The sequence below is a fragment of the Mytilus trossulus genome, chromosome 14 (genome assembly GCF_036588685.1).
Source record: "Mytilus trossulus isolate FHL-02 chromosome 14, PNRI_Mtr1.1.1.hap1, whole genome shotgun sequence".
Taxonomy (NCBI): Eukaryota; Metazoa; Mollusca; class Bivalvia; order Mytilida; family Mytilidae; genus Mytilus; species Mytilus trossulus.
The window spans coordinates 40,555,999-40,628,087 of NC_086386.1; the positions used below are offsets into that span (position 1 = coordinate 40,555,999).

The 72,089-nt window shown below is 31.4% G+C and overlaps 3 protein-coding genes across 6 annotated transcripts in view; 1 reads left to right on the forward strand and 2 right to left on the reverse strand.

The window, feature by feature from the left end:
- Positions 1 to 5,186: 5,186 nt before the first annotated feature.
- LOC134695671 (probable ATP-dependent RNA helicase DDX41) lies at positions 5,187 to 30,555 on the reverse strand. The gene is made up of 15 exons (XM_063557018.1): positions 30,385 to 30,555; positions 28,291 to 28,371; positions 27,194 to 27,344; positions 20,372 to 20,446; positions 19,510 to 19,570; positions 18,084 to 18,293; positions 17,426 to 17,579; positions 15,088 to 15,224; positions 12,141 to 12,303; positions 11,545 to 11,748; positions 10,332 to 10,428; positions 8,757 to 8,906; positions 8,133 to 8,204; positions 6,805 to 6,915; positions 5,187 to 6,177 (listed from the first exon to the last, which is right to left on the reverse strand). Exons 1-15 carry the CDS (start codon positions 30,403 to 30,405, stop codon positions 6,041 to 6,043), a joined length of 1,824 nt encoding a protein of 607 aa, XP_063413088.1. The 5' UTR covers positions 30,406 to 30,555; the 3' UTR covers positions 5,187 to 6,040.
- Positions 30,556 to 42,087: 11,532 nt separating this feature from the next.
- LOC134696294 (microtubule-associated protein Jupiter-like) lies at positions 42,088 to 57,529 on the reverse strand. Of its 4 annotated transcripts, XM_063558001.1 has the most exons (8): positions 57,349 to 57,529; positions 54,495 to 54,760; positions 53,168 to 53,209; positions 51,481 to 51,555; positions 49,447 to 49,662; positions 46,611 to 46,649; positions 45,192 to 45,232; positions 42,088 to 44,553 (listed from the first exon to the last, which is right to left on the reverse strand). In XM_063558001.1, exons 1-8 carry the CDS (start codon positions 57,510 to 57,512, stop codon positions 44,482 to 44,484), a joined length of 915 nt encoding a protein of 304 aa, XP_063414071.1. In that variant the 5' UTR covers positions 57,513 to 57,529; the 3' UTR covers positions 42,088 to 44,481. The 4 variants fall into 4 exon arrangements, with proteins under 4 accessions (XP_063414071.1, XP_063414073.1, XP_063414074.1 ...); XM_063558003.1 differs by lacking the exon at positions 53,168 to 53,209; XM_063558004.1 differs by lacking the exon at positions 51,481 to 51,555.
- Positions 57,530 to 60,762: 3,233 nt separating this feature from the next.
- The window catches only part of LOC134697758 (protein cramped-like), a 21,104-nt gene continuing 9,777 nt past the window's right edge, over positions 60,763 to 72,089 (forward strand). Inside the window, exons 1-12 of the mRNA XM_063560045.1 lie at positions 60,763 to 61,208; positions 61,532 to 61,761; positions 62,256 to 62,356; positions 62,941 to 63,094; positions 63,649 to 63,717; positions 65,174 to 65,222; positions 66,034 to 66,069; positions 66,840 to 66,895; positions 67,932 to 68,128; positions 69,575 to 69,731; positions 70,167 to 70,801; positions 71,611 to 71,787. Coding sequence (XP_063416115.1) covers positions 61,135 to 61,208; positions 61,532 to 61,761; positions 62,256 to 62,356; positions 62,941 to 63,094; positions 63,649 to 63,717; positions 65,174 to 65,222; positions 66,034 to 66,069; positions 66,840 to 66,895; positions 67,932 to 68,128; positions 69,575 to 69,731; positions 70,167 to 70,801; positions 71,611 to 71,787 — 1,935 coding nt within the window. The 5' untranslated portion in view covers positions 60,763 to 61,134. The remainder of the gene's footprint in view (positions 61,209 to 61,531; positions 61,762 to 62,255; positions 62,357 to 62,940; positions 63,095 to 63,648; positions 63,718 to 65,173; positions 65,223 to 66,033; positions 66,070 to 66,839; positions 66,896 to 67,931; positions 68,129 to 69,574; positions 69,732 to 70,166; positions 70,802 to 71,610; positions 71,788 to 72,089) is intronic.

The window sequence follows — 72,089 nt, forward strand, 5'->3', positions numbered from 1 at the left end:
AGGTGTAGAAATGTTCGAATGATGAGACTTACCTTCTGTACATTTTAATTCAAACTGCCACAAGACTTCTTACAGGAATGTGAATTGTGTTTCCCTTTCTGTCTCTCGTCCTTTAAAACTGTAGGAGATAGAGAAAAACTTTATACAAAATGATGATAATGACAAGATCTACAAAATAATTATATGGCTTGAATTATCAGTTGATTCTTGTATGCGACCTTGCCCGTTAACGTTCTTTTTATTATATTATTGTGCTTTTGAAAGCTATCATAGATTGATAAAATATTCAAATTATAAAAATGATCAGCAAGATGCGATCTAAAACAATTTTATCCTGCAATTGAGGTTTCTACTATACAGATACAGCCCTACAGATATCGCTATGCTGTATCTGTATACTAAACAGATATCGCTTTCAAACTCCGTCCACTGCCGAAATGAGTATTGTATGAACCTGCGTGTCCTCAGAATGTTTATACGTTCTGTTTGTTTTCAAACGTTTCTTCAGAGCAATAAGAATCATACCAATTTTCTGATAACAAACACACATGAATAGCAGTCTTTTCTACGATGACAACTATCAAATTCAAAACTTGAATGTGTATGATTGTGTAACAAAACAACCATGTCAATTTCAGCATGCATGTTAAGTGACTGTCGAGTCTGAAGCTCAGGACAACCCGTACACTCCTGTTTCAAATTCGACAAGGTTATGTGATGTGTTTTGTTGTTGAAATTAGTTGTTGTGATAAAATATATCATTATTCACCATGAGCAATGTATTGTTGCTGACCATTCGAGATTCTTTTTTTGCGAATCCGTCTCCAACTGAATGTGTGATTAATGTATCGTTTTACTACACGGGCCTCAAGAGATTTCAAATCGAAAATAAATGCAAAACATGTGTTTTTGTGTATTTCAAAATACAAATAATATACAGAATAAATTGTAGGAGAAAGACAATAACTGTTTAGTGTCTTTAAATATCAGCTGCATTTGTACTCGGCTCGAAATAGGTGTAATATCTTGCTAAAAACTCGCATACACTTCGTTTCCTAGCCTCGTACAAATACAGCTGATATTTAAAGACACTAAACAGTTATTGTCTATATAATTGTCGAAATTATTTGTCTACTTCTTATTCGAAATCTTGCTATGTTATGCCGGTTTTTATGTTTTTCTTTCGGTTTTTTCCTCGAACAGGAATACAAAGGTAGAAACTTAAGTAGCAAAAATGATCAGCAAGACACAATTTTATTATATCAATATGGCCCAAATCGTCAGTCATTCCTTGTAGTACTATTGTTCTGGTATAACGACATTTACAATTGTTCTGTGTTCGCATGTTATCTATAAAACTATTGTAGGACGTGTACCTCGATGTATACTACCTTTCAAAAAAGTCAAATGTCATGTTTTTTGAAACCATCAAAAGTATAACCCTCTCAAAAAATATGTATAAATGCGTTAGCTGTTACAAATATACCAACGTACAGAAACAAACAAAAATACGCAACTGTACAAATGATAAACTAGTAGTGATGTTGACGTGTGCATTTATAATCAAGTATCTCGTAATCTCAGTGAGATTATAACATATAAGTTGATTTTAAGTTGCTGCGGAAGCTGATCATATATCATCGACACTCACCCAGGTGGCCCGGCAATATGGACAGGATTTAAGTCTTTCTGTAAGACATGCGGTATGAAGTGCGTGATCGCAGCATATATTTCTAGTGATAACCTTTGTATTATTTATCGAGCCCAAATCTGATTTCGTAGATATTGGATCAAGACAAATCGCACATATATCATTGATAAATTTATCATTGTTTAGTTTATTGAATCCAGTATTCATATTTGTACAGCTCCTAGTTAATTTTAGTATTGATGTTTATAAATAGTGTTACTTTTTCGAAGGAATGATACGCGTTATATAGTATATTTGCATAAACAGTTTTGATCTTTGCATACATGGATATTTATTCTTTAGGTATGAAATATGTTTCTTTATTTTGTATCTCTGAAATGTGTTGAAATGTGAAATATAAATCAAAACATTCAGGTTCTATAATATTCTTAACATTTTTTTTATTTTAGAAAATATTCAAAACAAAGGGATGTAAGTTTAGTAGTGCAATTAATTCATTTGAATTCGTGACTCATGTGCATTAAAGACAATGTTTTATTAATTTTCAATTAATATGATTTGTATAATAAAAGTTTACCCTTATAAAGATAATGTATCAGTCAACTAGTTACATCAATTATCAAGGTTAATGTTTTTGGTTATAGTAATATGATAATGAAATTATAAAAAATAGCTTGTTTCATCAACTCAAATAAACTCAGAGTTATCTTTCTTTATACACCATTAAGTGTTTGTCAAACTCTTGTTGAACGAGATTTTTTAACAGTGTATATAATATAGAAAGAAGTTTTAGTATTTAAAGTAATGAAGAAAGTTTTTATTTATGTTTCATGATGATAGAGTTTGTTATACCTTAAATCTGCCATGAAGTACTTTTTAAGAGAAAGTGTATTTTATACTCGTAATAATTGTATATTATATTGTTGGTTTTCTTTTGTATAATTGTTTTTAATAGGATGGTGTTTTATGCTAAGATATAGTGATAAATAAAATTGAGAATGGAAATGGGGAATGTGACAAAGAGACAACAACCCGACCATAGAAAAAACATGATATGTATGTATTTTAATCTATGTTTTTACAGTCTCTCATAACTCTTTTTTGAGTGGCTCTTTTATAAATTGTTAATATTATATTGTGTTTATATTTATTTTTTTTTGGTCTTTTTGTCGAGCTTGCAACTTTTGATTTTGCTTACTTAAGTACACAAGAAGCTCAATCTCACGTAAGACCACATGTTCTTATAAATTGAATATTCACTGATTGTATTTTGTTGTTAACATCCAGGAGTATGCAGTCATAACAAAAAAATCGATGCTTTTATATATTATGCCAAAAATCTAAAGTACCAGTTTAGTCATCATACAAATTGCATTCATAATTTCGAAAGTAATTTTCCTTCATATAGTTTTTGAAATCTTATCAATTGAAGTCATGGATTCAAAATGCCCCCATTAATTTCTTAATTAACAGTATCCTTTGTTGTTTAACCTTTCATTAACAAAGTTTTTCATTTAAACATTTAGACATATTTCATTGCTAATAACATAGAACAAAAAAGCCTAGATTAAACACAAGTTATCACAACTTAAATAGTCCTCTTCTCTTCATAATGGTGCTTTACATAAAGATTTTTTTAGATAATACTTATAGCAATACCTCCATTTATAAATAATCAATGAAGAAGAAAAGATAGAGCCAACTTTGCAAGAGTAATGATGTAGTGCTCCAACATACAAGCACTCATATCAGCTGTTCTGCACATGGCTTGGAAGATCACGGTACCATGGAGCTATAATTTTTCTATTATGTTATCTGGGTCATACGTTTTTTGATTGAGTTAAGACTGCCAATTGATATTTTATCGTGTGTTTTTCTATGTTGTGATGTTATGCTATTGTTTCAGAAAAAGGGAGAAGGTTTGGATCCATTAAAACGTTTAATCCCGCTGCAAATGTTTGCACCTGTCCTAAGGCAGGAATCTGATGTACAGTAGTTGTCGTTTGTTAATGTAATATATACGTGTTTCTCGTTTTGTTTATATAGATTAGACCGTTGGTTTTCCGGTTTGAATGGTTTTACACTAGTAATTTTGGGGCCCTTTATAGCTTGTTGTTCGGTGTGAGCCAAGGCTCTGTGTTGAAGGCCATACTTTAACCTATAATGGTTTATTGTTAAATTGTTATTTGGATGGAAAGTTGTCTCATTGGCACTCACACCACATCTTCCTATATCTATATATTTCATAAATCAGAGTGCTTGTGAACACTGGAGGGTAAAGATTGCATTCATTTTGCAATTTTGTGAAGTTGAATTGTATTTTACTGGGCAAATTCAAAGGACAAGGTACCATAAGGCCTGTTTTTGTCCCTCCCTACCCACTATTTTCTCATTTTTCAAATTCTGTTTTGGAAAGCTACTTATTATGTTTAAGTTTTCCCCAAAGTTTTAAGTTTCTTTGGATGAACTTCAAAACGACAAAATTAGCAATTGAGTAAGATGAGGGGGGTTTAACTTTCTGTTATTATTCAAATAATGTAATTATTATTCACTTTGCAGGTGTTCCTACAAGTTTTTAAGTGCCTGCGCCAACATGACCCAGGATTTTGTTTTATTCCAATGTCATGAGAACTGCTTCAGCTGTCTAAATCCACTTAATTTTCTACAGGTCATGTAGGCAAATGCTATTTGAATATAAGAAACAAAAGCTAAAGTTGGTAAATTTTCCTTCATTGGCATTTTTTATGCCCTTTTAACTCCCTAATCTCACCTATTTTCTGAAATTAATGGTTTTGAAGTTCATCCAATAAACTTTAAATCTAAGGGAATATTTTAAAGTGATAAGTAGCTTTCCAAATCAAAATTTTAAAAATGATATTATAGGGGGGCCAAAAACAGGCCTTATTGTACCTTGTCCTTTGTGTTGGAGTTATCTTGAACATGACTGTACATTAGTAGTTGAATTTTTTTTTATAACTGATTCCTACACCATGCATTTCTTATATAGATTACCTTGGCTGTATTTGGCAAAACTTTTAGGTAGTGTTGGTATTCAATGCTCTTCAACTTCATACTTTATTTTGGCTTTTAATCAACTTTTGACACGAGCATCACTAATGAGTCTTATGTAGACAAAATGCAAGTCTGGCCCATATATAAAATTTTCAATTCTGGTATCTATGATGAGTTTATTTATACATTTTTTAATTAAAAAAGTATGACAAGTATGGTTATTCAAATAAACATCATATTGTAACTTAAATTTCATAGTATAACAATTCATCAATTAAATGCAGGTCATTGACTGTTTAGGATCTAAATAATAATCATTTCACTATTTTGTTTGAACTATCACAGGAAGTGATAAACCTTGGACTATATAGATATCAAGTCAGTAACCTAGAGCTTTAATAGCATTTAATGCATTCATTACCAAAAAAATATCAGAAATATGGTGACACAATGCTTTTACAAAAATTATTGATTTTTTTGTTAGCAACTGTTATAAGTGGTACAGTAAAACAAATTGTTTACGTACTATAAATGGTTTTTCAAATAAAAAAGAGTTCCATACTTTGACTTATAATGGTTAGGTATTCACAAATTGTGACCTGGATGGATAGTTGTCTCATTGGCATTCATACCACATCTAAATAAATATATATCTACTAACCTAATATTATAAAAATAATTTTTAAAGATAATTTTTTTGAGACCCGAGTTTATCTCAATTTTTAATAAACTGATAATATGGCAATGCAATGACATTAAATGAAAACATGTACCACTAAAGCTTTGTCTGCACAAGAAGATTTGAGTCGTTGCTAATATAAAAAAAAAACATGTTGCTGTGTAGATCATTTTATAAATTAAAAGCTAAAAGAAACAGAATACAAAATTCAAGTATCTAGTCCTTTTGTAATAACCATCAAGGTATATCAAATGTTTCCAACCTTAGGCAATCATATAAGTTCAAACCCTGATGCTCTTTTCCTAAAACTAAATGTCATATAACTAAAATTGATTGTAAGTTTTACTGAACTTTCAATAATGTTTAAGTATTGTTTATATCTTTTAAGATTAATTAATTTAGAGTTGCTTGTTTTAACTCTGACAATTTATAATCAGATTTCCATGCATTTTGTATCTTCTTGTTTCCATGTTAAGATATTAGAAAATAATTTCTTGTAATTCATCCCTCTCACCTATTTTATAATACGTAGAATGTATCCTTTAAACTCAGGACTTTACATCTCTGTTTTACTAACTTTTACATCAATGTAATAAATATTCTAACAAATGTTGAATGACAACAAAACTTTTCTTGTGATTCAAAATATCTGTATGGGAAAAAAATCTCCATTGTGATGTTTCTTGAAAAGTTTGTGCTCAGTAATCAGCACTTCCTGTTGCGAGGTAGTCACGGCGACCAATACCCTGTGCCTGTTTGGTCTGTAAGGCCTCCAGTTTAGGACAATCTGTAATACGATGACCAAGACCTCCACAGTATGAACAACCAACTTCACCTGTAAAACGATAATAATATACATGAATATCAAATAACGAGGCAAATTATAATTTTCTAATTAAAATAATTTCTTTGAAAGAAATTATTCAAAGCTTCAATGTCTCTTGCAACTGTTTTATTTATCTGACAACATTGATATACTCATGTAGTATGTACAAATATAAAGTGCACTTTGTTATAGTGCTGTAGATATTTTACGTTGGATACCACGTAACTCACAAAATCAATGTCCAAAGAATGATTATTTTTTTGTAGGTGAATATACAGGTTTCGGCAAAACCAACGAAATTGAATATTGAATATCCACCAACATGCAAATTTTTCTTTATTCACGAAAATTGGTACCCACACATTAGTGTATCCACAGTAGTTTTGACTTTACACTTAAAACTGTAATTTTTCTTCATGCAAAACACTATAATTAATTACATTCTTTAATAAGAAATACAGTGATTTAAATCACCTTTTTTGCAGAGATATTTACAGATTTATATGGACTGTTCAGCAGATGTACATATAAAGTTATATAATTTAAATTATATATAATGTATAAGGGTATTTCAGAAATCTTTCATACCTCATAGCATTTGCTCATTAAACATCAACACATAATTTAATACTTTACCTCCAATATCCAGAAATTTCTCATTTTCAGACTCCATATTTGCTAAGAATAGTGGCACTTTTTGTTTTGCTTCAATCAATAAGTGTTTCAAATCTAACAATACTGATTCCTCTGAAAAAATGAAAGTATGTACTTTATAAAATCTTGAGTAAAAAGAAATTAAACATGCTTTTAGAATATTTTTTTTGTAAGCAATTTAAACATGTATTAAACAGCAGTGATAAATTGTAGCTGTAAAGGTCTTTCCATTTTCAAAAGATGTGGTGTTAAAAACTTATTTTTATCATGGTAAAAGAGTTGTATCAAGTTGATCTTTTTTGGGGTCTCTCAGCTTGATTCTAATGAAATTCCCTGTCATTGTTTTTATTTGAATCCAGAATTACAGATTTGAAATGAAAGTGGTTAAATAGTACAAAGCTCAGAGAAGTGTTTTTATTTTTGATTGTTCCAAAAAAGATTTTAAAGGAAAAAAACAGGTAACAAAATTTTTTGGTATTCTTTCAAAAACTAGAAGGGTCCAAATTAACAAGAAGTTACACTCTTTCTTGGGGCTAGTCTAACTGTAAGCAAACTGGAAATATGTGTTCATCACTTTTTTAAAAGCTGCTGACCAAATATCAATATTACTTATTCAATAGAACTGGAGAAACAAGTAAACTGCGAGCTACTGCTCACTGATGATACCCCCCCCCCCCCCCCCCCCGCAAGTGGATAATATTAATAGTGTAAAAATATGCAAGTGTTCGGTAAACAGGAAGTTGTCGAGTGATGAATCTGAAAACACATCACACAGTATAGCTGACTTATATAAATCCTGAAACCAAATTTAAGAAATCCTTGTATTGTAGTTCATGAGAAAAATGTGACGAAAATTTTCAACTTGGCTATCATGTGTAAAATCATACAAGTGTTCGGTAAACCGGAAGTTGTCAAGTGATCAATCTGAAAACGCATCACACGGTATAGCTGACTTAGATAAACCCTGAAACCAAATTTCAGAAATCCATGTATTGTAGTTCCTGAGAAAAATGTGACGAAAGTTTCATGGGACGGACTGACTGACGGACGGACTGATGGGCGGACTGATGGACGGACTGATGGACGGACGGACTGACGGACGGACAGACAGAGGTAAAACAGTATACCCCCCTTTTTTAAAGCAGGGGTATAACCTTTTTTAAAGCGGGGGTATAATTAGTAATGAAAATTTTAAGGTTCTTCGAAAAATTCAAAGTATTGGCAAACACAAATGAAACAGGAAGTAGGAGTCTCTCTCCACCCCTGTTAGTGACCCTGATAAGGAGGAGGATGGAGATACAATAACTTACCAACAGCTTTATTAATAAATGTTGTTGCTATTCCTGTTTTACCACATCTTCCTGTTCTTCCTATTCTGTGAACTGTAAATTAGAAAATCTATATCAGTTTTTTATATCATCTACATACAAGTTGAGAAAAAAATAACAATCAATGACATTGAAATTGAAATGAGAGGCATTTACTCTTTAAATTTACAAATTAAGAGAAAAGTAAAATGACGATCCAAATAAAATAACAGAAATACCATTAAAAGTGATATCTATGATGTATGGAATCGAATCTCACTGGTTTTTTTTTCCTCTTTTACACATGCTTTTCAAACTTACAGTTTCAATATATAAAAGTTTCTAAATGTGTGATTTGGACTTATCTTAACAAATATGAAATGTTCTAGAATCATTTACAAGCAGTTTCAGCTTCTGCTTTATGATAGAAAACAGGTTTTCTAATAAAACATGGCAAATGACTGCACACAATTTGAAATTAACGAGTTTAATAAGACCTTTTCTACAAAAAGTTTTTTTACCTGAAATTTCATGGGGTGCGGATGTACCAGTGCGAACTATACCATCCCAATTACAGTATGTGAAAAACACAATGAAAAATTGGATTTCTAAAAGAATTTAAATTACCATAATTTTCTATATCTTCTGGCATATCATAATTGATAACATGTTGAATCTCCGGGAAATCTAATCCTTTAGAAGCTACATCTGTGGCTACAAGTACATCCTTCTCAAACTTCTTGAACTGATCTACAGATCGAGATCTCTCTTCTTGGTCTAAAAAGGGGAGATGATTTCAGTTGACTATTTATTTTTTCAGTTCATAGCTTCAAACTAGCCAAAAACATTTATGGAGAAATATCCAATGTTTTGCAACAATATATGAACTGTGTTGGATAGAAATCGACCTTATGCAAGTGCATGTATACATGTTGTCTGCTCTATGGTCGGGTTGTTGTTGCTTCGATAGTTATCAAAGGTACCAGGATTATAATTTAATACGCCAGACAAGCGTTTCGTCTACATAAGACTCATCAGTGATGCTCATATTAAAGTATTTATAAAGCCAAAAAAGTATAAAGTTGAAGAGCATTTAGGAATCAAAATTCCAAAAAGTTGTTGACACATTCCCCATTTCCTTTCACAATTTCATGTACATTTATATGTATAAGTGTTTAATTGATTTTGTAATATTCAAATTAAATTAAATTCAAGATGAATTTTGGTGTTTTGTAGGGTTCTTATATCAACTGAATTTTTGAATATTTGCAGAATTTGCATAGTTATTTGTTTCAACCCGAAATACACTTGTTAGTTTTAAATAAGTTGAGTTAACAGATGTTTTGATATTCATATTTTCTTCCTCCCTACGTCTATATCACCCTGCTCTGTCCCTCAGTAATTCTCGTATCAAGACTTCAAAACAAGACCAGGCATTATCAGTGATGTCACAATGTGAGAGGAGAAGTTATCAGTGACGTCACATTGTGAGAGGAAACGTTATCAAGCTTGCTTTCGTCAAGCGTAAAACTGTCTTAGGGAGAGTAAAAAAGACCATTAATAGAACGATGAACAGGTAATTGGGTTTTCTACGTATAGATATCGTAAAATATCAGCCGCTCGACACAATGTGAAACTTTTTAACTCGTTAGCTACGCCCACTCGCCAGAAGGTTCACATTGTGGCTCGCGGCTGATATCTTGCCATATCAATGTGTAGAAAACCTGATAATCTATACGTGTTAGGTTGATTTCTATTTGAAGAAGCTCACATGTAATATTGTTTTTATACAGTTACTGTAATCAAAAATTCACACATCATCGTTCCATTCTTTTCAGATACAATCATTCAGTAAAGAAATAAACATCACTTAGATGTGAATAGCTGAGAGGACACACACAATAACTGTGTTCACTCACAACAGAAGCAGGATTTCAAACATAAGAAATGCCTACAAAACATACTGTTAGAAATTTTTACTTTTGAAGGGTTCATATTTTCCTGTAAAAAACAGAAATGAATGTCAATTTATACCCAACAAAAAAAATTCATACACAGAAAAATTATTAAACTTTAAAAACTTAACTTAAAAATTGAAGACTCACATCAAACATTGTTGAATATAACTAATGCTTAAAGCTTGATGTTTCTGAAAAAGAAATACATCAGACAGATTGTACATTTTTCTGCATCTTTTCTTACCTTTTCCACCATGGATAGCTACAGCTTCTACTCCTTTCAGTAACAAATACTCATGAATGGCATCTACGTCTTGTTTGCGTTCAGCAAACACCAACACCTATAAGACATAAAAATAATCATTATAATCATAATAGTGCATATCCTAAAATGCCTCTCATGAGAACTTTATTGATCATGGTTAAATATTTTATTGAAAGTTTTAATCATTGTAAAGGATGTTAATGTACATTTCACTTAAACCTTACATAAAGGGTCTAGGAACTGTCTCATTTGCCAGACATATCAGATTTTGAAAATGCAAAAGACTGCAATGGTATTTAGAATATTAGTCTTTACAGTGACTTGACTGTTAGTGTTGCTATCCACCAATTGCAACTCATTCAAAATTTTGACCATATTGCAATTTGTTTTATTAAACCAAATTGTTCAACTGGTCAGAAACTTGAACAAATTGTTCAGTCAAAATGTGAAAGTGCAAGGTGATAAAATAAAACATACTTACAATCCTATAAGACTTTAACTCCTCGGTATTGATGTAGTTACTAAATCTATCTATCAATCTGTATAGTTATATTATAGCCATTACCAAACTAAAGGTCAACTGTTTTATTTTGAATTGCTATAAAAATGTCCTTGCACTTTCACATTTTGACTGAACAATTTGTTCAAATTTTTGATCAGTTGAACAATTTTGTTTAATAAAACAAATTGCAATTTGGTCAAAATTTTGAATGAGTTGCAATTTGTGGAGAGCAACACTAACAGTCAAGTCACTGTAAAACACTCCATAAAAGATGTTAATTCTGTCATTTCATTAAAATTGGGGTTATTAATTGCCAATGTAATATTTTTTGTGTGTCTTTTAACAGAACCTATATGAACCTTCAATCTTTTCATACTTTGTGATGAACTTCCTTACTCTTTAATGAGAGCAACACAATGTGAATATCGGATTGAAAAAATATACTGCTGGTTCAATATTTTTTTTAAAACTAAGTCCTTGACCAATATATGTCTAATTCTTTTAGGTAATTACCTATCATTTGTACCTAGTGTGGACTTAGCTTTGCTGTAGGGACTTAAATATGAATCAAAGAAGGGAAGGTGTTTGGGTTACCATACCCCAACTTAGGAACTCAATTATGAAAGTTCTGTAACTTAACCCATCAAGATCCATGGTGCCAGTCAATCTCAGGAAATTGTGTATACTTACAGGTGGTGATGTTTTCTGTAGACATTCCAGGATATAACAGATTTTGGCTTCCTGTTTGACGTATTCTACTTCCTGTATGATATTCTGACTAGCAGCACCAGCTCTGCCTACATTAACTGTCACAGGTTTTACTAGAGCACTCCTAGCAAAGTTCTGGATCTTCTTAGGCATAGTAGCTGAGAACAGCAAAGTCTGTCTTTGTCCCTGTTAAAGATAAAATTATGTCTTTAAAATATATGTGAAATAAAATTTAGAAAAAGATACACACCTTTATTCTCTATATTCTGCACAATTTGAAATTTAGTGACATTTAAAAATGTTGATTGATTTTTTTTCTTTTTTCATTGCCCTTTTTTTAATTAATAACCTATGCATTTTTAAAGTATATCTGCCTATCTCTTCTTTATTCATGTTATAATTAATCTCTCAATTGAGGTCAGAGGTGAAGCAGAAGCTGGTCCCCTTTGAAAATAAACTAACCTTTTTTTTTAATTTCATTGAAATCAAATAAACTCAAGTTGATATCCAATCACATGCATTTGTAAACCTATAAGTATATGCTTTTGACAAAAAATTGATAAATTCCAATCTCAAACCTTGAAATAAGAGAAGATTGTTCTAACATCTTCTTCGAATCCTAAGTCAATCATTCTGTCAGCCTCATCCATCACTAAGTATCTACACACATCTAACGTCATCATCTTCTTATCTAACATTAACATTAATCTACCAGGGGTCGCCACTACAATATGGACTCCTCTACAAATAAAGAATTTAAACATTAACATTTATACCACAGGGGGTACAATGTGGACTTTTCTACAAATAAAGAAAAAGATTTACTCAGCCTTCCAATAATACTCCTGTAAGGTACAAGGAAGAAAATGTAATACTGTAAATACAGGAATGGTTGCGATGTTTTTATTATTGCGAAAAATGCAATAGGGTATAGTTTAAAGATATTTTATTTGCGTAAATGTGCATAAGGGATGTCAGAGACACAAGTTAAGCAAACTTATAAAGTCTTCTCCCAATAGTTTTATCATCGCAATAATTAAATCTCGCATTTTAAAATTTTGTATATGAATCAAACATGATTTTCCTAAATATTGCAAAAATTAAAATCGCATTTTGGTCTAAAATGACAAAATCGCAATAATAAATACACGCAATAATTTCTGAATTTACAGTATTATGTTGGTAAAACTAAATGGTCATAAGCATTACCCAAAATGTAAGTTGACTAAACACATCAGCATCATTGTAAATTTGGTAGACTAGCTGTTGCTCATTCCTTCTTTTTGTTGGAAAATTTCAAAAGGAGGAAATGTTTGCTAACTCTTTATTTTTTACTCAAATGCAAGAAGATTAAAGGCCAAATCTCATTAGATTGAAAAATCTTACTGCAAAACTAGCTGTACCTATTTTTTCCAAGCACAGAATGGTATCAACATTAAAACTTAACAAAAATTAAAATCCCAAAGTGAAGAAAAAAAAATTATAATAAAAAATTTGGTCATTTAGTCAATATATAATATGGACCATAATTTGGTATTCGGCCTTTGGTTTCTTTTTGTATCCTTTTTTATAAGTTCTAAAATTTTAACTTTTATTAGGTGGGTTGTGTTGGTGTTAGAATTGTATGAATGGAACAATTGAGTTTTTCAAGAAAAATTTAATACATTTTGATTCACCGTTTACGTGACATGAAACCAAACAGGAAACCAATCTTTATTTTCTTTATTTTGCACAATATAATTCAAAAGGCATAAATAAACACCATTAGTAGTGTTATTTGCTTCATGTTAATATTTAAAATCTATTTTCAATGTTATATTAAAGTTGTTTTTAAACCTGACAGGAAACCATAAGAAACCGAAAGCATTTTTTTAGTTTTATTTTATTGCAAAATCTGCTTAAAATAATCTGAACAGTATACTTTTTCTTAAAATCCATCTTAAATGTAACAGTATTATAAAACTCCTAAATATGTGCTTGTTTTGAAAACAATTAGTACAATTTATTCAGAATTTTCCATATTTTCTTCATTGATACAGGATACCATAATCGTCGTATTTTGATGTTTAAGCCAAAAAAATGTATTTATATTTGGTTTTGATATTCCAGTTATATACAATTTATTCCAAATCATTGGCAATGTAACATTCTTTAAATCCAGTAAAGAAAAAAACTTTTAACTTGGAATTAAAATCTTTAAAATAGGCACAATGTGATACTTGTGACCTGTACACCATCTACATGGTTTCCACATTTTAACCTACTTTAGTGGGCTAAAATCAATAAAGTACTTCCTTTCAAGTCATGCATGGTAAAAGTTTACTTCTCCTTTGACAAATTTATTGCGTTTCTGATAAGTGTTTGCAGAACATGAATAAAAAATATTAATTAAAAACTGTGACAAAGATGCCAACTTTGTACATTCCAAGTGTAACGGTATATTAACATGTATTTTTTATTAAATTATATTTATTCACCTAAACTATCCAGTAATATTTACTGCTGAAGTTAAATCAATCCAACGAGCATTGGTACAATGATAAGAGACGTAATTTCGATTGATTTTTCCAAGGACTCTTCACATCATTATCGGGAAACGAAGTGTGTTCTAACGTCTGTCAAATATGAAATCGATTTTGTCAAGTCATTGGGCATTTATTTTCACACAAGAGCGTATGTAACATTATGCACATAGGAAAAATAACAGACCACCGGCGCAATCTCTTTGACAATTGTATTTTCCTCTTTTAAACAAGACGAAACAAGTCTACAGATTATGTTTGCTAACATCCCGTTGGAAACAAAAACAATGTTTAGACCTAGTATTTCGTACATCCGGCCGTAATGGTGTTATCACATGTTTCACGTATGACTGGAAATGATTAGAACTTGAGGACAAAACAATTTTAAATAAATAACTAACTGGACTTCTGTTTCGTGTGAAATGTAACGCATAATGATAACGTCATTTTCTTACTTAATTATTACGAAGATCAAAACAAGAATGTAAATCATCTCTGATTTACCTGTTTGACCATCTCGCGAGAGTTCATATTTGCATATTGTTTTTAAGAATTCTATTACAACAAAGCAGATTACATCATCTAAAATTTGAGTTACGAAATCAGACACAAAAGTCACGCCACTGTTCTTACATCTGCTACATAAATACTTATAGTTCTCAGCATTTTCTCCTCACTATTCTTATTGGTCGATGTTCTTTGTTATTTGAAAGCAAAAGTTACGAATTTGCCGGTGACAATTATCTATAAATCAGTCAGCGTTATGCTCTTCGGAAGCAAAAAGTAACGCGAAAAACGACACAAAAATACGGTTGTAGAATCTTTGAAATTCGTATATTTCAATTTTTTTTCTAGGGAAGAGTAGAATACACTTGTATGTTGATAAAAATAATGGCATCTTTAGATGTAGTTACAACTTTTCTTACAGTAATTCACATTTTATCACTTTTCTATAGTTATAGGAAACGGAGCCCAATAGCAAATTATAGTCCATATATGGCACCTTTTAATAATACTGAGTTGATCATTTATAGGAACTCCACCAATACACAAACCACATTTTAATTCTGGGAAGCCGTCTGCTGACAAAGCCTTACAATAATGAGTTACCAATTCACTAGTCTGCTTGGCTAATTCTCTCTGTAATGAAGAAAATACCATACAAATACAAGATAAGCTCTATACAAATAATTCTATTTCATTAGTAATCTAATTATTAGATCTGTATGACTAGTCCTAATAGTACATCTTCACTAAAATGTACTTGTAGTCATTTCACAGTATTAACTAGAGGCTCTAAAGAGCCTGTGTCGCTCACCTTGGTTTATGTGAATATTAAACAAAGTAAGCAGATGGATTCATGACAAAATTATGTTTTGGTGATGGTGATGTGTTTGCACATCTTACTTTACTGAACATTCTTGCTGCTTACAATTATCTCTATCTATAATGAACTTGGCCCAGTAGTTTCAGTGGAAAATGTTAGTAAAAATTTACAAATTTTATGAAAATTGTTGAAAATTGTCTATAAAGGACAATAACTCCTTAGGGGGTCAATTGACCATTTCAGTCATGTTGACCTATTTGTAAATCTTACTTTTCTGAACATTATTGCTGTTTACAGGTTGTCTCTATCTATAATACATGTAATATTCAAGATAATAACCAAAAACAGCAAAATTTCCTTCAAATTAACCAATTTAGGGGCAGCTACCCAACAACGGGTTGTTCCATTCCTCTGAAAAGTTAAGGGCAGATAGATCTTGACTTGATAATCAATTTAACTTCGTCAGATTTGCTCTAAATGCTTTGGTTTCTGACTTATAAGCCAAAAACTACATTTTACCCCTATGTTCTATTTTTAGCCGTGGCGACCATCTTGTTTGGATGGTCACCAAACAAATTTTTTAAACTAAATACCCCAAAAATGATTGTGTTTAAGTTTGGATTAATTTGGCCCAGTAGTTTCAGAGGAGAAGATTTTTTGTAAAAGATTACTATGATTTGCGAAAAATTGACTATAAAGGGCAATAACTCTTAAAGGGGTCAACTGACCATTTCCGTCATGTTGACTTATTTGTAAATCTTACTTTGCTGAACATTATTGCTCTTTACAGCTTAAATCTATCTATAATAATATTCAAGATAATAAACCAAAACAGTAAAATTTCCATAAAATTACCAATTCATTGGCAGCAACCCACAACAGTGTGTCCGATTTATCTGAAAATTTCAGGGCAGATAGACCATGACCTGATGAACAATTTTACTCCATGTCAGATTTGCTCTAAATGCTTTGGTTTTTTAGTTATAAGCCAAAAACTGCATTTTACCCCTATGTTCTATTTTTATCCATGGTGGCCATCTTGGTTGGTTGACCAGGTCACCGGACACATTTTTTAAACAAGATACCCCAATGATGATTGTGGCCAAGTTTGATTAAATTTGGCCCAGTAGTTTCAGAGGAGAAGATTTTTGTAAAAGTTAAAGCCGAATGACAGACGTCCGACAACGACGGACGATGGAAGCCAGATGCAAAGTGATGGGAAAAGCTCACTTGGCCTTTTAGGCCAGGTGAGCTAAAAATGGAGCATATTTGTTTAATCTTGGATAAATCTCATAGACAAAGTGTCATCACAAACACATTGAATTTAAAACTGTCGAATTTGTATTGCAATATATTTGGTTACTTTCAAGCCCTTCACATTTCTAATTGCAATTAAATATGATTTTCTGATTTTCTATCTATAGAGCTTTTTTCTACTAAAGATGTGGAGAGACACTTTTATCCTGAGATAGACTCCATCATTGGCTTCAGATACAGGTTTTTAATCATATTCCTAAATAATGATATCATTGTTTTTCTTTGACAAGACTTCACTATCTATGAAGGGCTATTTTCAGAAATATATGTGAAAACACTATTGACACATTGATAAATATTACATTGTATTATTTGATATTTGTAAAATGTGTACTGCTGGAAATTATTTGAGATGCAAATTAAATAAGTTTTGATGGTTTGTCAGCAAATGTTCATTTGTGTTTAATGTATATTTAGTCATGGAGTATTGGCAATATATAAACTTACACACATTCTAAAACCACAATTGAAAATTCAACATCTGATTTAAGATGAGTCAAGCAATATGAAAATTCAACAAGTCTTTATTTTCCTACATTTCTTAGAGAACAAGTGCTCTCTGCGGTTCAGCAAAAATGTGTTTTTTTGGCTATTCAGAACTTTTTCTATTCTTAAATTCCTCACATTCCAAAAAAAATATCCTAGTGGTTCTTCAATAAGAAAATACATTGTCAGTGGTGTTTCTAAATGTACTTACAGAAGGACAAATAATCAATCCATATGGTCCTTCACCATCTATAAATGGAAGTCTTTTTTCTTGTTCCAGAGAAAACATAATAATGGGCAGTATAAATACCATAGTTTTTCCTGACCCAGTAAAGGCAATACCAATCATATCTCTACCCAACAGCCTAAAAATAGAGGAAAGACAGTTTAAATTTCATGAAATATGAAATATGTTTGCCAGGCGCATATGTGTACATACAAACTTTGGCTGCAAGTAATTACAATTGCTTCATTGTTCCAAAGAACAGGATATGACATTAAATTTTTGACAAAAAGGCAATATTAATTCAAATTACTGTATAATATTTTCTGTAATTTTTTTTTGCATGCTATACATGAATTTATACTTCTTTTTACAGAATATTTCATTTGCTTAATATTAAAATATAAAAACATATAAAAGTTATGTTTTTATCTGATATTAGTATCTTGATTGATATGCTATAGTTGCTTATACAATTTTACAAAAACAAACTGAGATCCATTATTTACGTTTTTGTTATCTAAAGTAACTAAAAGGCAACATATTGGACTGTATGGATGATTTTTGCTCTATTCATTTTTTTCTTCACAAATACATATTGGTCTTTATGTATACACTCAAGAAATACAAATCTGACAATACTTACACTGCTGGAATGCCTTGTATCTGTATAGGTGTAGGTTTAGTTATGCCTTTATGCTTCATTGCATTTAATATGGCTCTTGGAAATTTCATTTCCTTGAAGTATTTAATTGGAGGTGGCAAGTCCTCACCTTCCACAAGAATGTGGTATTTCTTCCGCAGCTCTTCATGTTTATGTTCAGATCTGTGTAAGATATAACTGGGTGGAGTCCAGCTGTCAATTAAAAATAAAATAAAAATGTAAATCCTGTAATGCTTTTATCCTATTTGTACAGAAAATACTATATTTGATTTAACACAGCATCAAAAACAAAATAAAAATGGATATAATAACAGGAAATGTGGGATAAATGTCAAATAGACAACCACCCATCAATATAAAGAGCCCTAAAGACATTGAAGATCAACAAAGATATCTGTACCAGAATGTCGCAAATTAAGAATAACAAGAATGTGTCCAAAGTACACAGATGCCCCACTTGCACTATCTTTTTCCATGTTTTATGGACCATGAAATTGGGTAATAATATTTTGGCATTAAAATTAGAAAGATCATACTATAGGGAACATATGTACTAAGTTGATTGGACTTCAGCTTCATCAAAAACTACCTTGACCAAAAACTTAAACTGAAACTCCCACTTTCATTTTCTATGTTCAGTGGACCATGAAATTGGAGTCAAAAGTCTAATTTGGCTTACAAATTAGAAAGATCATATCATAAGCAACAAGTGTACTAAGTTTCAAGTTGATTGGACTTCAGCTTCATCAAAAACTACCTTGACCAAAAACTTTAACCTGAACGGACATACAGACGGACGAACGAATGGAGCCACAGACCAGAAAACATAATGCCCCTCTACTATCGTAGGTTGGGCATAAAAAGACAGTTGGCGATATTGATAGAGAACAGAACAGCCCTTACAAAATATGAAAACAACTAAAATATTGCTGATTTTTATAGATCCTAACATTGTTATGAGGATGAATAATAATATTTAATCTTTTATAAAAAATAAATAGTCCTTTTCATTTTCCTTTGACCAATAACACTGTAATAGTTTTATGTCTCTATATAATTATTTTTGGTGCCTTTTTTTCTAAATCTGATTACAGCACCAACAAAATTTCTGCATTTGTATGCAAACTAATTTATGATAATGCTCATGTATATAAATTAAAATAACTTTATAAAAGGGTTAAATATACTGTAAAAATCTATTTGAATTACTTATTGTTGGTTGAAGCAAAATTGAAAAGAACAGAACCTTAGTCAAATTACCAGTTTATTAGAATACTAGTACACCTTACACAATATTTTTTAAATGTCCCACAAAAAAAAATTTGAAGCAACCACAGCCAGTTGCAAATTTAATGAAACTATGGTTAAAGTACAAGTGATGATGATAAAAGTGTAATTTTATAGTTACCCTGTCTTTATTGGGTCTTCATACTGAATACCCTTAGCTAACTCAGCCACACCCATCAAAGCTGTAAATAGACAAACAAATAATAATAAGTAAGATATTTATTCAATATGAGTTTATATGATTTGTTTAAACCTATATATTATTTTGTAATTGTAATACTGTAAACCAACTTATTTTTACGGATACTTTATTTCGCATTTTACCCTCTCTTGACCACTTCGCGGCTATTTAATTTTGAGATTATCTGATATACTTGATGAAGTTTATTAAGAAAAGATCAAAGATTGACACATTCACGACGATTTATATTCATGGTATTTTCTACTCGCGGAAGTCGCGAAAATAAATTGCTCGCGAAAATAAATCTCTCACGAAAATAAGTTGGTTTACAGTATATAAGGTTGATGTAGTTCAGTAATCGGTTTTCCTTGGTTTTAGTTTGTAACACAGATTTGTTTTCTCTTAATCGATTTATGACTTTTTGAACAGTGGTATATAAGTATATTTTATTTGTGTCTAATACTTTTCCTTTTGAGCAAATAAAATATGTTTAAACTACACCTAAGTGAGCGCTACTTCTTTGGCACATCATCTTCATATATAGAAATCACATTATTTTTTTGTTTGTTGACATTTTTCATATATTATACTGCATGTACTGTGAATTCATTAATATTCGTTGGATACCAATTTTCGTGGCTTTCGAGGGTACAGGGGAACCGTGAATTTCAATATTCAATGAATTACAAATTTTCTAAAGGAATGTATGTAGACTTTGCCAAAACTATAAAATTAAATATCCATGAATATGCAAGTTTCCCTCAAACCACGAAAATAAATGAATCCACAGTATCATTAATACCTTTGTTCTCAGCAACACTTTCTAAAATCTTCTGTTCTTCTTTCAGCATCTTTTCTCTAGCTGTTTCTTTTCTAACTACAATTTAAACAGAATCAGTATGTTAAAACAGTTACACAAACAACCAGGATTTAAAAAAAATGCAGGTCGAAATTAGAATATAGGGAGCATGATGAATTGTTGATGATGTTAGCCTCTCAAATTTTTATATTTTCAAATCTTTCTGCTATTTCTTGTGCTATGCAAATAACAATCAAAGAGCTGATAGCTCTGAAGTGGAAGAAGGTGAATAAAAGGTAACTTGAATTACCATAAAAGCAGCCCCCACTTACCCAGGCTGCTTTGTTCCATTATCGTTAAAATGTATGTTTTTTCTTCAAACAAGAAAAGGTCATAAGTACATGGATTTCCCATCCGTACAATCATTTTCTATGTTCAGTTGACTATGAAAATTAGGTAAAATCTTTAATTTGGCAGTAATTAAGAAGATCATATCAAGAGGAACACATGTGTACTAAGTTTCAAGTTGATTGGATTTCAACTTCATCAAAAACTACCTCGACCATAAACTTTATAACCAGAAGCAGGACGGACGGACAGACTAGAAAACATATTGCCCATAAATGGAGCATAAAAATAGTAAGACTTGTTACATAACTTTTGAAAGTTTCCATATTGGTTTTTACTGCACAACAACAATTTTAAAGGTTACAATTTTTAGCGACGTATTTTGCAAGATCTGGATTGTCTAGAAAAAGTGTCATATTTGTATGATGAACTTACATGCCTTTTCCTTAAGTCTGTTTGCATGATTCTAGTTATATATTAAATCGGTAGAAAAAATATACATGAAGCTAGCAGACCAGGGTTTATTTTCCAGATTAAGAATATTAGATGCTTGTTGAAATTTCCAATTTTGAATTATGCACAAAGATGGACCTTTAACAAGTTGGGAACAACACTCCAAATGAGGGTAACCTAACTGGAAGATCATCACAACCCACTGAAAAAAATGAGCACAAAAAAAGTCATTTATATTCATATTATTTGATGAAACTTTTCCCCAAGAACTATGCATCTATTAAGTACTGAATGGTCAAAACATCATGTTTTTTTATCGACATAAATTTTGTCGTTAATGTAACCAAATGATGTAGAAATTGTGTTTTTTCATCAAATTTCCGTCAAATTGTAATGTTTATAGTTCCCTTATTGCCTCTCTATTTGAATTAAATAAAATAATAAGAAGAATCTGTTTCTTGTTTTGTTTTATTTTGTTTTTGACAAATGATTGTTCACTGCTTGCAAATGAATCATTATATTTATATATCTTATCTGTATATATTTTTGTTCGTGTTTCCATCTCCTTATCATTTGTAAATGTATAGACAAATAAGAAAGAAATAAGCTCCACATGTATATTTGCAACATCGTAAATTAATTAAAAAAATAACATACACTAACACTAGTACTGCATGGATTTTAAGCATTATGAAAGTCATATTTGTAGAAAGCTTAAAAAGACTTAAAAACAGTGTAAAATGTCTTGCTATTTACTAACATTTACAAATTTAAATTTCAAAATTTACTAGGATCCTACGGAAGCCGATAAGGGCCATTCAAAAAAAATATTTTATGTCGTTATTACGACATAGCATGTCGTAATTTCGACATAACTTGTCGTTATTACGACATCGCTATGTCGTAATTTCGACATAACATGTCGTTATAACGACATAGCTATGTCGTAATTTCGACATATCATGTCGTAAACGACATCACTATGTCGTTTTAACGACATGTTATGTCGAAATTACGACATATGGATGTCGTTATAACGACATTTTATGTCGAAATTACGACATGCTCTGTCGTAAGAACGACATATAGCTATATTTAAAAGAATATGTATTATGATTGGCATGAGACTAAATGTCACAGAAAATTAACAATTATACGTCATCATAATGCCCCCGCATAGTCAGCTATAAAAGAGGGAGGAAAGGTACCAGAGGGAGAGTCCCCGAAATGCTGTGTGGCAGACATTGTTATTATTTAATTATTAGCTCCCTTGGTAAAACTCCAAATTTCATATTTAATGTATTCTATTGTTAAATAATTTACATGAAGCTTAATAAGTATATATTTGTTAATTGCATAGCTTTTGCTATTTGAATTCATTGGTTAAAGATATTTATTTATATTGTAAAGTTTAATATTTGCATCGTCGCAACATCTTTGGTTACCTTCTTTGGATACCTTCAGTGAGAAACTTATATATTGTATAGATACTAATTTTGATTAACATTGCCCATCATCCTAGGGCTTAACAGTTAGAGACGAATTCGTTTAAAACTTCCATATTTTATAATTTTACAAGTTACCGGTCGTAGAAGAGCTATGCAGTCACCGATATTGGAAGAATGAAATGTGGAATTATCAGAGGACTGAATTTGTACAACCAAGTCAAGCCAAGCTTTCCATCTCCCTTTAAATAAGCGCAAACTACATGGCTTCGTGGTATAAGGATTTATTGAGGTATTGATTGCTCTATTTCTACTTTCAAACGTTGGGCACGCGCGATGTTCCAACAACCCCATGGATTTAAAACAGAATCTTCGAAATTTCATTCGCAAAACAAAATAAAAATGTTAGAAAACACGAATCAATATTAAAACAAATTCAATATATGTTTTGAATTATGTATTTACAGCTCTTGATCATCTCCTAAGTAATATCTAGTATATTTGAGGATTAAAATAAGAAAGATATGTGAAAAAACGGATGTTCCGTCCAACGTTACATTTATGAAAAACTGTTTTAACTCTTGTGATCCTATTTCTTATTCTCTGATCTTCTAGATTCTTGACAGGAACAACGACTTGTGTCGGTTCTTTGTGGCGTTAAAGCCGTTTCTTTTACCAAATTTCATTTGACTCGAATAAAAATAGTAAGACAATAATAATATCTAACAAAATTACAAATATTTGCCTCATAAGAGTTCAAATATTGCTGATTCAATAAAATCTTCTCTACACAGTCGTTTTTCAAACGGTAGCCATTTTGTCCTAGTTGATATTTCATTTTTCAAAGCAGTTAACGCGTATTTTTTATAATTGATCAAAACAAAAGTTAGATATACGCAGAGTAAAAAATGCCAAGATTCTTTTCTTTTTAACTACATATTTGGGTCTTAAAGTAACAAAATGCGTCCATACATTACAAAACGGTAGCCAATTTACCCAAACGTCTGAAAACTTCTAAAATCCTAAAGACGCTAATTTCTGACGTTAAATGTGCTAAAGTTTCAATTAAATGTTTATGATAATTAAAACAAATCGTGTTATGCAATCTAATTAAAATATTGATCTCTGATTACGTTATACTGCATATGAATTAGATTGCGTGTTATGAAATTTGGAAAAAGATGTTGATGATTGCTGCCGAAAAAAAGAATAGTGCATGTTGCTATATACTCCGCCAAGGTACATAGGTTCGACACAGGTTAAATTTTGCAATTTTTATAAATTGTATAGCTTTTAACGATTTATTTAAAAGAGTTTGGAAATGGGGGGAAAATCCCATTATATAAAATAAATTGAAATATATGTTACGGAAGTACTCCGAAATAATTTAAAGTCGTCACTTCAGTTAGGTGCAATCACCAATATCAAAAGACTTAATACCAGTTCACGGAATGTTTTACTTCGCGATTTGTCCTGCTATTCATGTTATAACTGTCATGATGAAAGTAATTCCTGTACTAGCGAAGCCGGAATTTGTGCATGAAATGGAGGTAATTGAAGGACGAATCCCAAACAGCGACAAAAACCGTTTCATCGAATTAAAAAAAACCGGGATTATATTTTTATTTGCCGTTTTCGCGGACGATCCAGGAGTAGATTACTATATTTTAAAATGTATATATCTGAAGATGACTTGGGAAATAATTCTCAAGCCAAGGTTCAAGTAATTGATTGGGTGTATTTCGACAACTTATGTGCCAGGGAAAATACAATTCTATTCAAATTTAATCAAGGGTAAAATGTTCGATTTACTTGCAGAGTGTCAGATATATTTGTATTGAGGATGAATTAAGATATAGAAATTTTACAGTGACAGATGATATGCAACTTGAAAGTTAAACATCCTATGATAAAAAAAATTATGAAAACCGTATACATGCACTTCCGTCCCATCTTTCCTTCCTACATTACTTGCGACAGTACTGCATTTTTAGTTGAAATAACTTAAAGGGTTAACATTATTATATCGATTTCCACAACTCGAGGTAATTTTTAATAAAATGACATCCAAAAACGAACAGAATCAGAATCAACCAACACTATAAAAAAACGAATAAAACTTGCAAAAATTAATCGAGTCCAAAACCCTCTTCGACGCCGCATTTTAAGTATAACGTGTTGTCGGAACATCGTGCCCAACGTTTGAGAGTAACATTAGAGCAATTGATACTTTCATTCACTCTTATTTAAAAAGGAATCCATCTATGATCTAGTATGCGCTTATTAATAAAAAAAAAATAGGATGCTTAGCTGGAAATTTACTCCCACATATTCACATAGTATTATCTATCTCAACTGTCTATACAGCCATTTTTCAAAATTTAATTAATTAACCTAAAATGTTTTTAATAAAATATATAATTGTCTCACTGAAGGTATCCAAAGAAGGTATCAAAAGATTTTGTGACGATGCAAATATTAAACTTTACAATATAAATAAATATCTTTAACCAATGAATTCATATAGCAACAGCTATGCAATTAACAAATATATAATTATTAAGCTTCGTGTAATTTATTTAACAATAAAATGCATTAAATATGAAATTTGGAGTTTTACCAAGGGAGCTAATAATTAAATGATAACACTGTCTGCCACACAGCATTTCGGGGACTCTCCCTCTGGTATCTTTCCTCCCTCTTTTATAGCTGACTATGCGGGGGCTTTTCTAATTATTGGGGGCATTATGATGACGTATAGTTGTTAATTTCTGTGTCATTTAGTTTCTTGGCAATCATAATACATATTTATTTATATATAGCGATGTCGTTATTACGACATAGCGATGTCGTTTTAACGACATAGTAATGTCGTCATTACGACATGATATGTCGAAATTACGACATAGTGATGTCGTTTTAACGACATAGTGATGTCGTTTTAACGACATGTTATGTCGAAATTACGACATAGCGGTGTCGTAATAACGACATGTTATGTCGAAATTACGACATGCTTTGTCGTAATAACGACATAAAATATTTATTTTGAATGGCCCTTATCGGCTTCCGTAGGATCCAACTACTAGACCTTTAATTAGTCTAGTTGCACATATTGTATGTTAAATCAAATCAGATGTAAACAAATTTATTATATAAACTTCAATTTAATCCTTGAAAGGAGGTCTAGTTTGCTAAAATAATTTACAAATTTTAATTTTTTATTTGTCCAAAATCATTTAAATTCATTTAATCAACATCCTTTTATGATTATTTGATTAAAATATAAATCATTTTTAGTCTTTTTGCAATTTACAATTTTAAAAGCAAAATAACTGAAAACAGGATAAAACAAAGGGAAGTAACAAAAAAGTATTTCAATATTCCCAATACACATCGTTTTGATAACACAACGGCAGTTAGCCGGAGGTAAACATCGTTGATTACCAGTATGTTTGACACCCAAGTTGTCAATTGCAAGTGAAGCCATATAATTATACATCTTCTTTGATGTTCAGGTAAAATTTAACACAGGTGTCAATTACACCCGTACAGTAGTAAATGTTCAAATATGGAGTCTGAAAAATTTCATACACGGGAGTTTTTGCTCCTAAACGGGAGGTTCACTTGTATGTTACGAAGTTGCATCTAATTCACATGACAAAAGAAAACCATGAATAAAGACAACACTTTATATATCCTTTTTATTTATATAAAAACAAAATCTTCTTGTCTGCAGGATTGAAAATTCGTTACTTCAAGGGCGAACTTGTAAACAGGGCGAGTTGTCCCGATACCAAATTCACGCATGCGTAATACAAATATCTACAGTTAAAACATCCTGTTACAAGTAAACAAATAACGTTCATGTGGATGAGATGAAATCTAGTAATTTACATGAATAAAAGGGTCATATTGACGATAGTGATTGTTTTACAATCATAATTTACAAATTAAATGATTCAGATGCCTAATCATGTGTAAAAATCGGTGTCAGGAATCTTAAGTTGTTTTGAAATTGTAATACACAGAAACGAATGCGGCATACAGAGACTCAATGCCAAGGGTCGGCCCCTTAAGTCTTCAGAAGACTTGACGTCTTCTTCCACTAAAAATTAAGTTGAAAAAAATTCTAACCTTAGTGTAAACAATATTTTATTTTGAAAAATACAAGTATAAATTATAAACCCATTAAGAATAAGGATCAAGAAACAAGCAACAATTGCTTATATTAATCTGTCTCCTTGGTAAATTAAATACATTATACACAAATAAATTAAAACTACATGCTCTGTTACATAATAAAAATATTGATATTGTCAGTTGAGTTACATAATGAACTGAAAAGTAAAGAAAAATGCAACTGATAAGACGAAATGCTTACAGGTTTATTGTGTGAGTCATTAATTTGTAAACCTTTTAGTTTTGATAATGAATCTTTGTACAATGAGAAATAAACTAATGTTTTCTTCATTCCAAATTGTATCTGAGGCATTTAATAGAAATAAGGTGTCCATTGGTACCGTTAATTTTAGGCTTCCAAATGATATCAACAGTTCTTGTCTTATAGCCTTCTAACCTTGTGCTTTTTTCTTGAGTTCACTGTGCTGATCCAGTAAGCTGACATGAGCCTTAGGTCCTGGATCTTCCTCTTCAGGGGCATCACTACTTTCTGATTTCTCTTCTTCCTTGGGTTTTACTTTTCCCAATCTTTTCTCAGCCTCCTGGATCTGTAATATTTGTGCATAAAATAATAATCAACTATACAAAATTATAATTGGTTTATAGATTTGTTGGTTAAAAGATTTTTATCTGAAAGGGTCATGTAAGTTAAGTTGTTGCTCAATCTATTACTAAACTGTACATTGTATCTGTACAATAATTACACCTTATGTAAGAATCCGGAGTTTTGATTGGTTGATAGCCAGTGTATTTTTCACCAATTTATTCAAATATATTCAAAATGAATACATCGTTAATTTTTAACCCCGCCGTGGTATATGCAAAAAGGATATGCCTTTTTCATCCTCTCTGCAGTGGTATTTGCAAAAAAATGCTTGAAACATCACAATCATCAATGCGTTTTTGAAAGTTAACATTTCGTGTAATTTAACAGATATAGCATGTTCTTGAGGGGTATTTACGAAAAATACCAGTCTTGAGAATGAATTTCACTCACCTTACAGCTCATGAAATTTAACATTCCCTCCACTGGTATTTTTCGCAAATACCCCTCCTTAACAGGATATATCTGTTTAAAGATAGATCTCTGCTTTATCAAAGGATGAACATGTATGACCTATTGACATATATACCTTTGATATAACACCTCCATGAAATTCCACCCATTGTTATATTTGATATTCTAAAACTGTAAACCATATACCAGCAGCACATCTGTGTAAACAAATGTTTATTTATGTCAGCAGGAGCTGCTTACCCTTCTGGAGCACCTTAGATCACCCCAGTTTTTCGTGGAGGTTTGTCTTGCTTAGACTTTATTTTTCTATATTGTGTACTATTGTTTTTCTGTTTGATTTTTTTTTAGCCATTGCATTGTCAGCTTATTTTCGATTTATTAATTCTAATGCTCTGGTATCTTTCCCCTTTTTTTAATCATGATAATATACATGTATATAGGTTGAACCCCCTAGTGAGGTTAGCATATATATGTACCTGCATCTTCTTTCTTTGTTTAATTGGAATGTAAGGTACATATTCTTCATCTGATGAGGAGTCTTCTTTCTCTCCTGATCGCTGCAATAATAAATATATATACTGTTACTAGGTTAAAGAAGGAGTTTTTGTTAAATCTACTCAGACTAGCTACATGATGTGTTAAGTAAATACATTTTGTATATATAAATTTAGACGAAATGTTCATGTCTTCAAAGTATTTGTTCTCTCCAGTTTTTCGTGAAATCAATCTCTATCATACAATATCTAAATTGAAAATGAATATACATGATAGAAATATGTCAGAGTGAATCAATTGATTTATTGATTGATTGTTAATGGGGTTTTTTAATTTGTTTTATATCACCATTTATTTAATAGTCATGACAGCCCTGTTGACTTAAATAACTATTAACATGGTTAAGGTTCATCTTAAAGATTCTTAACAAATGGACTCACTTCAAAAACTACTCTTTAAGTATAGACTAACCTGTGCAGTTGGAAAAGTTTTAAGAACCTAGCATTGACTGTATGTATAAAAGCTTAATTCATTTTGTGCTTTAGAATGATAAAATCTTTCTGGATTTTGATGGGCATTTTTTTTTCATTCCTGCAGAAGGTGTAAAAATAAACAAATACAATGTATCTGAATTGCTTTTGGTAATGTCCACTTAGCATGCTCAGTCACACCTTTTAACATGTTTTAGTAATTTACTAACCTTTAGTTGTCATGGTTGTGTATTGTCAGTCTACTGTTCATTCCAATCAAGGACAATCAATGCAATACTATACAGTTTTAACCTGAGCGGGAGCATCTCAAAGTTGTATCTCCCAAATTGTATATCAAAAGCAAGTCAGGTGTTGGTTTATTTTCACACCTTATGCAGGAATTAATAAGCTCATCAAAACCTGAGAACAGTATATCTATGGGTATGAGGTTCGTTCGCGCCCAATACACTTTCGCACCCTACACGTTCACACCGCGCACGTTCGACCTAAGGTCCGTTCGCACTCTATACGTTCGCGCCCAATTTTAATTCAAATTCCAGTTTAATAATTGGAAAATCATGATTGTTGTTATAAAACTGTTTTGGTGTAAGTAAAACATTTAAGATTTTAAATGAAAAACACAAAAGATAATTATTTTTTACAGCTTGGTCCCTTAAATTTGATCTGAAACAACAAAATATAGCAATACACTATTATAACCAAAACATGATAAATTTATTCAACACGCAAAAAAAACGTAGTCAGAATCTCACTTTATTTTGAAACAAGTCAATGAAACAAAGTTATAGCCATACACTAAACCAAAACATGATAAAGAGTTATTCAACACAAAATAAAACGTTGACAGAATCCCACTTTATTTAGAAAGGGTTAAAAAAAATTAACAGTACACTATCCAAAACATGATTAAGATTTATTCAACACATAAAAAAAGTTGTCTCACTTTATTTTGAGACAATGACAACAAATATTAGAATACACTTGCCAAAACTTGATTACAAAGCTATAGTTATTAAACACAAAACCAATTAAAATTGGGCGCAAACATGTAGAGTGCGAACATGTAGGGTGCGAAAGTGAGAAGGGGCAAACATGAGTGGGTGCGAACGTGAATGGGCGCGAACGGACCTGGATTCCTATCTATGGGAAATGAATTTGATTAACTGTCAAAGGGAATCCTATAGGTTTTTTTATATATAGGATAGTGATTGCCATTGACAGTAAAACCTCGACTGACCCTCTAAACAAGCCCCTGTGGACACAGGCATTTGTTTCTATCCATATTGTTGTCGGAGATTACTCTGACGTCCGACGGCTGTTCTGCCAGACAAGCTGGGGCCGTGGCAAAACAGCCTGCGGATGTCAGAGTAATCTCGGGCTATCCATATTGAGGATCCATAGGCATAGGAAGGTCGACTAACCATACAAATATGAGTTATTATAATTTATGAATAGTCGACCTTCCTATGGATAGAAACATGGATAGTCGACCTTCCTATGAATAGAAACAAGTGCCTGTGTCTGTGGACTCTCGACAAGAGAGCAGTCTGCTGTCTAAGATTGAAATTCAACAAAAATAAATACCTTTCTCGATTTACTTGACATGCTGTCAGTAATAGATATATAAATCACTTGTATGTTTCAAAGATTTTGTTTATATACCATCGCCTTAATCCTGCCGATGGTTGAAATTTACTAAATTACATTATTTTACGTTTCAAAATAAAGACAAAACGTGAGAAATCGTTCCGGAAGTTTTTGATGCTACAATAAAAAAAATAACCCATATCGGTGAGACGACATTCCGGATTTTTTATTTTTATTTTTAGGGGTATTTTAATCAAAATAATTACTTCGTACAAGCAAGGACTTATATACGTCCCTGGTACAAGGCATTGAAGTCAAGATATTATTATACTTTAGAAAATATTAAAACTTTGCTTGATAGTACCAGAAACCAGACATTTTGGGGCCCTTTATATCTTGTTGTTCGGTGTGAGCCAATGCTCCGTGTTGAAGGCCGTACTTTAACCTATAATGGTTTACTTTTTAAATTGTTATTTGGATGGAGAGTTGTCTCATTGGCACTCTATCTATCTATCTATCTATCTTCATATTTCCGCACTCAGTCACAACTCTGATTATTACGTGCCGTTGCATGCGTGGCTTATTTACAATTAAAAATAAATAAATTTGCAGTAATATTACGTTACATTGCATTGGTGCTTAGAAAAAATAAATAAAGTAAAAATATAACAGTGATTTAATTTTTTTGTGGAATGTTATCCTTTGTATATTTCTTGTTAAAACTATGTACATGTTATGCATTTTTTAGAATATTTGTGAAAGAGCAGATATAGAAATCTGCTCTTTGAAGCCGTCGACTGTTGTACAAAGGATTGCTGATATAGGAAGTAGGTTCCATTGTACTATTGTATGTGGATAAAATGAAAACTTGTATAAATCTTTATTTGTTTGAATTTGTTTAAAGTGGTTTGTATGTTTATATCTTGTTCTACTGTCTGATTTAACAAGAAGATCTTTAGGGTAAATTGCTATGTGTTGGTGTATGATCTTATAGAATACCACTAGTCTTGTTTGTATACGTCTCAGTTCTAATGTAGGCCACTGTAGGTGATCAAGCATGTTTGAGACAGAGCTGGTATTGTGATATTTATTACATGTGTAGCGATCAGCTCTGCGTTGGACCATCTCAATTTGGTTGATTTGACTTTTGGTGTGAGGGTCCCAGACGCAAGAACTGTACATAAGCTTAGGTCTAACTAATGACATGTATGCCCTTTCTTTGATTTTTTGGGATGAAACTTTAAGGTTACGTTTGAGAAAATTCAGTTGTCTGTTTGCATTAGCTGTTACGTTATTGGGGATGTGTTTATTCCATTTCAGATCAGATTGGATGGTTATGCCTAAATATTTTGTAGCTGTTTCAGTTTGGAGGATGTGATCATGCAGGATGTAGTCATGGTTGACTGGTTTCTTTTTTTGTGTAATTCTTAGTATGGAACATTTGTCTGGATGGAATGACATTAACCAGTCTTTTTCCCATTGTGCACGTGCCGCTGAATTTAAATCCTGTTGTAGTTTGGCAGCATCATCTGTGTTTTTGATGTTTCTATAGATGATGCTGTCATCGGCAAATAATCTTAAGGTGCTGTGATGTAAATATTCTGGGAAATCGTTTATGTACATGAGGAATAAAATTGGACCAAGGACAGTGCCTTGTGACACCCAGATGTTACCCCAATTTTTTTCTGATTGTTCTCCATCTAGCATGACTGTTTGTGTACGGTTGTGTAAAAAGTCACCAATCCATTCCAAGGTATTATTTTCTATGCCGTAGTATTTTGATTTGTAAAGTAATCTTTTGTGAGGGACTTTGTCAAAAGCTTTGGCAAAGTCCATCACAACGACATCAGTTTGTATGTTAATATTGTTGTCTCTTGCAAGGTCCTGAATGAAAGATAATAGTTGTGTCTCACAAGAGCGTTTTGATCGGAAGCCATGTTGTAAATCATATAAAATGTTGTTTTTTTCAAGATGTTCCATTACTTGACTAGCTATGATATGCTCCATTATTTTGCAAAGTATACATGTTAGTGAAATTGGCCTGTAATTTATGGCATTGTTTTTGTCGCCTTTTTTGAATGCAGGACAGACATTTGCATGTTTCCAGTCTGAAGGTATTTTATGACTGTTAATAGATTTTTGAAAGATGAGTGTGATGATAGGACTGAGATGATCTTTCATTTCCTTTAATACCTTCCCACATAGTTCATCAGGGCCTGTGGCTTTATTCGGATTAATGTTGTGAAGAAGTTTGTTGACGCCCTTTTCTATATTTTAATTTCATTCATTTGTGGATGTGATGATAAGTTTTTTACTGGTATTGGATCTGCAGATGATTCAGTAGAGAATGCCTTTTGAAATTGCTGGTTGAGGATGTTTGCCTTATCTTTGGTGTTTGTTACGAGCAATCCATCCTTTTTTAGTGCAGCTACACCTGAATTATCATTTCTCATGCTCTTGATATATGAGAACAAGTTTTTTGGTGTGTGCTTTTTGTTGGTGGTTCCAAGTTCTTCAATTGGGATGTCTAGGATCATGTTTTCAATATAATGCCAATAGGCTGAACGCATATCTGCCTGCAATGTTTTTTTCATGTGTTTGTATCTAATTTGCAGATGATGATTTTTCTTTGATTTTTTTGTGCAGACGTTTAGTTTTGTTTATCTTGATTCTTAGTTGGTCTGTGATCCAAGGCAATTTCATTTTATGTGTTATTTGTTTTTGTGGTATGTAAGTACTGATTGTCTTTATAAGGTCTGCTTTGAATGTTTGCCAAAGTTCATTGGTGTTACTTGTATTGTATATAGTTTTAATTTTTCCTTCTAGTACTTGTATGTTTGATTTAATGTTTTTCCAGTTTGATTTTGTAAAATCACTAGTAATTTCAGAGATCATATGAATTATCACTCGGAACCAGAGACATATATACATGTCTCTCTCGGAACTGAGTGATTAGTGATTTTATAAAATCACTGATTTTGAATAGGGATTTAACAAAATCACTCAAATAATTGTGATTTTTTTTCTCAGATTCTCTGATAAAATCATGTCAGGGAAATTTGGCAATAAAATAGTAAGTAAATGTTCATTATAGTGCTTCTGTAAATTTTACTTAATTATAGTCAAACATAAAAGGGTATGAATAGATCTACCTTGTACCGTCAGGCGTCAAAACTTTAAAGATTATTTTCGGCTACCGTTCTAGGTTAAAACTGCACGATTCGTCAACATATCTGTAACGTGATTCGCCAGAGTTCTTTTAAATAATTATCGTAAACGTCATTTATTGAAGAAAAAAAAACCGTTATGTGTCAATCGACTTTTGAACGTTCTACGTCATGAAGGTACTCCCATTGTCAATGCTGGTAATTTGTACTTTGGAGTGATTGTCCGGTCATATTAAGATGACTCGTGATATAAACACATATATATGCAAAGTTTGAAATTGATTGGTTTCGGCTATGTGATCTAGAGGCGAATATACTATAAGTTACATGCATTTCAGCCGGGACAAGAGCATCTTATTTTTGAATGTAAAGTGATATTTACGTGATATATATAAGTGTTGTGTTTATAAAAAGACATTTTTAACCACAATTAGATAACAATAATGATAAAAAAGCATAATATATGGACAAATAATTCGTTTTGTAGTTGCATTTATATGGAAAGGTATACTAAGATCTAACCTAGCACACGTGTAGCTAGGCTACCTTGAACTTTTATGTGCGTTTCCTTCAGAACGGTGAGCTAAAAAAGACCTTCAAAGCGGTGAGCTAAAAAACTTAACTATAACCCCTGAACCAGATGACACCTGCCAGTTGGGCATGTACACATAACAGTCCTTCCATACACCAAATATACTAGACCTATTGCTTATAGTATCCAAGATTTAGACTTGACCACCAAAACTTAACCTTGTTCACTGATCCATGAAATGAGGTAGTGGTCAAGTGAAAACTGTCTGCTTGGCATGAGGACCTAGCAAGGTACGCACATACCAAAACAAGAGGCTCTCAAGAGCCTGAATCGCTCACCTGAATTATTTTGGTTTAATCTCTCATCAATGATTATTTTGGCTTTTCAATTTATTTAAATGTTCTTTGAATTGTCCTATTTTCTTCAAAAGCAAAAAAAAAATCATTTTCTCCTATGTTCTATTTTAGCCATAGGAGCTATGTTTCTTGACATACAAGGAAATGAAATATAAAATTTATACTAGATACTCTGAAACTCTGAAACTCATTTAGCCTAAGTTTGGCTAAAATTGATACAGCAGTTTCAAAGGAGAAGATTTTTTAAAGTTAGCAAATATGATGAACAAATTGTGAACAATTGTCATTAAAAGACAATAACCCCTTAAGGGGTCAGTTGACAATTTTGGTCATTTTAACTTATTTGTAAATCTTACTTTGCTGATCATTTTTGCTGTTTACAGTTTATCTTTATCTATAATAATATTCAAGATAATGATCAAAAACTTCAAAATTTCCTTAAAATTACCAATTAAGTGGCAGCAACCCAACAATGGGTTGTTTGATTCATCTGAAAATTTTAGGGCTGATAGATATTGACCCAATGAACATTTTTACCCCATGTCAGATTTGCTCTTAATGCTTTGGTTTTTAAGATATAAGCCAACCAGATGCTCCGCAGGGCGTAGCTTTATATGACCGCAGAGGTTGAACCCTGAACAGTTGGGGCAAGTATGGACACAACATTCAAGCTGGATTCAGCTCTAAATTTGGATTGTGATTAAATAGTTGACACAGAATGAATGTGTTCTAATGAACTTAAAATTTTTGTTTTCTCTTAGAGCAATTCACTATGCTGTTGAATATTAATCCTCTCAAAAAAATGTTTGAAGAAATTTTCTTTTTATTTATGAAATTTCAAATGAGAAAAATTGAACCCAATTTTTTAATCACATCCCCCTTTCCCTTATTCCAAAACTAATCTCAATTAAAATTTTCTAATGGAGTTTGCAACAATAACTACTCATTTAAATACATCATAAAATATTAAGATGTAAAAAAACTGCTTGTTATCACTGAATGGTAAAGATTATTTAAATTTATCAGTTGGTAGTAAAAAGTGAATATACATTGTATATTGTATATAACAAAGATTTAAGTTGATTCTGGACAAAGAAAGATAACTCCAATTAAAAAAAAATCTTGCAATAAGATATTTCTTGCTTACTATTCTGGACAAAGAAAGATAACTCTAATTAAAAACAAAATTTGCTATTTCACAATATTGTGAAATTAGATATTTCTTGCCATTGCACAATACTGTGCAATTGAAAAGACTTGCTATTGCACAATACTTAAGGGAATACGATACAGTAGCAGGGGCAGATAATAACGTTTTCAAAACTGTTCGTGTTGTTTTCGCGACGTTGGTAGCCAGAACGTTGTAATTTCGCGATGTTTCTAATAAAAACGTTAACATTTCGCGACGTTGCTTAAAAAGAAGTCATATTTCGCGGAATATTCACTGACGTCATTAATTTTGGTTGCGCAAATTTCTAAAAAGTACCTGCTAAAAAAGTGGCCATGCCGTTTCTAAAAGACGGAAAAATACGCCGAAAAGCAGTGAGATTTTTAAAAGGAGAAATACTTGAGATATACAAAAATAAATCAATGAAATACAATTTTGCATAACGAAATTGAAGAAATGGTGATAGACACAGAAGAGAGTACTGACAGTATAACATGGAAAGACGGAAGAAGAATTGTGGAGCTTTTTAGTCTGGCACTGAATAACTTTCAAAACTGCACGGCCCAGAGGAATCTGCTCAACGTAGAGAAAGAAAAATGTCAAGGATTGGGGTCTATCTTACTATTCTTGCTTAAACTGTAACATGCTGAAAAACATTTTACCAATAACACAATTCAGTACAAAACGACCTGCAATAGCTTATTATGAGTATTGGTAGCTGCTAAACGTCCAGCGGCAAATATTTAATTGCACATGTATGAACCCGTGATTAATGATAAAAAATTAACAAAATCTATGGCGTGTAGGGTGGCCGAATCGGGTTTGGTGTTGAAATCCATACACAAAAGTCATTACTACGGCGTGTTGTACAGCTGTGCAATATTTTTCATGACGAGAACAGTTATTTCATTTATTGATAATGAATTCGAAGTAAATAATACTATCTTGAATTGAAAAACATCAGAATCAAAATAGTTAAGTTTGTGTCTTTTTTTTTCTTTTCTTGTTTAGCATTGGCAGCCTCCAAATTTTACGGAGAATTGTCATTGTAAGACCAAATTTAACAGATTATCAATGAAATAACAAAACCGACTGCATGTGCGAGACCCTCATTGGTGGACAAGGTCGTATAACACCCCTATTCGTAAATAAAATAATAAATAAAGAGAGTGTCTCATCCTGTTCTGGACTTGAAATTGGTACATAAAAAAATTGCCGATTTTAATTGATATTTTAAAAACATATACTATTGTATGTGTATGAAGAAAAACTGTCAATAAAAGTCCATTAAAAAGATTTCAAAACAAGAATGTGTCCTCAGTACACGAACGCCCCACTCGCACTATCATTATCTATGTTTAGTGGACCGTGACATTGGCATAAAAACTCTAATTTGGCATTGAAATTAAAAAGATCATATCATAGGGAACATGTGTACTAAGTTTAAAGTTGATTGGACTTCAACTTCATCAAAAACTACCTTGACCAAAAACTTTAACCTGAAGCGGGACAGACGGACGAACGGACGGATGAACTAACAGACGGACAGACGAACGAACGAATAGACGGACAAACGGACGCACAGACCAGAAATCATAATGCCCCTCTACTATCGTAGGTGGGGCATACAAATTTATTGGTGTCGTTTTTGGTTTGAATTTAAGCAAACTATTACCAATAGATGCAGAATTGTCACACGTTAGTTTGTTTAATTGGTTGTAATCTTTTTGTATATGAAACTGGATGTAATAGACCAAAACGCCCGTTCACATGCTGTTAAAGGGGCTTGTAATTAAATGGTGTCTTTCGGTATTGTTCATCATATTTGTAGTTTGTTCATTGTTTTGTACTTAAATCAGGCCGTAAGTTTCCCGTTTGAGTTGTTTTGCATTTGTCATGTAGGGGCCTTTCATAGCTTACTATGCGGTATGGGTTTACTCATTGTTGAAGGCCGTTTGATGTCTTATAGTCGTTTAGCCATTTGGTCTCTGATTAAGATTTGCCTCATTGGTATTCATACCACGTCTTCTTATTTGTATAAGCTTGTCCCTATTGCACTTCAATGTATTGAGAGATAAAAATTGAAGTATCGGCAAATGTAGACCAATTGCAGACAGACAGATCAGAAAGTGTACACACGTTTAAACTCGTCGTATAGTTAGACGATTGGACAGACGAACAAAGTGTTTTAAATATAGCTCTACTTCCAGACAAACAAGTACGCCAATATTCATACGTATACGCCGTAACAAAGGTTATGTAACTTATCTTTTGATAAAGACATCGTTCAATATTATTCTCTTATACCGGCTGCTGTACTTCCTATGAAATATTATATTACAACTTCATTTCAGTCGATTGAGGCAATAATGGCATGAGTTAAATTGCACAAAACAGCTCTTATTATTAAACAAGAAGTACTACAATGTACTTATATTTTAAATTTGAAAGATGATTATCTTTTGAATGTAAAAAAAATCAAATTACGTCGGGACCTTTTAAAGTTGACGATACGGTATCGGTTTTGTCATTGTTGAAGGTTATACTGTTGTCAATTTATGGTATCGCCTCACTTTATTTATAGTTGGTTCACATTTTGTCATGTCAATAATAAATGTTGTCTATCCTCTTACAGTACATGAAGCAATTTAGAACTAATGTCGGACGGAGATGCATCTTTATACTTCTATCAGATTTTCTTTTTTTGCCGTACATCTGACAAAGCAATCTGCTAGAATCCTTTTATATAGTCTCTCTTTTTTTATTATGAAAAGGTTCCTGTCCAAATTTCGTTTCGTAAATGTTTAGCACAAATATTTTTCCATTTTATGATTAACCATCTTATAAATTTTTATGATAAGTATCAACGCTTTGAAAAACACCTGCATATACTTGACAGCGAACTCGTGTATGGCGGGAATGATTACACGACGTTGTTGCGATTTAAACTTAATTTAACGTAATTTAGCGCCATACTGACAGACGTCATAAAAAAATAAGGTAAATGGCTTTTATTGAAAACACAAGCACATGGACCCCAATTTTTTTCTTCTGCAATCAATTAAGTACTGTTTCAAGAACACTCCGCCAAAATTTCAGGAAAAAATCAACGATCAAATTTTTTTCTGCACTTCCGAAAAGACGCAAAAATATGGTCAATTTCTTTATTTCGGATATATCATCTAAATCCGGAACATGATGATTTGATATAACCTTAAACTTGTTTCAGTTTGTTGATGCCATGGATCAAGGGAATATTTTACAGAAAACCCGGTTAAGTTATGACTTTTCGTTCAAAAGTATTGTTACTTTCTTTAAAAGTCATAATTTATGACATTACAGGGATTTTCTTCCAAATATGCAAATTTCGACCCAAATTATCTCAAAAAGTAAGTCATGAAGGTACTTTTTTCTTTGCATATTTGCAAAGTACACATTGAAATTGACCTTCTATCAAAATTTTAAGAAAAAATCAACGAGGGATCTCTACTGTATCGTATGCCCTTAATATAATAATTTAAGATCCTGATTTGGACCAACTTGAAAACTGGACCCATAATCAAAAATGTAAGTACATGTTTAGATTCAGCATATTAAAGAGGCCCAAGAATTTAATTTTTGTTAAAATCAAACTTAGTTTAATTATGGACCCTTTAGACCTTAATGTAGGCCAATTTGAAAACGGGACCAAAAATGAAGAATCTACATACACAGTTAGATTTGGCATATCAAAGAACCCCATTTATTCAATTTTTGATGAAATCAAATAAAGTTTAATTTTGGACCCAGATTTGGACCAACTTGAAAACTGGGCCAATAATCAAGAATCTAAGTACATTTTTAGATTCAACATATCAAAGAACCCAACCGATTCATTTTTTGTCAAAATCAAACTAAGTTTAATTTTGGACCCTTTGGACCTTAATGTAGACCAATTTGAAAACATGACCAAAAGTTAAGAATCTACATACACAGTTAGATTCGGCATATCAAAGAACCCCAATTATTCAATTTTGATGAAATCAAACAAAGTTTAATTTTGGACCCTTTGGGCCCCTTTTTCCTAAACTGTTGGGACCAAAACTCCCAAAATCAATACCAACCTTCCTTTTATGGTCATAAACCTTGTGTTTAAATTTCATAGATTTCTATTAACGTTATGTTGCAAAAACCAAGAAAAATGCTTATTTGGGTCCCTTTTTGGCCCCTAATTCCTAAACTGTTGGGACCTAAACTCCCAAAATCAATACCAATCTTCCTTTTGTGGTCATAAACATTGTGTTTAAGTTTCATTGATTTCTATTTACTTAAACTAAAGTTATTGTGCGAAAACCAAGAATAATGCTTATTTGGGCCCTTTTTTGGCCCCTAATTCCTAAACTGTTGAAACCAAAACTCCCAAAATCAATCCCAACCTTTCTTTTGTGGTCATAAACCTTGTGTCAAAATTTCATAGATTTCTATTAACTTAAACTAAAGTTATAGTGCGAAAACCAAGAAAATGCTTATTTGGGCCCTTTTTGGCCCCTACTTCCTTAAATGTTGGGACCAAAACTCCCAAAATCAATACCAACCTTCCTTTTATGGTCATATACCTTGTGTTAAAATTTCATAGATTTCTATTCACTTTTACTAAAGTTAAGAGTGCGAAAACTAAAAGTATTCGGACGACGACGACAACGACGACGACGCAGACGACGACGCCAACGTGATAGCAATACACGACGAAAATTTTTTTCAAAATTTGCGGTCGTATAAAAACTGCATTTGACCCCTATGTTCTATTTTAAGTAACAGCCGCCATGTTTTTTGAAGGATCAAAAATCGAAGCACACACTTTGTGCAGGATAATCTAAGGAACAATCATGCTAAGTTTCATTCAAATCCATTCAGTAGTTTCAGAGGAGAAGATTTTTTAAAGTTAGCAAATATGATGAACAAATTGTGAACAATTGTCATTAAAGGACAATAACCCCTTAAGGGGTCAATTGCAATTCTGGTCATATTAACTTATTTGTAGATCTTACTTTGCTGATCATTTTTGGTGTTTACAGTTTATCTTTATCTATAATAATATTCAAGATAATGACCAAAAACTGCAAAATTTCCTTAAAATTACCAATTAAGTGGCAGCAACCCAACAATGGTTTGTTTGATTCATCTGAAAATTTCAGGGCTGATAGATCTTGACCTAATGAACATTTTTACCCCATGTCAGATTTGCTGTAAATGCTTTGGTTTTTGAGATATAAGCCAAAACTGCATTTGACCCCTATGTTCTATTTTAAGTAACGGTGGCCATGTTTTTTGACGGATCAAAAATCGAAGCACACACTTTGTGCAGGATACTCTAAGGAACAATCATGCTAAGTTTCATTCAAATCCATTCAGTAGTTTCAGAGGAGAAGATGTTTGAAAAATTGTTAACGACGACAGACGATGTCGACGACGACGGACGCCAAGTGATGAGAAAAGCTCACATGGCCTTTTAAGCCAGGTGAGCAAAAAACCTATTACTTTTAATAACAGAGAATTTAACATTACATCAAAATCAGTAGTACCTGAACCATGAAAATGAGGTCAAGGACATTGGACATGTGACTGACTGAAACTTCGTAACATGAGGCCATCTATATGCAAAGTATGAAGCATCCAGAGCTTGCGGTCATAAAACTTTCGAGTGAGTTTTCTGTACTCCTACTCGAAAATCAACCAATCAAAATGCTGGATTTCATGTTTCGAGCATGATTTTTGTGTTCCAAGCACTGAGCACAGTTTTATGACTTCAACCCCAGGTCTTCCACCTTCTAAAATATAAAGCTTTTTTAAGAAGTAAGCTAACACCACTGCCAGATCACTATCCTTATGTCAAGCTTTTTAGTGGTAGGCTCAACAAAACACCTTCAAAGTCAATAGACCATAACTGAGGGGTTAGTGGTTAGAATGAAATTGAATCTACTGTGGATTCATCATTATTCATTGGATACCAATTTTCGTGGATACAGGAGAACCACTAAATTAAATGTTCAACAAACAAGAAAATTTCTAAAGGCTTGTATGCTGACCTCGGCAAACCACAAAATTAAACATCCACAAACATGCAAGCTTTCCTTTACCCACAAAAACTTGATACCCACGAAAATAAACGAATCCACATTATGTAATTGCTAATACATCTGCATACCAAATATAATCCACATAATACTTTTGGTTCTGTTAATCTCACCTAATCACCTACTTACTAATACATTTGAATCTGAATCTACATAAAAAAACAGCACAAATTTCAAATTCAACAGACCATAAATGAGGGGTCAGGACAAAATATTATAATCTCAATGGAAAAGAGATGTTTAATACAACTGTGTATCAAATATCATTGACCTACCCTAGTAGCCCAACTTACTCTCACTTTTTTTACATTTTTGAGTCACAACATAAACTGCATTTTTAAAATTCTAAAATAAAACTACAAAATCACTTTGGTAAAGTTTTTTTTTATTATGTTTTTGTATTGTTAGATGTTAACATAATTTTGGTGTAAAAAGAGAATTGAAACATAAAGCTGGTCCTCAAAAATCATATCAAATGTCAAAAAAACATGTGAAGCAACAATAACCATACAGTACAAACATATAATGGTTCAGTCTCAGAATTTGGCTAATTTTCATCTTTTTCCTGCAGAATTTGATAATTTTCCTAACAACACAATTAACTAATAGTAGAAAAAATAATTTGCTTTAAGCAATCTAATTCATATCTATGCTTAGTCTAATTCAAAATCAATAAATACAATTTTCTCCAGAAGCACTTGTGAATCACAGTATGTTTTACAACATTTATAACCAAGCATTTCATTTATACTCAAACTTCAAAATATATTTTGTATCTTATTGCTTTAAATAAAATAGCTATTGTGTTTTACTTATACATTGTACTCTTGTGTTCAATTCTATTATTTTTTAAAACAATGGAACACACAAATAGAAAAAAAATATTTGAATATATCTATTTTTAGTAAAATTACATGGCTTTCATTTGGTGGGTTTGATTATTAAGTATTTATTTTCGAATTAATTTTTAAAATCAGCTTAATGAGATCAAAATTGCTGTAATTTTTGTCATTACTCTTACATATTATATTATCAGCCATACAAGCGTCAAAAAAAACTGAGATGAAAAACTAAAATAAACGAATAAACAGATCCATTCAAATTATATCATTCTTCGAAGGAAACCTTTCTTTTGCCCTGAGCAGATATATGTCAAAAACATTTGGCTAAGTACATAATGTGGCAAGGACCTTATGAAGGTGCAAAATATAGTGTACAAACTTTGAGAAGATGTATCTAAATGCTGACATTCAACAATATCTTTATTGCACCTCATCTTGCAGCAGAGCTGGGATATTGCTATCATAATTGTATATACACAATTCATCATTTCAGAATATACAAAACTATTGAAACAAAACTTTACTTAATGCAAAGAGCTCAAACAGTTGGAATTGACAAAAAAATCTGCATTTATTTTTGTTGGTAAAAGTTTATCTTTTTGTTTAGAATATCCATAAACAATGGCCATAAAGCCAATGAATTAATGTTATACTATTAGGATGTATGTTCATAATCTTCTGAAATGGCAAATCAAATGCCAGCTTGACATTTTAAAATACATGCACTAATTAGTAAAGGTAAAATGTACAAATTTATTATATATTATGAACTGAACACTAGGTTAAATTCTGACATAGCATTTGATAAGCATTTATTTATACAAAAATGTAAATAAACAATTTGATTTTTAATTTTACCTCAGCTGTACTTTGAACAACCTTCAAAAATACACAAATGCTAAAATTTGAGATTCCGACCAAAGTACTAAAATTTTAAAGAAAAAAATTGAGACACCATGGAGCATTTTATATGATAAATCACAAAAAAAAATATATGGTTAGCCGTTATTAAAATGAAAACCTTGATCCCTATGCTATGTAACAAGTCTATACACATACAGTATAAAAATAGGGTTGGTTTGACAAATAAATAAATATCACAATATATCTGCTTTACATTTGTCTTCTGACTTCCAAATCTGAAAATAGCACTCCTTAGATGAACAGAACCACCAATTTTGACCATGCTTCGATAAAATTCCCTCCAGTAAAAAATAATTTACATGTTCTTGAATTTTTTTTTTAATTTCACAATTGGTTTTTTTCTCCCTTTTTGAGGTGTATTAGCAAGAAGGTGTATTTTTTACAAGTCAATGGAATGTTAACAATTTTAAAAGTGAACACAATGCATTAAAAACAGACTTTCATATATGACAACAAATCCAATTCATTCAGACCAAAAATGTGTTAAATACCATTGTTTCGCAATAGCTAATATTTACACTGAAAAGACTGATGCAAAAGTTATGATATATGAAATTTTTTGTGCTGGATAAAATATGTTTTTGGTATATACAGATCCCAGTTCTTTACCCCAAAGATGTCTAGTGTTAGTTTGATGATTGAAAGTAAATATATGTGTTATAATTTTTTACAAAAAGAAAGGAGCTAAATATCTATTTCTTTTTTTTCCGCGTCAAACTTGACAGCCGAAAATTACAATTGCCTTTATTTAATTTGGCCAGTATTTACCAAATGATCATATTTTACATTTCTGATGTGGAAGTCAGGTAGCTTCACATTTATACAATATAGAAACAATATAAACAACCAGTTTCAACACAAGTCTCAAACAATTACAAATAAAACGTTTCTAGTCCCTTGGTGAGCAGGTCGATACCCTTTGCATATTAAATTAAGAACAAGCAGTCATATATCATCAATGAGACTCTGTTGACGTTGACCAGTATCTATCTTCACCATAATCCTGTTGATTTACCACCTGGTGGGTTTATAACTCTTGAGGAATTTCTCTGTGGCCCATCATCCTGAAATATAAGTAGTAACAAATTTTAAATAGGTAAATCACATATATATATATTATACATTCTTTAAGTTCAATTGATGTTAGATTTCTAACATTTCTTTCCCATTTTTTCATGTTTTGGCATTGTTTTTTTTCTGGTTTGTTTTGTTTTTACATTTGTTTTTTGGGCTTCCATAGCTTGCTACATGTTTGCTCTTTGTTGAAGGCTGTTGTGACCATAATTTGGTCTCTGCAGAAAAGTTGTTTCATTGGCAATCATACCACATCATGTTTTAATATACAATATTGTTTTGATAAAGGTTTAAGTCTGTTTTAAGACCTATAGTTTCTTAAATCCAAATCATTATTGACACAAGAGGATCTTGTTGAAACATCTTCTTATCTTTGCATTTTCATTAACATAGACATTTTTAATTGAAGGGTGATTCAGTTTGTAATGAGAATATCTGATTTAATTTCTGGCCTAAAATACCATGTTCTGCTACATACTGCAATGGTTGCATGTAGAAGATATTTAACACTAAAATAACCATCGATCAATTCTTTTTATTGTAATATTTGGTGAACCAAACATTTTTTTATGTTTTACCATTTGCAAACAGTTTAACAACCTGCTTTTTTTTTTTTAAAGAATCTTACCTTGTTACCGATAAGTTCTCCAGTTATTGGGTTGTAAGTTCCTGAAATGAAAAACAAGATATATTTAGCCTAACATAAATATCAAATATGTCTATGCTGAAAAATCGGGCAACACTGCCAAACTCTAAAAATTCTAGACCCATATCAATATATTTACACTTCAAAATGTGTCGTCATTTATAAATTTTTCAAAAAGAAATTTTTCCCCAAAACAAAAATATAATTTTGAAGTAATAAATCATATCAGTAATTTGAGGCTTAACATGCTGAGCTCACACTGTTTGCTGAAATATAAATATCATGTTTTACTGATGCATGTTAAAACCTTAATTGTATAATTTATTTACATTTTGGAATTAACAACTTAACTTACCTGTTCGCTGTTCCTTTAATGAAAAAATATATATTTAATTGACATGAAAAAAAAAAATTTGTATATATATTAGATGTAATCCTGTTCTGTATCTAAGATTACTACCTACAAACTAGATATATGATATTAATATTTGAAATAGTCATTATATATACTATCAAAAAAATTATTTGCAGTCAGATTTGCTGTACAACCATTGTCCATGCTATAAAAAGAATAAAGATTTGTCTTTGATGCTAACTACATTTCTTGGAAAAACATCATTATGTAGTTCATTTCAACATTTGTCATCAACTCAACTTGAAGTGCAATAAAAACGATCCAAGTCAAAGATTTTCATTTTAACAAATTTTGAAGCCTTGTTACCACTTTACAATTATTAAGCATTAAGAACTCTATATCTCCAAAATTAGTGGATTAAGACCACATTACCATAAAAAACATTGTGCAATAACACACTAAAAAGTATTCTGTAAACCAAGTTTTTCCATCAAAACAAATTTAGTACCTCATAATAAAATAATATATATATGTTCTTAAATTTGTGCAAAATTCACTGAGGTGAAAGGTGTTCAAAAAAGAAAAAAGAAATTTCACATTTAAAAAGTTTAAGAGTAACTAACCATGGCAAAATTTGTCCAGGTATAATGATTTTTATTGTTTTACTTTAACTTTTTAACTATAAATTTGATTGAAAAAGTCCATGCACACATATATTTGGTTGGATTATACAAATAGCTATCATCAAGCTTCTCTTATAATTTCATTGTTTTTTTAACATACACTTTATTTCCAAACTGAGGTCGAAATGCCTCGTTAATTTCACCGACTTTTTCTTTTTCTTTCATAAATAACCAGCATAAATTCACAACAACAGTGCAAGTGTTGAAGAAAATTGATCCAAATATACTCGAGCTAGTGTGCAACATTTAAAAATTGCACAAACATAAAGTAAAACTCTAATAGCTTTAAAATAACAAACAAAAAATCATAAACTTTTTTTGCAGAAAAACTTGCAAGATATGCTTTTGGGCATATAAAAATACCTGTGTTTTTTTGTTCAAGTCCTGCAACTCGGGAATGACCTATAAACAAATCACAATTAAAAGGGAGATGTTTCCACTTATTTAAAAACTACATAAAATCATTATTTGAATTGATCAAAGAATTCTCTTGTTTTAATTAAAGTGATAACCAAAATAATACCATAATATGCAGAGTCAATAAATGTCACAATTTATTTATTTTTCAATTTAAAGATAGCTTGCTTTACAAAGATTGCAATACACATACAATAGAAAACTTATTTAACTTTATAGAGCAGGACATTTAAAAATATTTGTAAATTTTAAATACCTACAATGTACATGATGTATGTATGTTTCAAAAAAAAAAAAATTCAAAAATTTGCATGTCTATTAAAAACATAATGTAAAATTTTTAGCAGATCTGAAAGATCAAACTAGCGTTTCATGAATCATGTTCATGATGTTTAATGAGATGAGCAATTTACATCTCTAATCTTAATATTGTACAAACAAAATAACTTAAAATATAAAACCAAAAATTTACTTATTGAATTTAAGCCAAACTTTAGTCATCATGAGACATCTTCATAAACTGTCATATTTTCAAAATGAATTGAAACCATGACAATCAAAAACGAAATTCTTAAGAGTTGTCAACTCAAAAATGAAACCAAGCCTTGTGTAAAAATTCTATTATATTCCTTCATGTTTTGAGTAATAGCAAGAGGTAGTAGGATGAAAGGATAGACAATGGTACATGGTTATCATTGAAGGGCATATTAACTTAGATTGAAAGGTATAATATACAGTATACAGACTCTGAGAGCATTGTAACACCATATACAATGTATAATACAAGTGGAATTTACATAACAGTATTCCCTATAAACAACTTCATTTAGGGAATCTGTCCTAGATTCCATTCTCTATCTACTCTAAATGTTAGTAATGAATATATACCCTCATCATACATGCAAAATAACTAATGAATCATTACATTTAAGATCAAGTAACAGTAAATGCTGTTATTTTCAGATTTCTATAAAAATTTGACATAAATCTTGGACATGTTTTTTTTGGATATAAAATTGAATGATTTTCTTACTGAATGGAAAATCCCTCAAAAGGTTAACATTTGTAATTAGAGTATACTTTAAAGATCTATCTTTTTTTTTTTTTAAACTTTATAGATTTTTTATTCATCTTTGAAATTCATTCAAATGCATACAAATGTTAATAAATATCTGAAATAACACCCAATCATGTGTTCATTGCCTTAAATAAATACAGTGTGAACGCTAATATCTATTGCATGCTATTGAGTATTGAATATTTAATGATAGTACTAAAGTTTGTGAAACAACACACAAATCACAGCAAGATCATGCAAAGGAGGTCACACACTACATGTGTACAAGTCACAGCAAAATCATTAGCAGTAGGTCACACACTACATTTATTCATGTCAATACAAATTGGATGAAAGGAGAAGGTATGATAAACTAAGGCCATTTCTTTTGAACTGTGGATTTTGAAAATCAAAAGGTATTTCAAAACTATCAAAACAATTCCCATTATATTTTCAGAAGACAATGGGCTGTCAAATACAAGTGTTAATGTTTAAATGCACCTTTGGGCTTTTAACTTCTTACATTTTATGAAAATTTTAGACTGTCAGAAAATCTTTATTTTGATATTTTGTTACATGTATTTATATTAAGATATGAACAAAGGGCAAGGTCAGAAACTTATTGATATTTGCTACAAGATGTCTTACCTTAATTTGTAAAAGTGAGTGAAATATTTTTTGTTTTTTTGTCTTGGTACAATGAATATAACAAATTTTACAAAAAACTCAAGTGTATTAAATGCCCTTTTAAATTTTATCCCAGTGATTTTTTTACAAAAATTTGCATACAAGCTATTTTGCAACTAGTCAATTGAAATATGTAATAAAAAATATACCTTCATGTGCTACTTTAAGATATAAGTTTGTCATTGTTAATATATAGTTGAACTATTTAGGCATCAATGAATTATGATAACTTAAGAGGTTACATGCAAACTTTGAACGATGAACTGAAGATGTACAGCGAACGATGAACTGAATATGTACAGCAACTTTTTTGGGGGGGTTGCTCTCAAAATGTAGTCTCAATAACCCCTCATTTGTGTGGACAAATTTGGTATGAAGGTATAAAAAAAATATTATAAAAATATACAGATCCATCCCAAATCAAAAATATTAGTTAAAGCCAACTGGTATACATGTATTTACTGGAGTTCCCAGATATCTATTGACCACACAAATGGCAGTTTTTCTTCATAAAATTCTGATGGATCCAATCTACTAGTAACTGACAAATTTTTACTTCCCTCTAGGCTCTACCACATCCAACAAGAGATACAATCAAAACAAAATTGAACTAGGTGAGGTCAGTTTAAAAGTAGAAGTATTGGCAATAAGGTTAAGTGTGTTCTAAAAGTCAGAGCTCTACAAGTAATCCCATCCATAAGAAAAAATATAATTCTAAGAAAGAATTTTAACCCTTTACCACCATGCAAATCTGAAAGGTAATTAAATATTATTTTCTTTTTCGTCTAGCTGTTATTATTAAATGTTTTACTTTTTGCTTTATATAAGAAAACTGATCGCATTTGAATCTATTGCAGATTGTCTGCATATTCACATTATTGCTTGAACAATCGTGTTCAAAATGACAGATTTTTGTCACAAAATTTAGAATCAATTGTAGAGCAGAGAATATTTCTAACGTGATACTAGCGTCAAAACTACATAAAACAGAATATGGATTCGTCAAACAAACAAACAAAAAGAAAAACAAAATCACACCTTCTTCTTTTGAATTACTCAAAGTTCTTTTGCCAGGTTTTTGGGGCGTGGCTTGCTGATAACTGTTTTCATCCTCGTATGAATGGTTTGTGATGACATTATAACTAGAGACTTGATTGACATTATTTTGTCCACGTCTCTTCGCTGTAGCTTGTTGGTCTTGTTGTTGTTCTTCGCCAGTATAGGATTCATTTGTTATTGGGTTGTAGCTTGAAACTAAATCATAAACATTTACAAAGTCAACAACAAGAAACTGTGAATTATATTTCTCTCAAGCATATTTCAATACAAATAATTGGGACCAATATAATCATTGATTTTATATCTGTATAAAAATTCTTCCCTCATTATAGATTTTGTATTCATGAATAATATTTCAACTATTTTAAAGAACAATGTTTGAACAATGTCTGAAACAGTTTTCCAAATTTTCATTTAGTTTGTTGCACCTTATGTTTTATTTCAGTCCCTTTTTTAAGAGATTCTCAAAAATTACTTCACCCCCTCCCCTACTTTCAATTCTAATTGTCCATCCTTTTCAAATAACACATAATCAGAAACAGATAAATTAGAATTTAACTACACCTAGTTTCAATCAATGTTAGGGAATATCCTCATTAAAAGTCCAAATTATTTATTATGCAAAAGCTATTCTTATCTTTTTCTATGTTATACATTTCTTCAGCAATAGCTACTTTTAAACATTGTAGTTTAGAATACTTTATAATGAAACGCATCACCTTTGTGTCAAGGGTTTAGTGTTGCTCATTGATATTAGTATTGATTTATACTAGACAATTTTAAACAGTTTTGAATAATTCATCCTACTGATTGCTGTAATTAACCTAATAAAAGGCTTTGATTCATATAAATAAATTATTCATCATACTAGAGCATGATTGCTTGACAAAGACCTGGGATACTTTTTGTATGATTGATGACATATTTCTTTTATGTTACATTTGGCAATAATTACATTAGATGTATGTTTCATTATAATACGTTATTCTGATTGGCTAACTGCGCATCACATGTTATTCCGTAAGCAATTGCATCAGACAATAACATTTATCCTTCATGATGACACGAGGTCCCACAATAAAGTGCACAGGTGAATTAAATAAAACTTGATATAAATCGTGTTTTCATGATCTTAGCTAAAAATGTAATTATAAGTATTGAATGCTTCTCTTTGTAACTTTATAGGGTTGTAAAAGCGTTGACCGTGCGTACATTTTTAGAATGAAGCGCGGAATGTACTTCGGTCAACGCTTTTACACCCCAATAAATTTACAAAAAGAAGCATTCAATTCTTAAGTAAGCCACAAGATTAAGCAGGCTATCTTAATTTCATAAATGGAGAATACACTCATGGGACACAGATGCTCGCTTGCATAGAACATTATAAAGGTACATAATTGGGAAACTTGAAAAGTGATGCCACCCAAATTAGAACTTGATCTGTTATATGTTGTTTACATTGTGTAAAAGTTTCACAACATTTTACTGAAGGAATCTTGAGTAAGAGAAAGTAAACAAATTTGAAACCAATGTACGGGCAAATAAAGGGTAGCACTTTGTGCCCCTCGCCTAGTAACTGGGGCATACTAATCTCCTTCATAAGTACAAAGTATATATATATTATACATTGAAATTACCAAATTTGCTCAACATTGAAAAGCAAGTTGGGATGATGACCACCAGATTTTAGGTAGAGCGTAGATATTGCAAATTTTTGGTTTTCTATTCCTTTTACTTTTTACTTGACTTGGCATTTAAATTCATTCACTGGAAAATTTTAAGAATCAAAAAAGTTTAAACCATCACATTATTTTAGATACTTTTTTTCGGGAAGTGTCCTTTCATGCCTTTCTGATCATGCAAGTGGACTAGTAAGATGTTACAATTGTGTATATGAATTGTCTGCAAAAAATAAATGGCTTTGTCAACATAGAAACATGATCACCTATCCTCAAATTCTAGTCCCCTAAAGGCCCTACAAGCTTTAACTTTTAGTGCATCATTAATAAATACCTTGCTGAATATTCCTTCTCTGAGGGGTCATCTGAGCTGCATATACAGATCTATCATAAGCAGGAAATTCTTCACCTGTAGCAAGTTAATGGAGATCATGCTTAACATTACATTTACACCAGAAACCATTCATCTATTAACCAAGTGGCCGATTCATTTATTTATACTGTAAATTCAAAAATTATTGCAAGTTCTTATTATAAGACTGAAATGCGATTACAATTTTTGCAATATTGCATAAAATTCTGTTTAATTCATATGAGAAATTTCAAAATGCGAGTTTATATAAATTATTGTGATTTTAAAGCTGTCACATTTTTTGGCAATTAAAAACATCACATTTATTTCTGAATTTACAGTATAGATTGTTATAAGATTTTCCAAATATTAAGTTTGAACAGAAATTGCTCCAGTGTAACAGCTTGACTAATGATATAATTGAACCAATTTTTCATCTTAAACAGATATGAAGCCTACAGCTATCAAAAAATATTATTTTTTTTTCCCCAAACGATTGATGATGAATTGACCATTTTCAACAATAGGTTAATATTTGAATGGTTTCTGCAGTAACACTATCACCCATGCAGCATGTCAGAGACTAATTTTAGTAATTAATATGAATGCGACTGGAAACTATGCTACTGCATGTAGCCATAACATTATTTTATATTAGTCATGCATTAAACCATCATGCTGGCATGCAGTTAGAATTGCTGAAATTTAAACTTAAGAAACAATTCTTAAAAGCAGACAATGATGGCAATCATTTTCAAGCAAAATTTGCATGATCTAAAAATGGTTATATTTATCAGCAATAAGTCAAATTAGTGCATAAAAAAATGCATTGCTTTGAAAAATTCTTTTTAAATAGTCAGGTAGAAACAGATGTAATGTAGATCTTAATTAGTCAAATTAGCTATAATCAAATATGTTACCTGCATTCAATCTAATAAATAAATTTTAAGTCTAATAGGTGTGATATGCTCAACATGCAAGAATTTTAACATATATCAAAGTATTTCATAACTTCTTCATATCATAGCCTCTAAAATAAAGCTTCTGATCATTCATGTAGCCTCTTTATGAAAGTGAAAATGCTGTCTAATCATTGGTTCATTTATAAGTATTATTTGTTCCTGTAACCAATCACCTAGTGTTTAAATAAATTACCACAGCACAGGTTTCACATCTATTTCAAATACATGTACCTTAAAGTCAAAAGAAAAGGCCATTTGAGAATTGTTAAAATGAAACAAAGCGAGAAGAATATAATCATGATAATGACAGTCACCAAATTTCAATACAGTCCATCAAAATTTAGTTCAATGATTCTAAATGGACCGTGATGATGAAAGTAATTTTTTATCAGAAGTATTCATGAAAGTGCCCCCCTGTATTTTCTGGGCGTTCTGTTATTCTGAATGATTTGGAAGATCAACAAGTTCTAATTTTATACAAATCAAACATTCGAACATCAAATTTAAAATCTCAATGATTTGTAAATGTTGCAGAAATAAAAACAAGCCCTGCAAGCAGGATATCACAGTTCTTTAAGTTTATTTTTAAATAAATGAGCGACTGATACCATTGTGCGTAAGAAAATTTTAAACCCACAAGAAGCCCCACTGAATTCTAAAATCTGCTTTAAAAACCATCATACAATTCAAATCACACATTTTCTTACTTTTAGTCTTTGTTTCATGGTGTTTATTAGTGTAGTTGTACTCTGCAATGAGAACCAAATGTTAGTACAAAAGATGATAGAATAAATCTGAGATACAGTAGTGCTTCGTTATTTACGCATCATAAGTTATTTTGTTTAATCTTGGAATGGTAATCAAACAACATGTTGCATATTGTACCCTCCCAAACTGTCTTCACTTCCTTTTATTCGATAAATAACTGCAGCCTTTACTCCACTTGGAAGTTATTTTGCAGATACACCAGTCACCATTGTCAATATGTTAGCTTTCTTGCAAGATTTCCCCCCCCCCCCAATTCAGACATTAATTTATTGGATTTTCAACATATTCTGGTAGAAAATCCTCAGATTTATTCATCAACTGTTGTAAAATAATGATTACTTAAATAAGTTGAAAAAAGTGCATTAAACAGTAGTGAAAACATGTTATGTTTTTCATGCAAATGGCTAAAATAATCATTTTAAAGTCTTAGGAACACAATATTCTTGCTTATCATTGTTATCAGGACATTAGAAATATGTGATGCGACTCTGTTCTATGACCTAGGGCGCATAATTTTTCTGGTAATATTTGAAATGTGAGTAGCAAAAATATTTAAATGTAGTCTACAATGATAACACTTTAAGATGTTTAGGACTGTTCCAAAATTAAATACATAGGGGATGGGAAGCACTTTTTAATACCGTCTTCCATTAAATAGAATATTTACTTATAATTCCAACAAAATACTTAGAAAATGCAACCACCCATATCTAATTTATTACAGTCACTCCCGTCCCTAAACTTATATATTTCCTTCATATTTCTTTCATAAAATTGCTCTCAAAGTATATATATATATATTTGAAGTTGACATTTCACATTAACAGCCTAGCCTCCATTAACTAAAAGAAATTATTTTGTATTTTTGCTAGTGATAAAACTGTTGCTGACATTTTGAGAACCTGTGAAACAGTAAAAATATTGATATTAAAGTACGAAACATATTTATACAATAACAAAATACAGTGTGAGCTCAACATCAAACAAGACATCAATAATTAACATATAATGGATAATGTATAGATACTTTTTCACCAGATTGTGTTTGTTCGAGTGCGCAAGTTTTCAATTTTGAAGTCATTCATAAATTTTGACTTGTTTTATCAAAATGATCATCTACCATAATTACCCCATCATTTTGTTTTGTGTCTTCATATATAAATGACTTCTAAAAGCTGTAGTTGGAAAATAAGAATTTAAAAAAAATAAAATTATTGAAAGAAAAATGTCAATAAAATGGTTATCATATCTGTTCTAATGCTTTACCCTCTTTATCTCTTTTCTTTAAATCAGATGCATTTGCTGAAGGTCCACCTCCAAAAATAGTTGACTGACTTGATGGTTGTGATTTCCTGTTGATATGTTTCACTCCAGACCCATCTTCTGAGTTGTCCATTGGTCCACCAAATATATTAGAACCTGCAGCAGCTTTTGCAGAATTCTGTTTTTGTTCCTCTGCAGCAGATTTGGTGTGTCCTACGGAACCAGATCCAAAAATATCACTTGATCCACCACCTGGAGGTCTCAGAACTCTGGAATGTACAAAATAATTATTATAACAACTCCTTAGTAAATTAAAACATGATTATGGAGGGACAGTTGAAGTGTTTTCCTTATCGATAAAGTTACAGTAATTTTGTATAAGTTATTTTTACAGTTATATAATGCAATACACATACGAGTCATGTTTCAAAGAGACATCGCCCCTCCCATAGCAGAAAACTGCATTTTAGTACTTAATTTTATTTTAATAGCAAGAACTGAGGTCATTTTTTTTGTGTGAAGAAGTCAAATACCTGTTTGAACTTTCAATAATGCATGCATAAGTTGTTGGTAAACAGACTTTTTTACAAATGTAGAAATAATTATTAAATAATACGATTAAAACAGCCCTAATACGGATAAATCGGCATGTGCAATACTGATAACGTTCCACTGTCGATATAAATCAAGAGCTCATATTGCTTTTAGAACAGGGCCAATACAGATAAAAGCTGTATTGGCCCATGGGCTCATACAGGACGTTTACTTCCGGTTTCAATTTTCCAACGCCATTACTTTAAATAACTTTGGAGGTACATTTGTGTAATCATAAAATAAAAAGGTTAAATGATGTGCAATGTTTTTTAACGTCTTGCAGTCTTAAAACGGAAATAATTCACAGCCTTTTCGAATACGACTTTCTATTATTGACACTGTTGCATTTCCGTTAATAAGCAATCATCACATTCAAAACGCAGACGATCCAAGACAGACTCAGTCACAGAGTAAGAATAGTTAAACTGTCTGATTTATTCTTCCCAGTTACTTTATATTTGCTACATAAAATGAATTGTAATAGCATTTTATTAAGTACTTGAACGAGGAATCAGAAATTTCATCTGACAATGTTGACAAGAATGATGATGTAAAAGCGAAAAGCAGTGACGAGTTCAGATATGAAATGATTTCTGTATCTTCTTTATGGTAAGTCCTTTATTCTTATTGAAAGAATATGAATCTTACAAATTTGACAGTTCATACAAATTTGTCTTTTGAAATATTGGCCGCTGATCACATTATGACACATATCAATGACATACATGTAACTCTGTAAGCTTGATTCATAGCAAGTCAGTATTTAAAAAATCATTGGCACTGTAAACATACATTGTGAACAGATCATAAATCATGTTATGGAGTGGTATTTGCGAAAAAACCAGTCAAGGTGCTGTGAAATTTCCCGAGCCTGCAAGGCGATGGAAATCGGTCCCAAGACTCGTATTTTTTGCAAATACCACTCCATAACATGATATATCTGTTTAATTACACCGAATAGTTAAGGACTAAAATTCTCTGTACAGGTGAAGTTAATTTTTTTCTTTTACTTGTAAGCTGTAATTCATAAACATGTTTATGCATAATTTTGAGGATAAATAAGTGGATATTATCATAGAACCGCGGGAATTATGCATGTACTAATCCGTGTTAGCTCTCTTTTTTTATGTAACGTCATATCCGAAAAAAAATTGGCGGAAATATACCCGGGAGGGTAAAAAAGGAATATCCAAAATGGTAAATACCATGGTATTTGAGGCATGTTCACCGGCAGTGGTGAAAAACAGGCAATTTCGTTTGAAATGAGGAAAAAATGTTAGAATATATATGCGAAAAATACACTGGCTACCAACGGTTGAACCAATAAAATTCTGGCATTCTTATATTAGGTGTAATTATGCATGTAATTCAGGATTCATTGCCAGTCCGTATTGGAAATATTGGCCCTATATTCACATCTGATGTATGTAATACAGCATTCAGAACAAGTCTGTATTGAAAACGTTGGATTATTTAATAAAAGTGTTATGAACTGGCTGTTTCTGTATTGGCACTGGTATAGATTCTCGGTCAGCTGTATTGGCCCTCGACCCTACGGGTCTCGAGGCCAATACAGCAAACCTTGAATCTATACCAGTGCCAATACAGAAACAGCCAGTTAATAACACTATAATATTGTTTAATCAGGTTAAAGTTGGAAAGGAATGAATTGTAAAAAACGATGGACAACAAACTCTTCTTCTTCTTCTTTTGTTACAGAAAACCATCAACAAACTGATGTTTACTTTCCGGGGCATGCCTGGTTATTGTTTTCAAAATAAATTTATGTGAATAATTTTTGTCAAAATGTAAATTAACAAATATTTCTTGTTCAAAGTTGTTGTTTTTGGTCACATATTTTCATATTTTTATAGAATAATTTTTAGCGAGTGCATTGTTTGTCAAAGTTTACGTTACTCGTTAACTTTGCAAACATATGTTAGAAACAAATGATCAAAAGCTGTTTGAATCGTTTGTGTTAGAAATATTATAAATTATTTTGCTCAGACATTGCTCATTCCACTTTTTATAGCCATTCTGCTTGATGCTTATTTGTCTCCCAAAAATGGTCAGAGTGATCTCGAAACCTCTATTAAGCAATTTTATTTTGATTTGAAGATACAGACCAAATATATCGTGAATTACAATTTCACAAGTTTGTTTGAAAAAAGGGGGGAGTGAATATTTTTAGCCGGTCTAGTCGACGTGACCTGAATCTTTGCACGATCATGAAAAAAGAGTTTTAACTATCAAGCAATCACACCTTGAACTATTTCTTTCTCCATCTCCAACACCTGTATAACAGTCTGTGGTCGTCATTTTGAATTTTACGGTAAACGGTGATTGCTGGCTATTTTCAAGACTTTTCCTGTGCCGACGGATGTGAGGAGTTGCGCGATTCGAAATCACGCATACCGATGATGTCATCCAGGTAACCGTAGGAATGACCTAAAAATAAAGGTCAAATACGAAAAATAGTGCATTTTAATGAGTTGTTTTTATTTGAAACTTTTCCTCAGTTTTTATGTGGATGCTTTAAAGAATTTAACTACGGATACTTTAAAAAATTATCAGAAAGTGAGCCATTCAGACGGACTATTTTTTTTATTGAAAAAAATATTTGCTGGACTGAATAACTTAGACATTTGTTAGAGCAGACACGAATTTGTAAATTGCTGCTGGGAATTTTATTTTTATTTGGGTGCATTTTCTCTAAAATCACTAATCAAATTTGAATCTTAATGCTATTTTTTGTGTTTGCATGTCTAAGCATGACTATTTGAGTAGGCGTGACCTCGTATGAAATATGATTTGTCGCAGATCAATTGACCAATCAGAATCTATATTTGCGCCTATTATTTTCGCGGGAATCAAATGATCAAAACAATGCCACGAGGGTTTGTTTACATTTAAAATGTGGTTGTAGAAATCTTCGATTTTATGATTTCCAGACCGCATCGTAATGTGATTCCGTAGCATGAATTGATTTGTCCAGTTTGAAGACAGTTATTTAGTTCAATTTACTATTAAAAAAAAAAAAAACTATGATAAAAGCACGAAAATTAATGATCACAAATAAAGTTAGCCTGACGGGTGTCCCATGTTGAGCAGGACCTGTTTACCATTTCTGAACACTGCGTTCACCTTCAGTTTTTGGCGTGGTTCATATGTTGCTAAGTCTTTAGTTTTCTTTGTTTTATACTATTATTCGTCCGTTTGTCTTTTTCTATTTTAGCCATGGCGTTGTCAGTTTATTTTCGATCTATTGGTTTGACTGTCTCGCTGGTAGCTTTCGCCACTTTCTTAGATTGGAATGTGAACTTCATATATGCTTGCAATTAAGGAAGTTATTGAATCAATGCATGCATGAGTATATTCTTAAATAATCCCTCATATGACTATAGATATGCACGTTTTTACATTTATTATACAAGATCTAAAACGTATCTTCGAAAAATAAATATTTCCCTTAATGGATAGTTTATCGGAAGCGAATAAATGTTCGAGTTGTTGCCGAAGATTTCAAGCCATCAATTACACATGCAGAATCATTGAGCACGTAAAACAATATGTGAATATTGCAAGAGATCGAGCTATCATTTGAATTTTTATGAGATGGGGAGGGGGCTAGGAATTATAATTTGAAAAAAAGGCAGGCAGGATGAAGCACTTGGCAAAAAAGGTAAGATGAGTTTTGACAATTTTACAATTGATGTAATATTAAAAAGTCAAGATGAACTAATAAAAACGACAGAAAGGATTATAGAGCAAAATATAATGAGGCAGGACAGAGATTTTCAATGTGTTACTGTATGATTCCCATTCGTTAATTAAACTTTACATACCATTTGTTTTTTTGTACTATTTTATATATGTGCATTTTTTCTAGAATGAAACAGTGGTGGATTCAGAAATTTTCATAAGGGGTCCCCCTGACTTCCTTAAAGGGGCAGCGGTGGTTCCCTTTGTTGACGACTATAGTCAAATGCATTTGAATACATATCGTTGGACCCCACCCCCCTAATCCTCGGTTGGAAACCCGGTCCTTTTTAAAAATTCAACAGGAAACTCCCTATGTAGTCAACTAAATTAATTTCCATCTTTAACTTGAGGGGATGGCAGGCACCCTGTCCCCTAAATTCGCGTTTAAGGATCCAATTTTTACTATTTACCTTCCAGTGCACATTTCTATGCATGTCATTTGATCTCGTGTGGAGCATCGGCGCAGAGGCATTCATACCACATCACCTAATTTTATATACGTGTTTCTAGAGGTATAGGGGGAGGGTTGAGATCTTATAAACATGTTTAACCCCGCTGCATTTTTGCGCCTGTCCCAAGGCAGGAGCCTCTAACCTTTGTTAGTCTTGTATTATTTTAATTTTAGTTTCTTGTATTTTAGTTTCTTGTGTACAATTTGGAAATTAGTATGGCGTTCATAATCACTGAACTCGTATATATTTGGTTAGGGCCATCTGAAGGACGCCTCCGGGTGCGGGAATTTCTCGCTATATTGAAGAACTGTTGGTGACCTTCTGCTGTTGTTTTTTCCATGGTCGGATTGTTGTCTCTTTGACACATTTCCCATTTCCATTTTCATTTTTTTCTATCTTCGATATAAGTTTAGAGGTGATTAATTGGAATAATTGGTATAACTTAATCACAGATTGGACTGATTTGACACGAAAATTTTATATATGGCTTTTCTGTCAGTCATACAACTCTTTTGCTCAATTTATATGACAAGAAGTTACTCTATTTATCGTTAGTGTTCAAGTGGAAGAGACCTTTTAAAATAGCTCTGAAATAGGACAGCAGAAAAGTGCAAGTGCAAGTTTAGAAAGTCGCAAGAAGTTGACACCCCCCTTTAATTAACTCTGATTTTTTTAGTCAGACAAAATACATTAACACTTGAAGCATACGTAACAAAAAAAGGTATGAACTGCTTAAAATCAGTTTAAAATAGAGATCCTGAATATATTTTCTAAGCAACAGTACGTTATGCATAATATAATACTTGTAATATTATAATGATAATGATTCACATCTCTGCTTCGATCCCTATGTAGCATTTTCTTTATCAACCTTCAAGTTTATTCTGATTTTTTTTTAATTTGAAAAACGGAAAATTCCAACCGCTTTTGGCGAATTGCTACAGCATATTGAATTGGTATATAAGTGAATAGATCATATTTCCAATTTATAAATTTGAAAAAGATCGATCTTGATTTCTTGCAGAAATCATCCACTACGCGACATAACTGACTTTTTACACCCCCAACTTTTGTTCTTGTTACGTCGCCTATCATATGTAATGGTGTCTTAGCTTCAAGAAAAATTTCCCAGGATATAGAAAAAAGTCAATAGATCAAAATAATGAGAAAAAAAGCTATGTTTTATATTGATGGAACTATCTAAGACAAAAGTTCGTACTTAATTATTATTTAGGTTCTGTCAAATCTAGACAAGTGAATCTAGATGCACTTTATAAATTAAAAATATGGAGTGTACACTATGTATATACAGATCATTGGAAAAAAACACTTTATGTTTTTAATTTTTGAAAATGTCTTTAAAAATGCTTATAAGTTAAAGTCTGTAAAACAGGCCTTTTTCTATAAAAGAATATTGTTTAAAAAGCATATCTTTCTTTCGGTTCGACTTTTTGATACGCAACATTATAGCAAAAATATTTTTTAGAAATATATCAAAAAGAAATTTAACTGGTCGAAAAAGTCACATGACATCATTTTCTGGACAATTTACTAATTTGCAGTTATGTTATCATTCTGGGAACACAAAAAAGCTATTGCATTTCGCAAATATGTGTAATCCAATATTTCTTTCCTTTCCAAAGAAAATTTGGTCGACTTTTGCGCGTGAAGACTTTTATTTTTGATAACCCGGCTCCGACTGACTTGACAGTTCAAAGTTGTTTTGTTCAGGAAGGGTCGTTTACCCATTTACTTTATTAGTGTATTTGTTATGATTTTGACGTTGTTTTGTTATGAAACTTTTATTGAGTTGCATCAGTGCATGGTAGATACATATGCCTATGACGAAAAGACGGAAAACTGAGCAGGGAGAGGGGAATTCAAGTGAAAAAGAGAAGGAGAAAAATCGGTAAGTATGAGAGAAACCGCCATTTTGTTCGATTTACCACAACTTATAATCGATGTTTTTATTATTTATTTTCAATTCATTTCAACAAGATATATGTTTAAAATGTACAACAATATTTAGAATAACTGTCAATAAAATTATTGATAAAAGTAGAATTTTAAATGCAACTTTTATTAGCAAGAAAACAGCAGAAATCTGCAGGCTATAATTGTGTCTTCTACGCTGTTTGTGGAAATTTTGGCAGCCATGTTGAATTTTTATATTGCAATTAAATATTGTTTTAATTGATTTTATGCAATAATTATACGTTATTTAAATACCAGGACAACATCTGATAATAAAGATGCCATGAAAGAAGATAAACAAAGCAAGGGAGACCAGAAAAGCGATACGAATGATCGTAAACATCCTCAAACAGGAGGTCAAGATTCTTCTCAACAAGCACAAGAAACCCCACCAAAGGTCCCACGTAGTGGTGCTGTAACAAGGTCCAGAGTTGTCAGAAAGCCGAAAAGAGATCTTAGTCCACCCCCATCACCCACAAAGAAACCTGGTATTAGTCTGAATTAAATATATCAAACACCAACATGAATTTAATTGTACCATACATATCTATATCATGACAAAGGAAAATTTCTTGCAAAGAGGTCAATTTTATAAAATTAAAAATGTATATATTTTATTTTGTTTAAGTGAGAGAATTACGAATTTCATCATTATCATGTTTATCAGGTTTAAAAAAATATGTTTTAGATATGTATATATAAAAAAAATGAAACGCTAGTACTGGATTCCTAACAAAAAAGATAACACCCAGTATCGGGTGTCACTGGTTGTTTACAAGAAGACTGCTATTACTCAAAAGCTGCACAAGGAAATTATTAAGCATACTGACATGATTGATATGAAATTTAACATACTTGTACATCTTCCATATTAATATCATGAAAAAGACATTTATTTCATGTAACATTTAAAAGTTATTCTCTAGAAACTTGAATCATTAAAACTTGAAAACACGCTTATTTATTATTTTTATTTTTCTAGCTAAAGAGACAAAGACAAATACTCCAGAGACAAAACAGAAACGTCAGTGGGAACTTTGGAGCGTTGATGACAAGGATGCTTTCTTTGACGGATTATTTGAGGTAACCTTATATTGATTGTGTTTTAAGTTGAAGAACATGAAACAAACCTTCAGCCCTTTCATTATCAATGTGAACACAAAAAATTTGGCACATTGTACATGGAAAAATTTGTTTATAGATAAGCACATGTACATGCGATACAGATAAAAACCCATCAAAACTTGGTTCCATAAAAAAAACTTCTGACTACCAAAAAAAATTGTTATGAACATTTTAAGATATATATGAGCATTCAAATGCGATACAAAAAAAAACCCAATCTGAAACTTTGTTCCTTTGGAAAATTTAAACAAAAAAAACAAACTGTATTAACATTACAGTATACTGTATAGATATGTATATTTGTACATTCACATGCGATAAAGAAAAAAACAACAACACTAAACTTTGTTCCATAAAAAAACATCCTTCTAAAAACATTTCACTGTAACTTCTGACCAATTTTACTGGGACGATAGAGACTCCAAATTAAAAATAAAAAAACCCCTTAAAACTACTTACGAACAATTATGAAATTGTTAGTTTACATGATTGGTATATTTAAAAAAATATTGATAAATTTAAAAAAAATCTTCTTTACTTAGGTTGGAAAGGACTTTGACGGAATTCAGACCTTGATAGCACAGAAGAGCAAGAAGAAGGGAGTCACGCCAGCACTTATTAAGAATAAAGATCAAGTTCGCCACTTTTATTACAGAACTTGGCATAAGATATCTAAGTTTATCACATTAACTCAAGGTATGTAAAACTCACTAACAATAGATATAGGAAGATGTGGTGTGAGTGCCAATGAGACAACTCTCCATCCAAATAACAATTTAAAAAAGTAAACCATTATAGGTCAATGTACGGCCTTCAACACGAAGCCTTGACTCACACCGAACAACATGCTATAAAGGACCCCAAAATTAATAGTGTAAAACCATTCAAACGGGAAAATCAACGGTCTAATCTATATAAAAAACGAGAAACACGTTTAAATAACATAATCAAACGACTACAAGGCTGTATTTGTACTCATTGTATTGGTCTCAAATACATAAAAGCATAGTACCATGAATTTTTTTTGAACATTTATGGTTTATGAAGAATGTCCCAATTTTTATATGCATTAATTAATGAATGTTGTTTTTGTTGAAATTGCATTTTCAAAGCTCCTGTTATGAGAAACATGATAGAAAATTTTAGATGAAAGGTGTTCTCATGTTTTCATGTTTTGTCTTGCCTTTTAATGATTTAATTTTTTTTACCTTTTTCATTGAAAATTAAATATGAAATTGGTTATTTTGCAGATGTCAAAAAAGAATCTCAAGAAATATATGGTTTGATTAACTATGGAGTTCTCAGGAAAAGGATAAAAGGTATGCACCATATTACTTTTGAAGTACCAGTAGCTCTTTTCACATAAATACTCGGGAATCATACACATTTTAGTATAACTTATATGAATAATTTATTTTGTTCAAAGAGTCACCAATTTTGTGGTGAAAAGTTAAAGTACAAAAGCATCAGAGGCCATTGAATACAAGGTTAGAAAAACATTGGTCAATTATACTAGTATTGACCAGGCCACCAGTAAATACTGTGAAATCCTGGTCCATACTGGCATAAACTGGTCAATTTAAAGTTTGATAAGATTAAGACATTACCTGGGCTATAAAAAGGAGTATGTTCGATAAGGTCCTAAAATGGCCCCCCTTTTTAGCGTAAATTTCAAATTCAGATTTATTGACCAATATCACGATAAATTATAGCTAATACATTGACTAGCTAGGATATAAACAATTTTGTTGAAAATTTTACGTTTCTGCGTTTCATTATGACGTCACAAGTTGTACTCATATTGATTGTTCACGAAAAAATCAATGAAAATGGGTAAATTTCCATAGATTGTGGGACTGGAAACATAGAGCGCATACGTCGACAAGAAAGATCTTTTAAAATAATGTTTGTGAAGACATTTCATAAGTCATATTTGAATCTTAAGCTTGTCGACGCCTGCGCTCTATGTTTCCTGGTCCTTCATTTGGTTGAAATCTAGCTGATTTAGTCAAATTTCACCAAAATTCCTTATTTTGTCCTTTTTTGAATGTAAAAATCAACGTGTTAGAATTAAACTTTGACAAAAACAGTTCTGTTTAAACTTTCTAACATGTCGTTAAGGCAACTTAAAACATTTATTGTCTTATAATTATGAACTTTATAATTGGGGCCAAATATGGCCCTTACCGAACTTACTCCTTTCTGACATGGACAAAGTTACTGATTTACTGCATTTTATTATAACGAAAAAAACAAAAACACAAATTACTAGTTGACAATGTGATAAGTATTTGAATGATTAAAAAAAACACATTAGAAAGTCTGAAATATGCAGAAAATAAACTTTGTCGAAATGTTAAATGCTTTAGCTTCCTCTTGATTTCCAATTTGGTTGATGTTTTTACCAGATTTCAATATATAATGGGTTAAAAGAAATTTGAGATGGATATAAGTTTTTTGCTAAAGTATTGGTTATTGTTGAGTGTTGTCATGGGTATTTATGCTGAATTAACAAAATGTCTTTTTATAAATAAATGGAAGAAGAAAATATACAAATTATAGTCACGCAATATAATATTGTTTGAAATGTAGAAGAAAATGTAACTTTCACACTTTCCCATTACTTAATCAAATTAGACTAGTAAGATTTAGACATCTTAGGCTGTTATCTGCTCTATGGTCGGGTTGTTGTCGCTTTGACACATTCACTATTTCCATTCTCAATTTTATTTTAAAAATCTATGATAAAATAATCGACAATTATATATTTTATAGGACTGAATGAAAAAACAGGTGCCAAGTTAAATGATCTAGTACATAATGGGTATGTATATCATGAGCTGAATATTTTTCTACACATTGGATTAATACTTATATCCTATAAGATGCAAGCCAAGACCCATAGGTGGCCTTTTGCTGTTGTCTGCTCTTTGGTGGAGTGGTCTCTTTGACACATTCCCCATTTCCATTCTAAATTATAATCAATGGAATTGCCACTAAATTTTAAAGAAAAATTTCCTAAATCTTAACAAGCAATTACATTTTAGTTACTCTGGTATCCTCTAACAATTATATACATTATACATATAAAAATGCACAAAAATCAGTCTAAAGTGAACCTGGTTCATACTAAATATCTTCTATAACAACATACACTACATCGAATATTCTTACATCATTTTACAAGTCTAATTCTAACAATATCTTTAGTTCCAAGCAGGTTTTCTTTTCAACATTATCCACTGTATTCAATACATTCTTGCAACAAATCAGAATTTACCAAAAAACTAGGAAAATTGCAGTTTGTTTAATGGTGCTACCAGTAAAAATGGGTCATGCAGCTGTGTTATACAATGCACAGCTGTACAAATATCATCATAGAATAGAGAATTCTGTTCCAACTTGTGATATGGGTCATCTTGAAGTTTTTGTGAAGTGAGATTCTGTTCCATAGTGAAACCCTCATGGCGACTGATATGTAAAACAACCAAGAAAAGTGCTGGTCATTTGTGTGTCATTTGCTTTTAGTTTTGTCATTGCGTTTATAGTTATATTGTGTAATCAATTAGTATGCCATATCCTTTCTTTTCCAAAAGTGATAAAACAGCAGATTTATATTTTATATTTTATTACAGATTTACAACAGTGAAAATTAGAGGCAAAAATTTAAGGTTAGTTCAAGCATAAAAATAGATTGTATCACTTGATCAACTTGGCAAGTGAAATACAGTGAAACCTGTTTAAACCGAACCTCTTTGGGACTGAAGAATTTGTTTTCGGTTTAGGCCGATGCTCGGTTTTATCAGGTTCACAACGCATACAATTTGATATGACGTTTATACAGGTTTTAGGCTTATGCAGGGTTCAGTTTAGCCAGGTTTCACTGTTTAAAGAATCTCAGAATTGACATAACATGTTAACATCAGAAAATCTAAATACACTCAAGGTTATTTTTATTCTCTTGATAAATCATGTCTGAGTCAGAGACAACAGTAAATCTTTCAAAGTTTGGCACATTTTGCTGTGTTTGATTTTTTTCATTGTGATGTAACTGTAAAAAGTAATCAAAGGTACCAGGATTATAATTTAGTACGCCAGACACACGTTTCGTCTACATAAGACTCATCAGTGAAGCTCATATCAAAATATGTATAAAGCCAAACAAGTACAAAGTTGAAAAGCATTGTGGATCCAAAATTCCAAAAATTTGTGTAAAATTGAGTAAAAAAGAAATATTTTGTTGTCAGATTGCAGCCGCATTGATGATTTATTGAATAATTCCCCTCAAACATTATTTCACCAAAATTGTGTGTGAAATTTGAAAGGTAAACATGGCAAAAATCGACTGTTCAAAATAAAAGAATCTCTTAATCTATAATTTTGTCTTACATATTTATAAACTATGCTTTCATTTGATTATACTGATATTTTGTTATTTCAGAATTAAGACACCAATATGCCTTGCACTGAAAAAGCTAAACAACATTGACACATCAGGTAAGAAATTGTATACCAAAATGTAACAGAGGCATATCAAGGGAACACATTTTCCATTCAAGGAAGGAAAATTCTATTTTTAGATAGGTTATTTTTAGAAAAATGATTATCTCCCATAGTTTTAGTTGGAATCACCAAAAATGGCTTTTATTTGGAATAGGTTTTGTTGAACTGTATAATATTTAAATTAATTGCATGCATCAAATGATAAAAAGAATCATCAGGCTTATTTATAGAAAACAGAGTGATCTCCCATTGTACAACTGAAAATGGCTAGGCATTTTGATTTCTCTACTGGGAAGCATTTGTGTTATTGGAATGAAAAGTCAGGTCAGTTGTTACACTTCGTAATTTGGAATATTTATGCAAGATTAAATGGTATTATAATAAATATCTTACATTTAAAAGATATCAGGTCCAGACAGAAAAGTAGAATGTTGACCCCAAAAATGAACAAAATGACAAATATTTTTTTAAGGTCTGAATGAGTCACATATTGAAAGAATGAATCAGATTTATTTATAGATAACTGGGTTATCTCCCATATATGAAATAATTAACTGCATTTTTAAAAATTATTTCTCAGTTGATAAACAATGCCTTGACACTTAAACAATTAGTTTATTTAACTCCTGTCATATATGTCAAGTATATTGTTTAAAATTTGAGTTTAATTTAAAATAAATCTAAAATGAAATGGCCTTAAATGGGTGGATTTTATTCAGATACTAGTAGTTAATCTTTTGTATAATAGGTGAATATTGGTCAAATTATGTTATTTCTTTCATTTAAAGATTTTATTAAATTCTAATATATGTATGCAATTTGTTGAGATTTGAGGGGAAAGAGATCACATCAAAAAAGTTTAAAAAAACTGAGATTGTAGGCCTAATTTTTCCTGGATAATCTATTAGATAAGTGAAAATTACAATAAAGAAGGTTCCAGATTGATATTTGGTAAAATTCATAACACTGCATGCAGGAACACAAAAAGTAGCACAGAAAACTAATGTGATGTTTTTATCTTATGTTACAGAACACAAATGTAATGCCGCAGACAGAATTCCAAATAAGATCCATGTGGAAATGAATCCAAAGACTAATACCACGTGGAATATGATACAGGAAATGGCATTTAATCCACGTCTGAAGTTGATGTTGAAACCCAATAGAACATTGTCGTCTGTCATCACTTACCTGAGTCAAAAATGGAAATCTCATAGATTAAAACTTGTATCCTTTTACCAAATGTGAATGCATCTATATATATATAGATAGATTATCTACCTTTTTTGAAAACAAGAGTGGAGTTTCTTAGCTTTAGTCTCATTAAATGTCGATATCCCTGAACTGTAAAGAAGCAGAGAAATTATCTTGATTAATTATCTAGACAACATCAATGACCTTGGCTTATGGAGTTATATATATTCTACACTGCAACAAGTGTATTACGATATTTCTACACTCGAGACAGTTAAATTTTATTTAAAGCGTGAGGCTTGCAGAGCTCTTTAAATAATAAAATTTTAATGTCGAGAGTGGAGAAATATCATAATACACAAGTTATAGTGTGGGAATCTGTTTCTCCAATGTTTTTTATCGCTCTTTTTCAAAGATTTTCAGAAACATGCAACGTCATCAGGCATTTTCACCTTTTTTCATGACGTCACAATAGAAAAATTCAGAAGAAAACAAAACATTTAGACTTCATAATCAAATTTGGACTAATCATTTGCCGAGAACAGATTTTTCTCTAGTGAGGAAAAATATTTTTCGCACACCGCTCAGGAAATGTATAAATAGTACAAAAATTAGAGAAATCGTGTTCTCATTCTCTTTGAATAAGAAAATACATTTGCAGTCAATAAACACAACAATTAAAGTTTTCATTCAAAAAGATCAAAACAAAGATAAAGAAAACAGCAAGAACGATTAATATATATTTGTGAATTATTAATGTACCCTAGATTTGAATTTCATGTTTAAAATAAATGAAAATTTATTCCAAAAGAGTTGAGAAGAAAAAACAAAACACCTGTAGTAGAAATGACAGCAGACACTTAACAAAAACGATAAGAACGAAATCTTATTAGAAAATCAAACCAAAAGTCATTGGTTTGCTAGCTGTACACATGAAGGTAGATTTGAAATATTTCTAAACTTGTGATAAATTTTTGATTGTAATAATTTTTGCTACATTGATAAACTTGAAAGAGGAAATAGAAAAATGGTAGTGCTCAAATGATAACCCAAGTTTAACTTTTTAAGATTAATTGGATTTTTAGGGATACAAGGGCTCAGTACTTCTTTTCAATTTTTGCCTGAAAGCTATATACACATCAGTACATAGACATTTATGTATATATTGTGTCCACTGTAAAGAAGTAAATATACTCCTATCATGTTACTGTGGATTCATTTATTTTCGTTGGTATCAATTTTTGTGGATATTTGATTTCATGGTTTTGACAATTTCTGTATACAAAGCCTATTGCAAATATGTTATTCGTTGAACATTTGAATTTGTGGTTCATCTCTACCCACGAAACCCAAGAAAATTGGTATCCAACGATTAATTATGAATCCACAGTAGTTATATTTGTGATGATATCGACTAATATTGTAATTCATACGACATACATGTATATTTATTGACAAATTTTCCTTAGCCAGAATTAGAAGGAGAATGTTCCTGGTGCTGAGACAGAACCTGTCCCTGTACTTACTGTTTATCCCCACCCTGACTGTGATATTACCCCACTGACCTTACAGGCTACTAAAGAACCAAAAATCAACATCACGTTCAGTGATTACAGAGAAAATATGCAATTAATGAGTAAGTATAGATATTACAGTTTTCTTTTCTTTTATTAAGGTATTTAATTAGGGTTAATTAATTTGTTACAAGATGTTTAATTTCCATGGTACTTGTGTGTATGTTTTTAAATACCTTTGAGTTAGAGGGTGATAATAGGACAAGTAAAACTAATGATGTAAATAGCCCACTTTTAAGTCAACATAAAAAATTGGAAATGAAAATGGGGAATATGTCAAAGAGACAACAACCCGACCAAATAGCAGATATCAGCTAAAGGTCTTTAATGCAGTGGTGGTTGTCCACAGACAAGTTTTGAACAAAAAATACAATTCATTTACTAGTAAATTTTCATCAAATGCTCCATCGACCAGAATTTGACTGTTGTACTGTAATCCCAGCATTTTATCTAGTTAGAATTCTCAGCTTTTGTTCATAAATTTTCTTTATTTTCAGACTCTCCGGTAATTTCAAAGGATAAGAAAGGAGATTGTACTAGTACTAAGACTTCATCAACAATTTTTAGTGAAAATTCTCATTCGGTAGATTTTATGGACCCTAAAAATGGGATGTTCGAATCACCAAAATCTAGAGGAACTGTGAAAGACAGTAAAACAGGAATGACTCCTTCATCAACAATTTCTTGTAGTGTGTATAGTAATGATGCAGCATTTCTTAGTGAGGGGGAAAATGCAATGTTTCCAGACACACCTCTGTCTAGGAATAATTCAAAAAGTACTGAAAATTTAACAGAGACTGACTCCACAGATGGAACACCTCCAAGGAAGAAACATTTGTCTGGGGGTGCTGAATCAGAAGTTGTGAAAAGTAGTGACAATGAGGACAAGTCTGAAAAAGAGGACCAAGAGTCCCTTAACGTTAAGGAAGCCTTTGAAAAAGGTTGGACTTCTGCTAGTGCTGAAAATTTGACTATTGCCCAGTTGTTTCTTATGATTGGCAAAGACAATAAGATTCGATTAGAGTATGATTTTTGTAAAGAAAGTACAATTGAAGACATTGTTAAAACACAATTGACGAATACTCTAAGACGATTGGTGCATTTGGCTGTCATGGAGATAACTGATGTAAAGGTAAAGATAGATCTATAAAAAACATTCTTGTTGAGAATTAATACGTTTTTTTGGCAAGTACTTGTATTGGTTAATCATCATCATGTTTATTTCCCTTATTTACGTTTAAAAAGACAAATTTAAATTGGGATAATTTGCAAGTTCTATGAAATGCATATGTGACAATTGTTGTTAATATATGAATTTCTGAATATGAAATAATGAGGTGTGGTGTGTTTGGCAATGTTATGAAAAAGACAATTATTTCATTCAGCAGAAACTAAATGATGTCAATATTCATGATATTAGTAACAATATTTGCTGGATGACCTTCAACAATGAGCAGATTCATTTGACATGTACAGCAAGCTTTCAAAGGCCTATAAAAAACAAAATGTATAACAAATCAAATGAGAAAACCAATAGCCTGATTTATATAAAAAACAAATAAAAAGTTGCAAGAAATTCACTAAACATAATAAATGTGACAAAAAATATATTTAAAAAAAAAAAGTCTTAGGTTTGTAATCTTGGCTCAAAATATGGAAACAATAATTTTGATAGTTAAATGCAGAAATTATACCTAAAAAAATGTTAATCATTTGCTTATCTGTCCCGAACATGCACAAAAGGTGATGATGGAAGAAGTATCATTATTGTCTCCTACCATTCTTTGAATGAAAAACAACAATAGGTTATTGACTAAATCCACCTGTACCATGTTGTGTGTACACGTATGTAAATCAAAGGATATTTCAATATTGTGATCATTTTAATACTTTGTTTACAGTGTCAACAAATTTCTAATTCTTATTATAATATTTTTACAGGGCAGTTCATCGTCCTCATCTCCTTGCCATACGTGTGGTGCTGTTAGGGCAAAAGCAACAAAAGGTTGTGGTGTCAAAGGTCAGAGGGCAGTTAGTAAAAACCCATTGTCTTCTAGATCTGGCTCTGGTGATGGAATGGTTGATGCTGGGACGCAGACAACATTAAAACTTGCAGAGGTTTGTCATATTTGTAGTTCAAATTTGTCCATGATATTAAAACTGCTAAAATTATATCTAACTTGTGATTTATTGCCATCTTTGTGAACTACTTAAAATATTTTTTAGTTAGCCTGTAAACAGTATTTCTACTGGGACCTGCACATTCAAATATTTAATCCCTTTTGCCGAGGTTTAGAAAGCATGATAAGTGGGAGATGCTAGTATCACTTGTTATTTTAAAAGTGGGAAATCTTAGAATTAAATATTTTATATGAAGGAGGGTAGAATTTTCATAATTTGTGTATCAAATTAACCTTGAA

What these genes read in the sequence shown, in the direction of transcription:
- LOC134695671 (XM_063557018.1), bottom strand. Translation starts at nt 30,405, where the DNA reads ATGTCAAGTAAATCGAGAAAG. An exon ending in AACAAAGAAAGAAGATGCAG is followed by an intron (nt 27,345 to 28,290) that starts GTACATATATAT and finishes CAAATATTACAG; the next exon opens with ATCCAGGAGGCTGAGAAAAG. An exon ending in TACAGAAAACATCACCACCT is followed by an intron (nt 10,429 to 11,544) that starts GTAAGTATACAC and finishes TATGTCTTATAG; the next exon opens with GTGTTGGTGTTTGCTGAACG.
- LOC134696294 (XM_063558001.1), bottom strand. Translation starts at nt 57,512, where the DNA reads ATGACATCATCGGTATGCGTGATTTCGAATCGCGCAACTCCTCACATC. An exon ending in CCATGAAACAAAGACTAAAA is followed by an intron (nt 51,556 to 53,167) that starts GTAAGAAAATGT and finishes AACTTGCTACAG; the next exon opens with GTGAAGAATTTCCTGCTTAT. An exon ending in GAGAAGGAATATTCAGCAAG is followed by an intron (nt 49,663 to 51,480) that starts GTATTTATTAAT and finishes TTTATGATTTAG; the next exon opens with TTTCAAGCTACAACCCAATA.